The sequence below is a fragment of the Arvicanthis niloticus genome, chromosome 10 (assembly GCF_011762505.2).
Source record: "Arvicanthis niloticus isolate mArvNil1 chromosome 10, mArvNil1.pat.X, whole genome shotgun sequence".
Taxonomy (NCBI): domain Eukaryota; kingdom Metazoa; phylum Chordata; class Mammalia; order Rodentia; family Muridae; genus Arvicanthis; species Arvicanthis niloticus.
Window position 1 is genome coordinate 68,883,271 of NC_047667.1, and position 72,089 is coordinate 68,955,359.

Genomic DNA, 72,089 nt, shown 5'->3' on the forward strand with positions numbered 1-72,089 from the left:
CAGCATGCACTTCCTGGCACCCACATCAGCTTCTGCCTTTGGTGACTGCACATGGGATAGATACCCAGGTGGAACAGTCTGTGGACGGCCCCTCCTTCAGTTTCTGTTCCACACTTTGTCTCCATATTTGCTCCGATGAATATTTTGTTACTCCTTCTAAGAAGGGCCAAAGCACCCACGCTTTGGTTTTCCTTCTTCATGAGCTTCATGTGGTCTGTGAGTTGTATCTTGGGTATTGTAATAATACCCAATATTCACTTATCAGTGAGTGTGTGCTCTTTTGTGATTGGATTACCTCACTAAGGATGATATTTTCTAGTTCCATCCATTTGCCTAAGAATTTCATAAATTCATTGTTTTTAATAGCTGAGTAAATACTCCATTGTATAAATGTACCACATTTTCTGTGTCCATTCCTCTGCTGAAGGACATCTGGGTTCTTTCCAGCCTCTGGCTATTAAAAATAAGGCTGCTATAAACATACTGGAGCACGTGTCCTTGTTATATGTTGGAGAATATTCTGGGTATATGACCAGGGGTGGTATAGCTGGGTCCTTAGGTAACGCTATGCCCAATTTGCTGAGGAACTGCCAGACAGATTTCCAGAGTGGTTGTATAGCTTGCAATCCCACCAACAATGGGAGAGTGTTCCTCTTTCTCCACATTCTTGCCAGCATCTGCTATTACATGATATTTTTATCTTATCCATTCTGATTGGTGTGAGGTAGAATCTCAGAGTTGTTTTGATTTGCATTTACCTGATAACTATAAGGATGTTAATCATTTTTTAGGTGCTTCCCTATCACTTCAGTTTCCTCAGTTCAGAATTCTTTGTTTAGCTTTGTACCACATTTTTAATAGGGTTATTTTGTTCTCTGGAGTCTAATTTCTTGAGTTCTTTGTATATATTGGGTATTAGCCCTATAAAGGCTATAGGATTGGTAAAGAACTTTTCCCAATCTGTTGGTTGACATTTTGCCCTATTGGCAATGTTTATTGCTTTACAAAAGCTTTGTAATTTTATGAGGTCCCATTTGTCAATTTTTGACCTTAGAGCATAAGCCATTGGTGTTCTGTTCAGGAACTTTTCTTCTATGTCCAAGTATCTGAGGCTCTTCCCCACCTACTTTTCTATTAGTTTCAGTGTATCTGGTTTTATATGAAGGTCCTTTATCCACTTGGACTTGAGCTTTGTACAAGTAGATAAGAATAGATCTACTTGGATTCTTCTACATGCTGACCTCCATTTGAACCAGCACCATTTGTTGAAAATGCTGTTCTTTTTCCACTGGATGGTTTTAGCTCCATTGTCAAAGATCAAGTGACCATAGGTAAGTGGGTTCATTTCTGGGTCTTCAATTCTATTCCACTGATCTACCTGCCTGTCTCTGTACCAATACCATGCAGTTTTTATCACTATTGTACAGCTTTAGTTCAGGGATGGTGATTCCCCTAGAAGTTCTTTCGATGTTGAGAATAGTTTTTTTCTATCCTGAGTTTTTTGTTATTCCAAATGAATTTTCAAATTGCTCTTTCTATCTCTATGAAGAATTCAGTTGGAATTTTTATGGGGATTGTATTAAATCTGTAGATTGGGTTCTGCAAGATGGCCATTTTTACTATATTACTTCTGTTAATCCATGAGCATAGGCAATCTTTCCATCTTCTGACTTGTTCTTCAATTTTTTTTTCTTCAGAGACTTGAAGGTCTTGTCATACAGATCTTTAACTTGCTTGGTTATATTCACACCAAGGTATTTTATGTTATTTGTGACCATTGTGAAGGATGTCATTTTTTTTAATTTCTCAGCCTATTTATCCTTTGAGTAGAGAAAGGCTACTGATTTGTTTGAATTAATTTTATACCCAGCCACTTTGCTGAAGCTGTTTGTCAGATTTAGGAGTTCTCTGGTGGATGCTTTGGAGTCATTTAAGTATACTATCATATCATCTGCAAATAGTGATATTTTGACTTCTTCCTTTCCTATTTGTATCCCTTTGACTTCCTTTTGTTGTCTAATTGCTCTGGGTAGGACTTCTAGTACTATATTGAATAGGTAGGGAGAGAGTGGGTAGCCTTGTCTAGACCCTGATTTTAGTGGGATTGCTTCAAGTTTCTCTACATTTAGTTTGATGTTAGATACTGGCTTGCTATATATTGCTTTTACTATGCTTAGGTATAAGCCTTGAATTTTTGATCTTTCCAGGACTTTTACTATGAAAGGATGTTGAATTTTGTCAAATGTTTCTGGAATCTAGTGAGATGATTTTTTTTCCTTTGAGTTTGGTTATATAGTAGGTTATGTTGATGGATTTTCATATATTGAACCATCCCTGCATTCCTGGGAAAAAGCCTACTTGATCATGATGGATGATTGTTTTGATGTATTCTTGGATTTTGTTTGTGAGAATTTTATTGAGTATGTTTGCATCGATATTCATAAAGGAGATTGGTCTGAAGTTGTCTTTCTTTGTTAGGTATTTGTGTGGTTTAGGTATGAGCATAATTGTGGCTTCATAGAACGAATTGGGTAGTGTTCCTTCTGTTTCTATTTTGTGGAATAGTTTGAAGACAATTGGTATTAGGTCTTCCTTGAAAGTCTGATCTAATTCTGCTCTAAAACCATCTTGTCCTGGGCTTTATTTTAGTGAGGAGACCTTTAATGACTGCTGCTATTTCTTTAGGGGTTATGATACTGTTTAGATGGTTTATCTGCTCTTTTTTTTAGCTGTGGTACCTGGTAGCTCTCTAGAAAATTTTCCATTTCATCCAGATTTTCCAGGTTTTTTTTTTTTTTTTTTGAGTATAGGTTTTTGTAGTAGGATCTGATTTTTTTTTTTTAAAATTTCCTCAGTTTCTGTTGTTATGTCTCCCTTTTTAAGTTCTGATTTTATTAATTTGGATACTATTTCTATATCCTCTGGTAGTCTGGCTAAGGGTTTATCTATTTTGTTGATTTTCTCAAAGAACCAGCTCCTGGTTTTGCTGATACTTTGTATAGTTCTGTTTGTTTCTACTTGGTTGAATTTATTCCTGAGTTTGATTATTTCCTGCCCCTCTACTACTGCTGGGTGTATTTACTTCTTTTTTTCTAGAGCTTTCAGGTGTGCTGTCAAGTTGTTAGTGTATGCTCTCTCTAGTTTCTTTTTGGAAGCACTTACAGCTATGAGTTTTCCTCTTAGCACTGCTTTTATTGTGTCCCATACGTTTTGGTATGAAGAGCCTTAATTTTCATTAAGTTCTAAAAAGTCGTTAATTTCTTTATTTTTTCCTTGACCAAGTTATCATTGAATAGAGTGTTGTTCAGTTTCCACGTGTATGTGGACTTTCCATTGTTTTGTTATTATTGAAGTCCAGCTTTAGTCCATGTTGATCTGATAGGACGTAAGGGATTATTTCAATCATTTTATATCTGTTGAAGTGTGTTATGTGACCAATTATATGGTCTGTTTTAAAGAAGGTACCATGAGATACTGAGTAAAAGGTATATTCTTTTGATTTAGGATGAAATGTTGTATAGATGTGTTAAATCCGTTTGGTTCATAACTTCTGTTAATTTCACTGTGTCTCTTTTTAATTTTTGTTTCCATGATCTGTCCATTGATGAGAGTGGGGTGTTGAAATCCCCCACTATTATTGTGTGAGGTGCAATGTTTGCTTTGAGCTTTAGTGACTTTTTTTATGAATGTGGGTGCCCTTGCATTTGGAGCATAAGTATTCAGAATTGAGAGTTCATCTTGGTTGATTTTTTTCTTTGATGAGTATGAAATGTCCTTCCTTATCTTTTTTGATTACTTTTGGTTGAAAGTCGATTTTATTTGATATTAGAAGGGCTACTCTAACTTGTTTCTTGGGACTATTTGCTTGGAAAATTGTTTTCCATCCTTTTACTCTGAGGTAATGTCTTTTTCACTGAGGTGCATTTCCTGTATGCAGCAAAACTCTTGTCCTGTTTATGTATCCAGTCTTATAGTGTATGTCTTTTTATTGGGGAATTGAGAACATTGATATTGAGATATTAAGGAAAAATTATTGTTGCTTCCTGTTATTTTTGTTAATAAATGTGGAATTACAGCCAGGCGGTGGTGGCGCACGCCTTTAATCCCAGCACTTGGGAGGCAGAGGCAGGCAGATTTCTGAGTTCAAGGCCAGCCTGGTCTACAGAGTGAGTTCCAGGACAGTCAGGGCTATACAGAGAAACCCTGTCTCGAAAAACCAAAAAAAGTGGAACTACATTTGTGTAGCTATCTACTTTTGGGTTTCTTGAAAGATTACATTCTTGTTTTTTCTAGGTTGTAGTTTTCCTCCTTGTGTTGGAGTTTTCCATCTAGTATCCTTTGTAGGGCTGGATTCATGGGAAGATATTGTGTAAATTTGGTTTTGTCATGGAACATCTTCGTTTCTCCATCTATAGTGATTGAGAATTTTTCTGGGTATAGTAGTTTGGTCTGGCATTTGAGTTCTCTTAGGGTCTGTATGATATCAGTCCAAGATCTTCTGGCTTTTATAATTTCTGGTGAGAAGTCTGGTATAATTTTCTTTTACAGATTTGTCTGTTTTTCATGTTATCTTCTCCACATGAGATTCTCTCTTCCATATCTTGTATTCTGTTAGTGATGCTTACGTCTATGACTCCTGATCTCTTTCCTGGGTTTTTTATCTCCAGGGTAATCTCCCTTTGGGATTTCTTTATTGTTTCTACTTTCATTTTTAGATCCTGGATGGTTTTGTTTAATTCCTTTACCTGTTTGGTTGTATTTTCTTGCAATTCTTTAAGGGATTTTGTGTTTCCTCTTTAAAGGATTCTACCTTTTTACTTGTGTTCTCCTGTATTTCTTTAAGGGAGTTACTTATGTCCTTCTTAATGTCTTCTATCATCATCATGAGAAGTGATTTTAAATCTGAATCCTGCTTTTCTGGTGTGATGGGGTGTCCAGGACTTGCTATGGTGAGAGAACTGGGTTCTGATGACGACAGATAACTTTGGTTTCTGTTGCTTATGTTCTTGTGCCTGGATTTTGCCATCTGGTCATCTTTAGTGCTACCTGCACTCACTGTCTCTGACTGGAGCCTGTCTCTTGTGTTATCTTGCCTGTGTCAGAACTCCTCAGAGTCCAGCTGTCTTTGTGATCCTGTGATCTTGTGATCCTGTGATCCTGTGATCCTGTGATCCAAGAGATTCTGGGTGCAAGAGCTTTTGGGACTCAGGGTGCCACTTGGATTCTGAAATCCTATGATTCTGGGCATGTTAGAGCTCCCGAGAATCCAGCTTCCTCAACTGCTCTGAGTGCAGTGGATTCTCCTCTGCTCTGAGTGCAGTGGTTTTTCTGCTACTCTGCACATCAGTTCCTATGGGATAGGTCAGCGTATTATGTCTTCAGGGGAGAAGACCAGCTAGGAGTCTGACCTAGAAGAAAGGACCACGAGACAAGGGAGCATTTCTAATTACCCTAAATGTCACACCACTCTCTCTGTTATTTGATAGGTATTTGTTTATTGTCAGTCTTGCCAACAGTTATATTCTACACTTTATAGTAAATTGTGCTTGTGTGTGTGTGTGTGTGTGTGTGTGTGTGTGTGTCTGTTTGTGTGTGTGTGTGTTTGTTTGTGTGTTCCTTAGTTCAGGGAGGAAGAATAGAGGATTATATTGCATTCCCTGTATCTGAAGGGTTATGAGCTCATTCGTGTGGGTGTTGGGGACTGAATTCAGATTCTTTGTGAGAGCATGTGCTCTCTGAGTGCTTTCTCACTAAATCAGTTTTACATATCACCAAATTAAATCACCTTCAAGACAAATACCCAACAAAAGGTTATGCAGAAACAAATGTCACAACACATAAGAAAAAGGAGTTTCAGAATTTAGCTACTCACTGTAGACTTTTATATCATTCTCTCCTCTACTATAAAATTGTGTAGTGATATGTGCTCAACTGTCAACATGTTCATTCCCAAGTGGTGGGCTCTGGAAAAGATATCAAGGAAGGGAAGAAAGGAAAATTGATAGAGGAACAGAGATAAGCATAGGAAGAAAAGAAAGGTGAAAGGGAAAGAGAGACGGAGGGAAAGAGAAAATGGAGGGTTAAAAAAAGAGAGACAGAGGGGAAACAATGAAAAGAAGGGAAGAATGAAGGAACAGCTGGAAGAAGAGTTATAGGGAGAACAAAATGAAAAAGAACAACTTCAAATCAAAAGGAGGACAGGTCGTCAGTTTAGAAAATACTGTCTCTATTATTCTAAACTGGATACTTGACAGTTGGTTGAAAGTACACAAATAAAGAAAATGGATTTTCATAAGTATTTCCATATCATTTCATAAAACCTCATGCAGATTTAAGATTCTTTTATATAGAAAAGAATGCACAGATCAAAACTATACACTGTTCTTTATTTTTGTTAAAGTAAGATTCTGTTCTAGCATTCTAAATTAAACAGCTGTTGGTATATGTGCCTCTTGCCACACTCATAAAAAGTTTTAATGTACAATTACATAGACTGAAGCTCATGTCTTCTATGGTTGGATGCATCATTTATAATTAACTAACTTTATAGCGTCTTCATGTGTGGAAGGAATAATTGGAGTTATCCATTTTTAGTTCACAGGAAACAAGATTCTTAATTTTTAATAGCCCCATTTACCTATCATCTTTTATGCCAGTGATTTGGATCGTTTATCTGTTTGGTTTCAAAACACTCATATGTAAAAACTGTGAGAAGATTCCTGTTCTGAATTATCTAGAAACCTCCTTTTACTAAGTTTTCATCCCCACAACTTAGTTTCAGGTTTATATATTGATCAGAAATAAAAAGACCTCAATCCTTATCCCAAGGATTATGTCAACAGTCAAGTGAAAATGGTCATACTAATAACAATAAATTACTAAATACAATATTGGATAAAATTTGACAGCTGTTCTTCTGACACCAATTCTTCTTAATACTGGTAGCTCTCACATTACTAGGCACTATTCAAACACAAGATGAAATTACCTTCTCCACGTATTTTGTTTTAATATACAGTCTATGTATCTACCAACTATTTTATGAACACTGATTTCTTGACTCTTCTCTGTATAAAATGCAGCCTAATCTCAGTGAGGTCAGGATTCCCTACTCACCTTTAAGAGAAATGTTTTCTCCAACCTGGGGCCATGGAGAAAAACCCTTCAGATGTTGCAAGGAAAACCTTTGCCTTCAAATGACTTTTAAGTAAAGTCGATTAAGTTCACTAAAGCCAAACCGTCAAAAGATCAACTAGTTTCAAACCCAGCCTCAGCTCTTAAAAAGGTACTTACAATCTATAGGCAGATAGATTTCATGTTGAATAGAGGAGTGAACCATGTGAGAAAGTAATTCATAGAAAAACTTAATAGACCCATGCTGAAAAAAAATATCCATTTGTTGAAACACTTTGTTTTGGGAAACAGATGAGGAATTCAATGACTTGAACTGAGACTAAGATAAGAAAATTCCACTCAAGAGAAAGCTTCAGTCGCTACCTGGGAAAGGGATTGGAGGTAGGATGACTGGACAGACACTCGGAGGAAGGCATAGAATATACTCAATTATTGAAGGGCTAAAGGAAAACTTACTTTGGCTATTAGACAAATAGTTGCAACCCGGGCAAAATATAAGCGCCGTTTGTCTATAATTACATGCTCTCAAGTTAACTCTACTAGTAAATTTATCTTTTCTTCTTACCAATGTCATTCAAACAACTGCTTCCCTCCCACCCCCAAGAATGCAGTTGTGCATTTTAGCAAATAATAAGGGTTAGAAGAAAACTGAAGTTTAATCCCCATCTAGGGATCAAGTTTCAGTAAACCCTTATATTATTACCTCCAAGACTGTAGGTTGACCTATGTCCAAAGGTAACCTAAGCTCAGTGGAAAGTGCTCGAGGTGAGTACAACAGGAATAACATCTCAGCCTGTTCTGCAACTGAATTTCCAAGCTTCAAATCACACAGGCATAAGTGGTTCAGGTGTGAAAGTAACCACAGTAAACAGTTTTTTACTGATTGCTTGTACCATACTGGCTTCAATCCAGCAGAAACTTTAAATCGGTAGAGAGGTAGAGATGTCTAGTCCTTTTTGCTACTGAAGTTGTTCCTCGTATAATAATCAGGATATTTTGGGTTTGTTTGTCTATGATAGCAATCTCAGCAGGTGTGCCTCAGGGTTTCAAAGAAGTGCTTATACAGTCCTTTCCGAGCTCTTAAAGGTAACTGAATATTCTCCTGCCACAGTCATTACCCATCCCATCCCCCAAGAGCTTCTCTCATCATTTGTAATTACAACCCCTCCCTGCCTCGTTTAGATCTTTAACACGTGTTCGTCCAATAACCAAAAAGTTACAACACCAGCCTAGATCGATGCTCAGACAAAGGAGCTTCCAAACTTCTCTGAAATCCATTTGGGTTGTTTTAGTAGCACTTGTCAAGCTGACGCAGCTCACACAGTTTAACGGAACCCCTGCAGCACAGGGTTAAGGCCTAGCCCCGCCCACTGACAGTGCGCGCGCGGCTCAGGCCTTCCCCCTAGGCCTCAGCCTTTCTGCCGGGGCCCCGCCCAGGCCGGCCGGCCGCTCGGCAGGCGTTTTGCTACCCTAAGGCCCCGCCTCCACCCCGCCCAGGCCCCGCCTCCCCGAATCAGGCCCCGCCCCTTTCAATACGTGTCGCCTTTTTTTCCAGCCTCCGTGGGCGAGGCGGCACCCGCTAGCTCGGCCGAACGTAGGTCTCGGCGACATCGGGCCTTGGGTCACCGCGGCTCCGCTAAAGACAGCGCCTGGAGATCACCCGCCGCCCTCGGGTCGTCTCCCGCCAACGGGCCGCTCCCGCGAGCGCCAGGCGTTCCTCCAGGGCGGGTGTGTCTGGGTCTCCATTCTCGAGACCCGGCCCTGGGGAGACTGTGGCGCTGAGGAAACCACGCGCTCTGGAGAACCCCCTTCCCCCGCCCTCCCGAGGAGTCGGGGCGCTGAGGAGACGACGCCCGAGCTGAGGAGACCAAGCCCGGCCGCTGCCTGTGCGGTCCCGGGCGGCACACGGGCAGAGGCGTGCGGAGCTCTTGGCAGCCGTAGGCCCTCGGTTGCTTGAACTGCCAACCTTCGCTTGTGTTGGGGCCCAGCTCTGCTCGAAGATCCTGTTGCCGGCGGCTTGAGGTAAGCCAACTTGGCCACGTAGATGTCCCTAATCCCCACCTCGCAGCCACAGGTCAGGCCGTGGGGACTGGAGCGGAAGGACGATTCGTTCTGAAGAAAGGAATTAAAATATGCAACAGGCGGGTCAAGGCAGGAACTGCAAGAAGTGTTTGTTTCCTGCAGAAAGGAGACTTGCCTGAGATGGAAACTTAAGTGAGTTTCTTCCAAATCCAAGATGGTCAAAGGAGAGGCCTGCTCCTTAAACCTGGGTCTGCACGCCCTCTGGCGGCTCGTGGGGAGGATGGTGAAGACAGCCACAGGTGAGCAACTGAGTCAACAGTGCCTTTTCTCTGCCGTCTGCATTGTACTGTCATTTGTGATCTGTCCCAAGAAAAGTGACTTGTCTTGTGAAGCTACTTTTTTTTGTTCCTTTAAAAGCTAAACTTTGGGCCATAATTTAAAAGGGTAATTTTTGACTTTTACCTTTCATAATCAAGGTAGCAAGAATATTGTATTCGCCTTTATGGTGATTACTTGTGAATAGAAACAAGTTTAAATAGAATAAAACAAACAGTGAAATATGAAATATATCTTGTGGTGTTTCGTTTCTGCTAATATTACCTGGGCTCCAAATGTGTATGCAAATATCAAGAAAAAAACACTAGAAAAAAGTTAGACTGGAAATAATACTGTGATACTCACATTTCTGTCAAATGGCTAAACTATGTAAATACACTTCCAGTCTTAGAAATTTGCTTTGTTTTGTTTTTCTCCCAGAGAGGAGTAACCCGAAAAAAGAACAAAAAACAGACTTCAGTGTTCTGAAAGTGGAATGTTCTTACCCACTTGGTGGATATGTTCATGATTGGAAGAAGAGCATCTAGACATTGAAGAGATTAGATTCTTTTACAGGTACAGATAAACTTGATAAAAGAATATTTGGAAATGCTTTAAAAAGACGTTGAAATGAAGGCAGAAATTTCAGTGACTGTTGTCAACCATGTAGGACTTTGAACACTGTTCAGAATATTTTCCTTCCCAAAATGGAAGAAGAAACAATTGACAAACCATTATGCTTCAGACTCTGAGAAAAAGTAATGAAGTCTGCTCACTCTAAGCATGATAATACATTATCATCTTCTTTTGGAAAACAGACAGAAACATACCATGTCTGTGTGGTAAGTTAATTACTAAGGATGGTTTCTTGTGCTACGTGCTCAAAATGGCTTCATTTGAATTTTGGATTTTTTTTTTAATTTTCTCTATTTCACATAGTAATTAGATTTACATGCCGGGAATAAATGCTGGATTCCTTGTATTTTCTGACTACACCACTGTTTTCTGTGCATTATGGAGACATTGGAGACATTAATATTCCTTGAAATTTTATTTTATTAGAAGCAAACCTGTGTGAGGGACACAGACATGCTATATAATTTCCTCATTATAACAACTTTCCTTGCTTTGAATGAGCTGAATGTAACCTGGATTTCACACAGCGTATGAGTTATACTCTGTCTTTTTGCTACATCTTTATATAATTTACAATAACCATATGGGAAACACTGTGCTTAACACATATGCCTAAGGAAAAGATCTTCCCCATGGATCATGGCGTTTATGTTTACAGGACATTTAGTATTTTTAACATTGATGATGTATAGTTTTTCTACTTGTGAAGAATCTGTGAGCAATTATTCTGAATGGGCAGTTTTCACAGACGATATACAATGGTTTAAGTCACAGAAAATACAAGATTTCAAACCCAACCAAAAACTTCATCCAAATTTATATTTTGATGCTGGAGATATACAAACAATGAAACAAAAGTCTCGTACGAGCCATTTGCATATTTTTAGAGCTATCAAAAGTGCAGTGACAATTATGCTGTCCAATCCATCATACTACCTACCTCCACCCAAGCATGCTGAATTTGCTGCCAAGTGGAATGAAATATATGGTAATAATCTTCCTCCTTTAGCATTGTATTGTTTATTATGCCCAGAAGACAAGGTTGCCTTTGAATTTGTCATGGAATACATGGACAGGATGGTTAGCTACAAAGACTGGCTAGTTGAGAATGCACCAGGGGATGAGGTTCCAGTTGGCCATTCTTTAACAGGTTTTGCCACTGCCTTTGACTTTTTATATAATCTATTAGGTAATCAGCGAAAACAAAAGTACCTAGAAAAAATTTGGATTGTTACAGAGGAAATGTATGAATATTCCAAGACTCGCTCATGGGGCAAACAACTTCTTCATAACCACCAAGCTACAAACATGATAGCATTACTTATAGGGGCCTTGGTTACTGGAGTAGATAAAGGATATAAAGCAAACATATGGAAACAAGTTGTTGTTGATGTGATGGAAAAGACTATGTTTCTCTTGAATCATATTGTAGACGGCTCTTTGGATGAAGGTGTGGCCTATGGAAGCTATACCTCAAAATCAGTTACACAGTATGTTTTCTTGGCACAGCGCCATTTTAACATCAACAACTTTGATAATAACTGGCTAAAAATGCATTTTTGGTTTTTTTATGCTACGCTTTTGCCAGGCTATCAAAGAACTGTAGGCATAGCAGATTCCAATTATAATTGGTTTTATGGTCCAGAAAGCCAGCTAGTTTTCTTGGATAAGTTCATTTTACAGAATGGAGCTGGAAATTGGTTAGCTCAGCAAATTAGAAAGCATCGACCTAAGGATGGACCAATGGTTCCTTCCACTGCTCAGCGGTGGAGTACTCTTCATACTGAATACATCTGGTATGATCCAACATTCACCCCACAGCCTCCTGTTGACTTTGGTACTGCAAAAATGCACGTATTTCCTAACTGGGGTGTCGTGACTTATGGGGGTGGGCTGCCAAACACCCAGACCAATACCTTTGTGTCTTTTAAATCTGGGAAACTGGGAGGACGAGCTGTGTATGACATAGTTCACTTTCAGCCATATTCCTGGATTGATGGATGGAAAAGCTTTAACCCAGGACATGAACATCCAGATCAAAATTCATTTACTTTTGCCCCTAATGGGCAAGTGTTTGTTTCTGAGGCTCTTTATGGACCAAAGTTGAGCCACCTTAATAACGTATTGGTGTTTGCCCCATCACCATCAAGCCAATGTAATCAGCCCTGGGAAGGTCAACTGGGAGAATGTGCACAGTGGCTCAAGTGGATTGGCGAAGAGGTTGGTGATGCAGCTGGGGAAGTTATTACTGCTGCTCAACATGGAGATAGGATGTTTGTCAGTGGGGAAGCAGTGTCTGCTTATTCTTCTGCAATGAGACTGAAAAGTGTCTATCGTGCACTACTTCTTTTAAATTCACAAACTCTGCTTGTTGTTGATCATATTGAAAGGCAAGAAACTTCCCCAATAAATTCTGTCAGTGCCTTCTTTCATAATTTGGATATTGATTTTAAATACATCCCATACAGGTTTATGAATAGGTATAATGGTGCCATGATGGATGTGTGGGATGCACACTATAAAATGTTTTGGTTTGATCACCATGGCAACAGTCCTGTGGCTAATATACAGGAAGCAGAACAGGCTGCTGAATTTAAGAAACGGTGGACTCAGTTTGTTAATGTTACATTTCATATGGAATCCACAATCACAAGAATTGCTTATGTATTTTATGGTCCATATGTCAATATTTCCAGCTGCAGATTTATTGATAGTTCCAGTTCTGGACTTCAGATTTCTTTACATGTAAACAGTTCAGAACATAGTGTTTCTGTTGTAACTGACTATCAAAACCTGAAAAGCAGATTCAGTTACCTAGGATTTGGTGGTTTTGCCAGTGTGGCTAATGAAGGACAAATAACCCGATTTGGTTTGGGTACTCAAGCAATAGTAAACTCTGTAAGACATGATAGAGTTAATTTCCCCTTCGGGTTTAAATTTAATATAGCAGTTGGATTCATTTTGTGTATTAGTTTGGTTATTTTAACTTTTCAATGGCGGTTTTACCTTTCCTTTAGAAAGCTAATGCGCTGTGTATTAATACTTGTTATGGCCTTGTGGTTTATTGAGCTTCTGGATCTATGGAGCACTTGCACTCAGCCCATCTGTGCAAAGTGGACAAGGACTGAAGCTAAGACAAATGAGAAGGTCATGATTTCTGAAGGGCATCATGTGGATCTTCCTAATGTTGTTATTACCTCACTCCCTGGTTCAGGAGCTGAAATTCTCAAACAGGTTTTTTTCAACAGTAGTGATTTTCTCTACATCAGAATTCCTACAGCCTACCTGGATATCCCTGAAACTGAATTTGAGATTGACTCATTTGTAGATGCCTGTGAATGGAAAGTATCAGATATCCACAGTGGACACTTTCATCTTCTTCGAGGGTGGCTGCAGTCTTTGGTCCAGGATACAAAACTTCACTTGCAAAACATCCATCTACATGAAACCAGTAGGAATAAACTGGCCCAATATTTTATAACTAATAAGGACAAAAAACGAAAATTGAAAAGAAGAGAGTCTTTGCCAGATCAAAGAAGTAGAATAAGAGGAACATTTGATAGAGATGCTGAATATATTAGGGCTTTAAGAAGACACCTTGTTTATTACCCAAGTGCACGTCCTGTGCTCAGCTTAAGTAGTGGTAGCTGGACATTGAAGCTTCAGTTTTTTCAGGAAGTTTTAGGAACTTCACTGCGGGCATTGTATATAGTGAGAGACCCTCGAGCTTGGATCTATTCAATGCTATATGGTAGTAAACCAAGTCTTTATTCTTTGAAGAATGTACCAGAGCACTTAGCAAAATTGTTTAAAATAGAGGAAGGTAAAAGCAAATGTAACTCGAATTCTGGCTATGCTTTTGAGTATGAATCACTCAAGAAAGAATTAGAAATATCCCAATCAAATGCTGTCTCCTTGTTATCTCATTTGTGGGTAGCAAACACTGCAGCAGCCTTGAGAATAAATACAGATTTGCTGCCTACCAGCTACCATCTGGTCAAGTTTGAAGATATTGTTCATTTTCCTCAGAAGACTACTGAAAGGATTTTTGCTTTCCTTGGCATTCCTTTGTCTCCTGCTAGTTTAAACCAAATGCTATTTGCCACTTCCACAAACCTTTTTTATCTTCCATATGAGGGGGAAATATCACCGTCTAGTACTAATATTTGGAAAACAAACTTGCCTGGAGATGAAATTAAACTAATTGAAAACATTTGCTGGACACTGATGGATCGTCTAGGATATCCAAAGTTTATGGACTAAATGCTGCAGGTCAGCAAAATTTGCACTAATGTGTCCCAACCTACTTTGTGTATATGAACTAGAAAACTTTGTTTACTCTTGTATGTATGTGTGTAGAGAGAGTGTGTGTGTCCAGTCTGTTATTTGCACAGAGATATTTTCAAAATAGGCACCATATTTGGCCTAGCAGGATTTATTTTTATGTTACCACTTTACTTGCCTTTGTTTCTGAATTTTTTTCTGCTAAAATGTTTCTGCTACAGAGGTATATTATATATTCTGGGGGTCTGAAAATATGGGAAGATTTTAATGGACTTTAACTCACCTTCTTCAGAAACTAGTTATCTATCTTGGGACCTCAAACACTACAAAAGGCCTTGTAATTGCTGCTGTATCCAGTCATTTCTTGCTCTTAAGATGGACTACAAAACTTTATGTTTTGAAAAGGTCTAACATTTACCTTGCACACAAAAAAAAGAAATAAAAAAAGAAAAAAAATTACTTTGTATAGTGTTTATTGAAATCACTTGGCCGGGGGCAGGGGGAATGATACATGTTCCTATAAGAAACTAGAAAATATAGATGAAAACATAGAATTCAGGTTTTTTATTTTCTTTCTTTCTTTCTTTCTTTCTTTCTTTCTTTCTTTCTTTCTTCTTTTCTTACTTAAGAAATAAGACTGTGAACAGTGGATACTGAAATTTAGTGGATTAATTTGGGAGTGAGTCTCTCATTTGCCTCTCTGAAGCTACAGCTGTTCCCCATCACACCACCCTCACCCTGTCTAGCCTCTCTGTCATTGTCAACAGAAAGTCAGTAGTTATTACCTACAAAACTATCCAACACCCTTTTCCCAGATAATTTACTTTGTGTTAAAGACTGACACAGATTTATAATCACATTTAGTTGTGTGGCACTACCACAATATGACTCAAAGCAAAAGCAGACTTCTGCCTGTGGTAATGTTTTTTGGGGGGATGAGGTAGGGTGGGTGGTGGTAGTGACTGGAAACAAAATTTAAAAAGCTTTCCTGTTTTATCCTGTAATCCAATGAGTGAATTTACAGGCTGCTAGTGTCTGCAAAAGTTAAAAGCAATTGAGAGATGATGTCAGAAGCATCTGTTCTCTTTACCATCTGCATCTCATTATAAATTAGTCAACAAAATGTGGTTCATTTTACTTGGCAGTTTCTGAAATCAGAAATGCTCTGCTATTATAAGGCAATGGAGTAATTACAATGTGTTCGTGGGACATTATCAGGAAACATCAAGATTTCATGGTAATCCATGCAGATTGCAGTCTTCCTGATGTTTCAAACTGTAGTTTCCTCAACCTCTCTAACATTTGGAGTCTGTCACACTGACCTAGATAAAAGAGGTTTTGTCTCTGTAGTTTGTAATTTTGTCTAAATGTGCATCCTGAGTGATAAAGCTGAGGAGTTGTTACATTCCAGCAGAATCTAACTTAGCAGTCATGTCTTTTCTTCTATAATGGCATAAGTGAAGACGGCTGCATTTCTCCTATATTTGTGTTTGTCACACAGGACTCAGAATTTTGCCTTCATGTTAAAAGAAATAGAAATTAATATAGACTGAAAACACAAATCTACATTTCTATTTTCAAGGAAGATTATAACAGGTTTGAAAACAAAGATGTGCAATTGCTACTTGGGTGATAATGTTATTTTCATCATTAGTCAGAGTCTCACTGTTTGTTTTCAATTCCCAGAATGTGATTTTAAGTCAGATAGAAAAGTGCCGGTGTAAGAGAGCAGTACCTCATACTAAGGTAATAATTAGAAATGGGTACAGGTACAGGGAGGACAGTGAATGATTCTTCTGTTTTTCTTTGAAAACTGTACAGAAATGTATCTGTAGGTTATAGGTGGTTAATGGGTTATGTGAAGGGAAAAGGAAAGAAGAGATTTAGACAATAAAGTGTGAGTAATTTTGAAATGGGATATGGAAATGTTTTACTGATAAATCACAGTGCATCCTAGCTTTCAGCTTAACAGAGAAATACAGAACTAAACTTTCTTACTCTAGAGTAAAAGTGAGATATGAGCCCTTTTTTTAGTTTTTTTTTTTTTTTTTTTTAATAATGAACATCTGAAGAAGACTTTGGATATCCCCCTCAGAGAAGTATTTTATATGGGAAAGGGGTCAATTGAATTTGCCTACATATGCTCATGCCTGAGCCCTGCTGCCTTACACTTTGACCACTTAAGGTGAGTGACACTTTTAGCACATCTTAATTTTGAATATTCTCCAAACTTATTACCAAATTACAAATAAAATAATCATTTTATTGCTTATGAAGAATTTAAAAAATCTTATTTGTAAAAGCCATTTCATTATCAATATCTTCACACTTAAGCCTAATTGGTGCAACTATTTGTTTAAAATAGCATAGAAATTCAGAAAAATTGCGCTATTAAGTGGCAAAGTACAGGAACATTGGTAATGAAGTGTTTAAAAATTTCTAACCAGTATAGATTTATTCAAGATGATTAGAAAATAATTCATTCTAAAGCTAAAATTCACTTAGAGTTTTATTTTTTTTGAAAATCCTGGATATTAAATTTATGATTATACTTTAATTTATGATTTTTATCAGAAGATACAATGATATGTACATATTGAGCTTAGATTCCACAAAATAATACATTTGGTTTCTTTAGAAAAGCAGAATAATTAACTGTCTCCTATGAACGAAACTATCTTTTTCAAGTCAGGACCTATCAAGTTACCATTGCAAATATCTTCAAAAATCATCTGCCTTTTCACATACAGCATGACTTGCGTATTCCACATCATGTCATGTTACAATTTCACTGTCTGGACTTTTACTTGGTATCATTGATCAGAAGATTTTGTTTATTATGGCAAATCTTAGCCATTCCTTTTGTAAGAAGCCTATCACTTAATTTTGAACAATGAAATACCACAGTTTTTAGTCCGTGATCATAACTGAGTGCTTTCAATGATTAAGGAATATGTAAAAGAAAACAACACCCAGATCTAAGGGTGCTACATTCTAAAATATATTAAGACATTGAATATTGAGCCATTTCTTGCTGATAAGGTTGGCTAAATTGTCTAACATTCCTATGTGTTTTACTTTACTTTAGCAAAGAAAAACATTGAAATAATTGGCAAGATCTAAATGACTTAAAGTTTGAACAGAGATGACAGGTAATTTTATAGATTTGTAACATTATAAACCTTGATATTTGTGCTGTAAAATTATGTGGGTTAATGTTTTTACCTAAGTAATATATGTGTTTAATTTATTTCATTATCAAAGTGTACTCATTGAAGTCTAAACCTGCCCCCTCATTTTTTGTGTGTGTAAAAGGCTTTATACCATTTTTTTCAGTTGCTTGGAAAAGAAAACAGAATGATCATAAACAGAGGACCCCTTGCTTAATAAAAGGCAGTTTGGCTCTGGTTGGAACAATTTTGTCATGCACCTCTTTGGGTCTTTGGGTTGTAGCATTGACAATTGTACTAAATGAACCCAAGTTGGAGAATGCAGTTACATTTGATATTAGTGCTCATTTCGACAAGTTCATCTATGAGAAGATCCTCCAACTTCAGCGACGGGCAATCCTCCTTCTGCTAACTTTGTTCTAAGATCTGGCTCTGTGACCTTAAATGATAAGGATATATCTATAATGCTCATGTGTGCTCAATATCCCACCACCACGGTCAGTTTTCATTCAGGAATAATAACTAAGAGGAAACCTCTTGCAAATTACATTAGTTTAATTAATCCATCAAAGAACAGCCATGCTGCAAACATCTTAAGTATTATGTCTTGTCATATAAATATAAAAATGGGTTCCATGTATTACATATATGCAACTCTATTATATGTGGTAGTTATATATTATGTATAACCTTGATATCCATATCAAATAGTTTGCTTAAATTAAACCTGCTTATAAGTGTTTTGTTTAAATACTGACACAGGTAGGTTATTCAGTGCTATAGTTTAGATTTCATTCCCTCAAATGAGTGAAACCATTAGTACTTATTTAACACGCCTGCCTAACTAATATATGTAACAATGAAATTGGTTCAAATATTTCATATCAATGGATTTCTCAGGAAAAATGGTTAGAGAGGAAGTAGTTGAGGGAGAACAAACTTTCTACTAATAACAGTGGAAAGGATATCTTAATTCATTTTTCTATCCTTTCCATAATACACTCACAACCACAAGTGCTTCCAAATAACCACAATGCCCATTGTAATTCTCAATCTAGAGAATGTAAAATGAAAACTCTGCCATATACCTTGCATCTATGGGACTGACCATCTGATCAAAAATTTCAAAGTTTCCACCTTAAATGAACCTATACTAATTTGAAGTATATTGTCCTTTTAATATTGTGAATAACAGTAAACTGAATACATACAAATAATTTTTAATACAGAAAAAGTCTTACATTTGTATTCTTCGTGCACAATTCTAGAAGGGAAAACAGAAGAAATGAGAGAATGATGGGAGGAAGGAATTTGTGAAGTGACAGGGAAGGAAGAAGGCAGGGAGGAATGTGTTAGCATTTATTCTTCCCACGTTCAATTATTGTCTAAACTATTTTAAAAGATCCTGAAATATTAGAGTAGATAAATTTTGATTTAAAAAAGCTATAATGCTATAATTTAAGTACTTGCTGTTACATTGTAGTTTCTTTCTTATTTAATGTCTAAACTATTACTGTATTTCTGACTATTCTGATGTGTGTCTTAATTCGAGAGTGTTAGTCATGATGTTAAATTTCAACTAGTGTCACAGGATTTTATATTCTTTAGATATGCAATATTCCTCTAAATGTTGTATTTTTCCCCTTTTAAAATTTATGCTTTATAACTTTTATTTCATTGTTTAAAGAAAAAAAAATACTCATGCACACTTGATATGCCTTAATAGTCTTTCCATTTTGGAAAGCCAGTTCACCTTACAACACTGTGACTTTTTACTCTATCAAAAGAACCATACAAGTTCTACTACCCGATTTAAAGTTTGTAATCCTTACATAAGAAATGCTTCACTAAGCATGACATAGTAGAAAGAATTCTTTCATCCTTATTTCACTATAGTCAAAGATTACTGTCATATTTTATTTATGTTTTTTCTTAATTATATGTTCCATCATTACTCCATTTTGATTGAAGAGATAGATTTTGTTGTAAAACAGTTGACGTGGAACTTTAAAGTATTGCTGTTACTGACTTAGTTGAACTATTTTGATTTGATACTTTGATGTACTATATTACAAAACTTGCATGGATAATTTGTTAATATATAAGAAAAAATGAATTCAACCCAAAACTATGAAATTGCATTTATGATTTTATTACAATATATAAATGTATAGATAATAAGGTTTCACATAAGAAAGGTATTTTTGCTGTTAAATTTTAGTCATAAACTTGAGTATCCTGCCAAATTTATTGGTATCTAGAATGCAACAGATATTTGCAACAAATAATTGGCTTAAGTGCATTACCAAAACAAACTGAAATGTGTGCACATTTACAGTTATTTATTTCTCTTTTCAAAACAAATGTATGACAATTTAAAATGTCTCACTGTTGAACACCATAGAAACAAATATGTTTGTGTACACATTACAAACTTCACCAAACTTCATTAACTTAGAAGTTTAAGATTTTTCTACATTACTGGAAGAGTAAGTTTTCACAAGTGTCGTTTTGTTATTTGTTTTGCTGTCTTTAATTTGAAGAGGGAAATTTTCATTAAACATCATTCACACAATTTACTTAAACAAGTAATCTGGTCAAAGTTTTCTAGCTCTAAGTTCCTTAAAATCAATAGGAATATAATTGAAAGTGTGAAAGTTAATAGAAAAATATATCCTGTTTGTAATCAACAATTCTCTAAAGAAAGGAAAGTGCCATTTATAACTGATGCATATGTTCAAAAAGCCAAACCCATATATATAATAAGTTTTTATTGATAAAATACTTAAACATTTTCAGATTATATTTAATGTATTAATAGAGTCCACAAACATACAAAATCAGAATTGCATGGTTAATATGTTTACTTTGAAATATTGCCTTTTACATATGTTTTTATATACTCATATGTCAAGTTACAGCTTGTTCAAATTTTCCCTTCAATATTTTTCATTTGACTTCTAAGATTTCCCATGGCATTTTGAATTTATTTTTGTGATATATCAACTACATAATGTCTGAATTCAAGTACAGTGTATACTTACACAATTATTGCTTTTTTGTTTATATTATGTCAGGGATCTTATGAAATATTCTTAGTAATTAGATAATCCTAGGTGCCATTGAAATAGATATTATTTGCAAACTATACTTAATGAGAATTTTTTTTTTTTTTGAGTTTTACAACATTTTAATACTCTTCGGTTTTTTAAATTATTTTTTTTTTACTTATTCACTTTATATCATCCTCACTGTTCCCCTACTAGTTACCTACTCCCACAATCCTCACCCCCCCCCCATACCTCCATTCCCTTCTCTTCTGAGCAGGTGGAGGTGGGGATGGGTATCTGCCCAACCCTGCCACTTAGTCTCTGCAAGGAGCTTCCTCTCCCACTGATGCCAGACAAGGCAGCCCAGCTAGTCGAACATATCCCAGGAACAGGCAACAGCTTTTGGAATAACCCCTGTTCCAGTTTTTGAGGACGCACATGAAGACCCAGTTACATATCAGCTACATATGCGTGGGGCAGTCATTGATTTTCTGGGTGCCTCCCATATCTCAGATGTGTCTCTTTCTAGAGATGCTCCCCATGTCATCCCCTCCCCCGCATCCATTGCATATTCCTTCATCTTCATGGCAGTCTGTCAGGGTCTCCTGTACTTCCCCACGCCTGATTCTGCATCCACCATTCCCTTCTACATTCCCCTCTCATCTGCCTCCCAGCTCCCTCTCTCCATTTGCCTCTTATGACTATTTTATTCCTGCTTCTAAGTGAGATTCAAACTTCCTCACCTGGCCCTTTCTTCTTGTTTAGCTTCTTTGTGTCTGTGGATTATAGCATGGGTATTCTGTACATTATGGCTAATGTCCACTTATTAGTGAGTGCATACCATACATGTCCTTTTGGGACTGGGTTACCTCACTCAGGATGATATTTTCAAGTACTATCCATTTGCTTGCAAAATTTATGATGCCTTGTTTTTTAATAGCTGAATCTCATTGTACAGATGTACCACATTTTCTGAATCTATTCTTCAGTTGATGGGCATCTATGCTGTTTCCAGTTTCTGATTATTACTAATAAAGCTGCTATGAACATAGTTGAGAAAGTGTGTTGGTGAGATTTTGGAGCATATTTTGGGTATATGCCCAGAAGTGATCTAGCTGGGTCTTGAATACTCTTTTCTTTATTTTATGACTTCTTGTATAATATGAAATGGATTTTGTGACAGTTGATGCTAATGGAAGGCTTCTTGCATTTTGCAGTTGATTATAATGCATTTTCAGAGTACTTCACAGGTGTTCTTTATTATGATGTGATGTTTCTATTTGAGATTTGACTTTTTTCCATTAGAGAAAAATCATCTTTATTGAATATTTTGCCTTTCCTCTGAGATAGTCTTCATTTTTTGTTTATCTGTTAATTTTCTTACATTACTTGAAAAAATATATATAAATAAATTTACCCAACTTACTTCCTATGATAAAATGAACCTGATGATGATGTATTATATTTTTGTTAAATTGTATTAATTAGCTATTAATATATTTGCATAAATATTTATAATAGTAATTGGAGTATATACTTTTCAGAACAACAATATGTGTCATATAAGTTGAACATTATCTACATGTATGCTTTCTCGAAGCATATAAATTGAAATAATCTAACATTATTATTAAGACTCATGTATGAAATTATATGGCCATCATGTGTTTATACATGGAAATAGAATGCCATAATTTTTATATGTATTTGTGGGTTTATTTATCTCATATATTTCTTATTTATCTTATTTATCATTTTGGGAAATTTTGGAAATAATTATTTTAAGAATCTATTCTCTTAATTTTTCAAATTTATGTGTCTAAATTTGCTCGAAGTACTTTTTTTGCCTCTCACTTCATCTCAAAACTTACTTCTTAAAAACCTCTCTTTAATATTGAATATCTAGACCTTATTTTTTAATTAGAATTTGTGTTACATGTCTATCAAATAATTAAATTTATCCTTGCCTTCTGTTTATGTATTTGATATTTTATATATTTTTTACTTTATATTTTACATATTTTGTTCAAATATTTTATTTGTATAAGTTGCTATTGTGTTTCATATATTTCATAATTAATGTATGGCTCAACCTTTTTTATCAATATACTCCTCCATCAAAAATAGAGGAATCATTGTTTTTACAGAGCTAGAAATTTAGAAAGTATCATTCCTTTCTAAATTAGCTCAATAAGAAAGTGAGGAATAGATAGTTAGATTACCTGAATAAACTAGAAGAAGGTAAAAGTAGAATATGAATTTATGATTAGTATAAAAGGTAGCAATAACTATAATCAGCATTCTGATGGCAGGGACAGTTAGATCTCTGTGACTTGCAGACCATCCTGGTGTACATATTGAATTCCAGACTACACAGGGCAACATCATGAGACCTGATCTAAAAATAAAGTACAATTAAATCTAATGGACTTAGGGATCACTGGATCCCTTTAAAACAACATTTTAAACTGTGGATTATTTCTCCTTCAGTATGTTCACACTTAGAAATCAACAGGGAAAATTAGGAATAGCACGAGACATGGTGGGCAAACTAATATTATATGACTTAATCAAAAGCTCTCACCTTTTAGGGCTACTTCCAAATGTAAAAATTGGTTCTATAGGGTGATGAGAATGATTCTGGAAGAATGAAAAGCCTGAATATAATCAAAATACATTGTAAAAAAATTCTCAAAGAATTAAGAGCATTATTTTTTTTAAAGTATACCATTGTCCAGATAAATATAAGTGCTATAAATCTATTACATAAAATTAAAATTAAGGTGACCTATGGTAATGGAAAACACCTTTTATAAATTTATCAAAAGCAAATCATTTTTTTTCTTTTTCAGGAAGGTAAGTGTGTTTCATTGATGACTGTATTTTACACTTCCTCTCTACTAACATCAAAGTCTGCTTTGGGCACAGAATTTCTATTTAAAGGATCATATCCCATATGGAAAAATGTTGAGAGTCATTTAAAAAGATATCATAACATCATTTATCCATCAAGGCTTACAAAACTTCTAGAGTTAAAAACAATATAGTTTTTCTGAATTTATTATACATAATTTCATTTTATTTATAAAAACTGAGTACCTGTTATTTTCAATTATATTAAATGAATGTGATTACATCTATGTGATAAAATATTAACAAATTTAAAGATATTCAACCTAATGTTCATATTCATATGTACATATGTTATATACATACTCCAATGTTTTATACATAGGCAAACACTTTCACACACATTCATATTTCTGAGGCACAAGTCATATATCAACAGCAGTGATTTCTAAAAATTGAAATTTCACATATTTTGCAGTTTCTTTTATTAGGATAACCGTCTATAAGAGATGTGGTAAAAGTTTGGAATTCAAAGCATCTGTGTGGTACATTCTTAAAAGATTAAATATAAAATTTAGAAACAGAATGGCTACTAGGCAATAATGACTTAATGTAAAAATTCTTTAAAACAAAGATTCGTGAGATCCTAAACAAAAGTAGAAATTCTTTATTCAAAAAAATGGTACTTCAGAAATAGTTCTGGGTGAGGAGCCAGTTGATATCAAAAGTTTCAAAAAAAATGGAGTGCCTTTTACATCCAGTAAAATCCACCTACACTCTTTTTAACTTTAAGATACATGTCAGATGGAATGGGGTGAAAATTAAAAAGAGCTCTTATTTATAAACTAGTTGTATAAATTATAGAATTTTATTTAAATTAATGGAAATTATTTTTATTCTACTTAATTTTAGAATTAAGCATTGCTTCTTTTTCTTTGCCTCCTTTCTTTGAATTATGAAATGGTAATTCTGTGTGAAATAAAATATTAGTAAGGATATGGATTTAGCATGGCCAAAGGAGAGCATTCCATGGTCCTTTGCCAAACCAAAAGCTAAAAGTAAACAGCCCCCAAACTTGGAAACACTGGTCTTTAAGGACTGTGAATGGACAGTGGTAGTACAAGTATGCAGTTGACTCTCTTGACATTGCCACTTAATTCCCTAATATTCTGTTTTTAGGTAGGGGATGCTTGATACACAATCCTGTGGCCACTGGGTGCTGATTTCTGAATGGGTGTAGCTAAGGCATTTACTGGTCAGCTATGAGAAATGCACTGCATCTTTTCTCACTCTAGAATAGTCTTCAGATGCCATCTATTTCTTATATTTTGATCTGTAAAGTTTTCAGTATTTGATTTGATTGAATTACATTTATTATTTTGTACTTTAAAGTTACAATCCTAGTTTTTAAATATAACACTATTTATTATTTTGATAAACTTGCAATAAAATAATTTTTATTATTTCCATACCTAGAGTATTTTTGGAATTCAACTTTATGGTCTGTATATACTCAGTGGTTAGAAAGTATCCCTTCTTTATGGAAAAACATATAATATGTGAGTATATTGTACCCTACCTATGTTTTAGTTCACATTGGGTTCTTATTACAGAGGTCATGGTAGTCCTCACTCCTAGGACACTTTTTTAAATTAATTTATTTATTGTAAACTCCAAATTTTAATCCCTTCCCAGTCCACCTTCCGACTGTTCAACATCCTATACCTCCTCCCCACCCCTGTCTCCATGAGGATGTCCCCACCCCCAACCCCATCAGGCTTCTAAACTCCCTGGAACCTCCAGTCTCTTAAGGGTTAGGTGCATCTTCTCTGACTAAATCCAGACCCAGCAGTCCTCTGCTGTATATGTGTTGGGGGCCTCATACCAGCTGGTGTATGCTGCCTGGTTGGTGGTCCAATGTTTGAGATATCTCAGGGGTCCAAGTAAATTGAGTCTGCTGGTCCTCCTACAGAGTCACCCTACTCAGCTTCTAGCTTTTCCCTAATTCAAACAAAGGCTCAGTGACAAGCCCAGAGTGGGATCCAACTCAAAAGGAGGCCCCAAGGCCTCACACTATTACTGAGGCTATAGAGTGCTCACAAAAAGGGACCTATCATGACTGCCCTCCAAAAGACTCAACAAGCAGCTGAAAGAGTCAGATGTAGATATTTGCACCCAACCAATGGACAGAGCTGCTGACTTCTAGAACACTTTTTAAGTTGTATATATTGTTAAAAACACAAACATCTGCCCACATATATTTGTTTTCTAATTATGTTTAAAAAACTCTCCAATGATCTATACCTATGTTTCTTTGTATTTTCATAAATTTTTGCTTTGTATATTTTTGGGTTCTGTTAATAAATTTACTTTTCATTCCTATAGGCTAAAACCAGACACGGAATGGCAGGGTTGAATTTATTTGATTACTATGGTTTTAACATCTAGTTCAATTAGTTTTGACCTATAACTACATATCCTCAGAGGAAGTTCTTATTAAATGTTACCATAAATAATAATTCTTTTGCTTTGGCAATTAAAATATTATGATGAATGTCTCTCTCTTTTCCTATGGAAGAACCTGGAAAATTCATAAACAATAAATAACATTTTTCAATGCTTCTAAATTTGCAGAAGGCTTCTCCATTCATCTCTCTTACTCAGCATCTTCAACATGGTACAAAACACTGGATTAAGAGAAGTAAGCAGAATCACACCAACATTCCTTTTCTATCTTCACTTTGAACATTTCCTTTTAAGTTTGGAAGGTCAGCAGTATTTTATTGTTATGTTGCTAGGTCTAGTTTTCCATACTGTCTCAAGAATTTTCTTCTTCAGAACACTTCCTTCTAAATCCTATGGTTTTAGTCACAAACTAATGTTCCAGTACAGAATAGTACAATTCACCCCTTGAGATAATGAAACATGAATGAGACATAAAGTGTTACCATGATGGAACCACATTGAAAGTTCTACCCTTATAGATAGAGCCACATCTTCTAGTACTTCCCACTCTACACATTTTAGATATTCCCTGAGATCCTTGAGCCACATGTAATTAGGGCAGAATTGCATACAACTATTTTTATGGAGTAGATAGAACCTAGGTCACAGATACCCAGGTCATATTCCTGTAACTCTCCTTACTTCCTATCAGTGACAACAATCTAAGCCCAATTGTGATCTTTGGGAAGAAAATTAGCTGGTCTTATGAAAGGGGGTTGTTCTGCTCAGATGATGGTGCTGTTCAAAACACACATTTCCATAAACACACACACGTGTGTGTGTGTGTGTGTGTGTGTGTGTGTGTGTGTGTGTAGGTAAGCAGGTATGTGCATGTGTAGATATGTGTACATATGTAAGCATACACATGGACATAAGAGTTCAGCCTTAGGTGTCATTATTACTCAGAAACTTCCTTTCATATTTTTTAAGACCCACTATTTCACTTAACAATTGTAACTAACCTTTCTGGCTAAAATGGCTGGCAAGTGTGCCTTAAGGAATTCTCATAAGTTAACCCCCACACATACCTCACCCTGGCTAGGGGTTTTGTTTTTTGATTGACATGTGGTTAATGACATATATGAGATACAGAGTGTTTGGAAATTGCTCCAATGATTACCATTAAACAAGGCCCATTATAACCAAGTGGTTTTTCATACATTTTATTTTATAATATTTTATTACAAATCTTAGTATAAAATTTACATGTTTTATGTGCATCAGATCTTTTGTAAAGTGTTGGCTATATATTATGAATTGTATGGTTGGAAATCTACCACATGCACTTTTATACTCGGAAAGCAAAAGAAAAGAGTTTAAAAATATATATTTCCCATTACTTATCAAACTTCTTTTGAAATGTCATGGTTATCTTGCAAGCAGTACCCTCCTGATATTTATTATTCATCAGCTTAACTTTTGACTGCACTCTTGTGATACTTTGGGAACCTTGAAATAAAACTCAGATCTCAGGATACAGCTATTCCCAGTCTTTTCCAAAAGAGGAAACTTACAAATAAATGATAAAAAGAAATCTCTCAAAGACACTTTGGAACATTTGTGTTATGCTAATGAACTGTTCATACCCTTTATAGAATATTGGACACTGAATCTCATATTTCTTCAAAGAGACTCCAGTAAAACAAGCTGCCTTAAAGTATATAGGCTTTCAAAAAAGAACTGGTTTAATATTAAAGAAACAAATTATCCCAGGTGTCTTAAGTATATGACTTACATTTTACTCTTCTATCATTCATAGAAATATATATAAATAGCACCCTACACTGAAGGACCTGAAGGGGTTTGCAACCCCATAAGAAGAACAACAGTATCAACCAATCACCCCCAGAGCTCCCAGGTACTAAACCACCAACCAAAGAATACACATGGAGGGACCCATGGCTCCAGCTGCATATGTAGCAGAGAATGGCCTTATCTGGCATCAATAGGAAGGGAGGCCTTTGGCTTGATGCCCTAGCATAGGGGAATGCTAGGGTAGTGAGGCAGGAGTATGTACGTGGGTGGGTGGAGAGCACCCTCATAGAAGCAGAGGGGTTGAGATAGGTTTTTGGAGGGGAAACCAGGAAGAGGGATAACATTTGAAATGTAAATACATAAACCAATAAAAAATAACACCCTACAAGTTAAATAATTAACCTACTTAAAGGTATATTTTTATTACAAAACATTAATATTCAGCATGAAATTTCAATGAGGAAATGTATTTATTCATATTCTTTTGATTATTGCTTGTAGTCACTGCAGTGTTATGGTTATAATACATTGTGAACCTATAATGTATTTTGGAAATAATTATATGAGAGAAATCAAAGTAAAATTTTTCATCTAGTGGCAAAACATTGGTATCATTCTCTTTTAAGATAAAAATATTTGTCTGTGTGTCTGTGTGTATGTGTGTGTGTGTGTGGATATGTTCATGTAGATGCAAGTGTCCCCAGAAGACATATCAGACAGACCCTTGGAACTGAAGTTACAGATGATTGTGTGCTGCCATGTAGATATTGAAAATTTAACCAGTAAATCCTCTGCAAGAGCAGTTCAAGCTATTAACTGCTGATTCATGTCTTCTGCCCTGAAATTATTCTTGATGAGATAAAATTGGGGAGTCAGAGGAGTGGATTAAAGGCTAGTCAAAGTGTAAATCTCTTTTGGTTGGAAATTTCTAGTTATTATGGAAACATCTGTTAAACCTAGACACAATGAAATCCTTTAATCATGATTCAAAGTTTACATCATTGATTTTCACTTCTGATTTAGGACAACTAAGTACAGAATAAATGTCTTATAGGTAGCAGCTAGTTTAAACTCTCAAAAAATTACTAGATCAAATAAATGCCAGAAGACACTATAGAGTAAAAAATATAAGTAAAACTATAGACTTTCAATCTTATGAAGGAAGAACATAGCTGACTTCAAGGTTGTCACACACGGTAGAACACAGCCTACTTGTTCTGTTCATCATAATTAGGGAAAGGCATGACAGCTTTGGGTTGGTGGTCATGCAGCTGAAAGCCAGCCTTGTACCACTGAGGGCCACAAATACGCCTTTTAGAATGCTTGCTAGATAAGGAAGGAGAGAACAGGGAAGTGCAGAAGACTGCAACAGATGTTATATGCATGACCCCCCTACCCCCTGCAGCTGTCTAGATGACCTTATTTCACAAATGCTAAAACAAGGACTTTTACATGTTTATCTAAAGATAAATATACAAACAGAATTTTGACCTGCTATCCAGATGAAATACTGTATTTAGGACTGCAATCTGAAGTTATTTTTAAAGAAAAATGATACATTTGATCACATAAAATACTAATAATTTTTATTACATAGTAAAATATACCAAAATAAAGTAACAAAAGTGGAGGAACATGTACTACTTGTGTCCTAATATGAGAAATTCATGACATGAGAAAAAAGAAAATACATGGAGCTCAAACACTAGATAATTCTAGAAAGACTACCAGTATGCTATGTATAGTTACAGTGAACCTTAAGAATGTAATGGGACTATCTCCCGCACAATAAATGTTGACATAAAAAGCAGTATGATGAAACACTAAAATTAAATTCTTAAAACTTAGGAAGCATAGTAAAATGTTTTTTCAACAGGAGTATATAGAGAAATGACTTTTAGAGTGAACCTGCATATTTATTTAGTAGGAATGCAACTCAATATATACTGAAATGTAGAAAAATCTAACGAATCTTAGATATGTGCTAACTTTTAATGCACAGTCCAAATACCAAGCATTTATTTGGAACAAATGTCTTATTCAGTACAAGAATACACATATGCATATATATGTGTATATATTTATACGTATACATATGTATACATATAGTCAAATATGTAGTAAAAATATGATAGAAACTGTTGTTTTAGGAGTACAGGACAATAAAATAGGGCCTTGTTCATAACAGTTAAATACTCTGTCACCAGTCCTACATTATTTTATTTAAATATAAAAGCAAGCAAGCAAAGCTCTGATTATAAATTTTAGTATAGGCCTAAATGGAAACAAAGAAAAACAACAACAAAACATCTTAGTAGTATTTGCTATGTATGTATGTATGTATGTATGTACGTACGTACGTACGTACGTACGTATGTATGTATGTATGTATTTGAGGAGGTACAGAGAAGGCTTTTCAAGAAAGAATTTAACCACTAGGCTGCAACTCCTGGCCAAGTAAATACTTCTAAAAAGAAATTTATATATGTGATACTCTGTTCTTCTAATAGGATGAGGGGTTCTGGTTTTTCTTATGTGACTGTTTTTTTGTTTGTTTTAGTTCTGTGATAGTATAGTAATAATTAAGAGAGTTGATTGTTCTGTTTTGTTTAAGACTTTATTTTAAAATCTTTAAAATTTTTTCTAGTTTTTCTACAGCTATTCTGTACACACTGTGGATTTTGATCTGTGGTCAGAAGCATGTTTCTGCTCTTTAGTTGTTTTCTGTGTGTGTGTGTGTGTGTGTGTGTGTGTGTGTATTGAGGGTGGGGGTGATGTTGGGACTTCCCCACTCCCAGCCTCACATCCTACGAGGGGTTGGTTGACTATTCCATAGAAATTGAAAGATAAAACTGGGCAGTGTTCTTCTGCAAGCACTGTATCTTTCAGAGAGTAACTTTAGTGTAGATAGATAGATAGATAGATAGATAGATAGATAGATAGATAGATTTAAGATCTATATTTATATATTTATATATATTTTATAATTATATAAATATAATTATAAAATTTATAATATATTTTAATTATATATAATTATATATAATTAATATATAATATATAATTATAAATATATATTTATATATTTTTATAAATATATATTTATAAGATATATTTTAGATATATTTATAATATATATATTAAGATATATTTATAAGATATATATATATATATATATATATATATATATATATATATATATATATTGACCCAGGGATCTTGTGACCTGTGATCTTGGTAATAGGAATGAATTATAGTCTCCGAGAACAGAGCCTTGGCTTGGGCCTAAAGAAGGATATGTAGTAAGCATAAGAGTAGATTTTGTTGGTTGAGAATGGAAAGTACATGAGGCTTCTTTCATATGGATGTGATCTCTTCACTGCAGGATTATGGCCTAAACAATGGTCAGGATATTGGGAGAATTCAGGTGGAATTTGGCTCCTAGTCGAAAAGAAAAAAAAATTCACTAAATTGTTTTGACTCTGGCATTCCAGGTGATTTGGCCTATGCTTCATTCATTTGAATAAAATAGGCCCATGTATTGACAAACCTGGTTTTAACAATACTTATTGTAAGCTGTGCTTCCTACAAGCGGATATATATACGCATTCATGCACATGCATATGGAGACCAGAAGTTCATGTTAGATATCTCTTTATTCATTCTCCATGGCATTTTTAAGACAATGTCCCTCCCTGGGAGCTAAGAAATTTCCAGTATCCATTTTTTAAATAAATGAAAAAAGCATTAGTTTTGGAAATTTTTTCCATTAGTTTTATACAAAGAAAATTAAAGGCCTCACAAAATTGTTAATTATTAAAAGCAAATAAATACTTTTTGGAAAAACATAGTGTATTCAAATCATAAGTACCTATTAACATTATTTTTAATTATTTTAATGGTATGTTTGTATATTTTGATAGTGGAGTAGGTATGTCACTGAGAGTAATGTTTGTGGTTTCAGAAATCCCAAATCTGATCCACTTTCTCTCTCCCTTACTCCAGTTGATGAGGCTGTTAAATTTTCAAAGAAAATCAGTTCCCCTCTGCTCCTGCAGAGGAGCTAGTATCTACTGTCCTACAAACCTCCAGTCTACAGACTCATTGACACTTCAGACTAAACTTTTGACTCAACTCTGACCCTTACTTTTTGATTCCCTGGCTGTTGTTGACACTGAAGATTCAGGACACACCTAAGTTCCTTGACATCAGATTTAGAATTTGGATATTTGAGACATGTTTGGAAAGGAAATATTTGACATAAATAGAAAACTGATATAAAAATTGTACTTAGATTCAATAAAAAAATAGAGTGTAATATCCACATAAACAGTCTCTGTGTCTGTGTTAAAATTTTTAGGAACTTCATCTTGTAATTAAATTATATTTGTACATCCAATTTTAAACTTCAGATTTTTTTTTAAATTTTATAGAAACTACTCCCAAGAGTTATCCACTTTTCTGAAATTATACCACCAAAATATGAAAAGTGCCAGACATTTGTTTGAGTTCTTTAACAATCTGTCTGGGATTCTACACAGCATGCCAGATGGCCAGAACCATTTTTTAATCTCCTGATTTTATTTTTGTTTCATTAGTTATCATTAGCTTGCTGCTGTCTACAAATTTTAAAACTATGCCCTTTATCTGTCTTCTTCCTGTTCATTAATTAAATTTTTAACATGACAGAGCTAAGAGCCAACACAGTATAATATTTTGCTATAGGCTATTAAACTTTTTAATTTAATATAGATTGACAATATTTTAGAATTCAAATTCATTTTCCAATTTGAATTTTTTATATGTGACTTGATGTGCCAGGGTGTAGTGAAACCCAGGGGGAGCCTCCCCCTTCTCAGAAGAGAAGGGAAGGGGGTAATGGGAGAAGAGCTGTGTGAGGGGCTATTGGGAGAAAGGGGGTCATGACCTTGGGATTTAAAGTGAATAAGTAAAAAAGCTTATCTTCTTAGGCCTTGTTTGCTCCATAGTCAACATGGGATAAATTTTATAATAGCTGCTTAACATACTATTTCTCTTGAAGAAAAGTTTTGCTTTTCAATTTCTTTTGGGTGTTTTTGTGGTTTGAGTATGTATGTTGGCTATGGCTTATGTGTGGACGTCAGAGGACAGCAGTAAAGAGTAAGTTCACCTCTTCCACCTCACATCAGTTCCCGGGATCAAACTCAGGTTGCCTGACTTCAGTGGTAAGCACTTTTACATTCTGAGCTATCTTCCTACTCCTTCTTTTCAATTTCTAATGTCATCTATAGTATGCTACCTTAAAAAATAACAAATATAAAATAAAATTGAAGAAAAGGAAAGAAATACAGCAGAAACCTTTTTATTATTAACATTAGCAAACAAATATATTCCCATATTTAGATCAAACATGCTAGAGAAGGGTGGATTGAAAATTGCTTTCATTGCTCAGTGGTTAAGAGCACTGGCTGCTCTTCCAAAAGAACCCACTTTAATTCCCAAAATCCATATGGCAGTTCACAACTGTCTGTAACTCCAGTTGACGGGGATTGCCTCACACCAATACACATAAAATTAAATAATTTATAAAAGAAAACTGCTTGTGAATTAGACTAATGCCGTATGCAATCTCTATAAAAATATAATTGTTACAACATTTGTTGTTCTGCAAGTATTAACAATTAAAAGTATGAATGCAAAATGATTCATGTTATACTCATATGCATGTTTTGAATTAATCCTGTGAATTGCAGTGAAAAATTTAGTATGGTAAATTTTATTACAGTCATTAATTGATATATGTTGGCTAAGTACAAGATCGTTATTAGCAGATTGTAGCAATCTTATTTGCTAGTAGTTTGAAGAACTCTCATGGAAAAGTCAGTCTTAGAAAGATACACTGCTGTATGACAAGAACTTCAAGTCTCTGAAGAAAGAAATTGAAGAAGATCTCAGAAGATGGAAATAGCTCCCATTCTCATGGATTGGCAGGATTAATATAGTAAAAATGGCCATCTTGCCAAAAGCAATCTATAGATTCAATGCAATCCCCATCAAAATTCCAAATCAATTCTTCATAGAGATAGAAAGAGCAATTCACAAATTCATTTGGAATAACAAAAAACTCAGGTTAGTAAAAACTATTCTCAAAAATAAAAGACTTCTGGGGGAATCACCATCCATGAACTCAAGCTGTACTACAGAGCAATAGTGATAAAAACTGCATGGTATTGGTACACAGACAGGCAGGAAAATCAATGGAATAGAATTGAAAACCGAGAAATAAGCCCTCTCACCTATGGTTGCTTGATAATTGACAAAGGAGCTAAAACTGTCCAGTGAAAAAAGGACAACATTTTCAACAAATGGTGCTGGTTCCCCTGGAGGTGAGCATGCAAAATAATGAAAATCAATCCATTCTTTTTCTTTTTTGTTAGATATTTTATTTACATTTTAGATGCCATCTCCTTTCCCCATTTTCCCTCCCTAGAAAACTTCTATCCCACTTCTCCTTCTCCATTTTTCTTTTACACATTTTTAAATGTTGATCAAAGGCTTTATAAGTTTGGTAATGCTCAATAACAAGGTGCCCATACAATCAGAAGTGTAACCCAATACCCAACCTAGATATATGAACTATATTTGACTGGTTGAGACACATGAACATCCTTCTCCATGTTGTTTCTCTCTCTCTCTCTCTCTCTCTCTCTCTCTCTCTCTCTCTCTCGTCTCTCATCACCTAGCTCCTCCTTCTTACTCTTCTTCTTCCTCTCCTTACTCCTCCCACCTTAGATCCTCCTACATATCACCCTTTCTGTTAAAACTTTTCTCTTAAAATACAATTAGAGCATAACTATAGCAATTTGTGTCAGTAAGGTACAAGATAGACCTAATACCCAGTCAATCATTTTGTTGACTAAACAGAACCTCTGACATCTCTCCTAACTAAAAACTTAGTTCTGAACCTAGCTTTTTTCTTGGTTTTAAAATGAATGTCAGCTTAAAACCATCGTCTCAAATCTTTTTCTCTCAAAGTAAATAGCCAGAATTGGCTATGAGACTTTAAGTCTTCAACCCCATCAGAAATCCAGAATGACTGAGTTAACTGAAATTATGGGAAGCACAAAGCATAGCTTCTAAAACTTAGCCAATATATAAAAGACCGCTGAACACCTGGAGAGTGCCTATACTACAAAATGTTGGAGCATCTGATCTTCAGTCTTCTGGCCCAGAATCATCTGACAGACCTAGTAATGCAGCATTATTAAGGGCTGATTACTCTGTCTTGGCAGATATAATCAGTTGATTATTCTGCAAGTATGTCCTTTTCTGGACAGTGATTTGTCTGTAGATGAAAAGAGGCAATTCTTGCCTAGTGGCTGTCTCCCAACAGCTGGAGTAACTCCAAAGTTGCTCAATTTCTTCTTAGAATCCAAGACAGGAAGCTGTCAGGAGCAGACAGGTCTCTAATCAAAATGAACATAAATACAGAAATGTTTGTAATGTTAATTCTGTGGATTTCTGACATTTTGAAAACCAACTATCTATGTAAGGCAATGGGGACAGTTGTCTGTTAACTCCTCTCAGCTATTTCTAAATAAAATATAGAAAACACCCTAACAATAATCTCAGAGCCATGAATTTCCTATAGGCCCTTAATTCACAGTCTAACCATCTCTGAATTTCCTATAGGCCCTTAATTCACAGTCTAACCATCTCAAATCAGTTAGAAAAATTAAATAAGGACTGGGTCTAAGCCTTGTATTCCTAAATGTGTTATGTAGGCACAATGCCTATGAGAGTAAAAATATTAATCTCACTTTTATATCAATAAAATCATACCAATGAAAATCTTAAATTTGAAATCAAAGTAAATTTTGTACCGTTTAAGAAATTATAACTTCATCTTAATAACAATTATACATATTTCTACCAATAAGTTATGGCTATGCAATAAATCCTAGCTAATCCTCCCTGTTCCACCAAAACCACTACTTTTCCCTAGAAAGACAGCCCAATATTAACCACCTCAGTCCCCAAGCCCAGGGAATAGAGGTGCCGACTGTTCATTAACTTCTTCAAGCTGATGATGGATGTTTAGATATTAGAAGAGGGGCAAGGAGAAGAGTAAATTGATAAGTCTCTGACACTGTGTCTTCACTGCAATCAGCTGGAATTCCAGGACATAGGTTTGAGCAGGTCTGCTCAGCTTGCTTGATGAATAGATACAACAAGGATATGTATTCTGAAATATACAATTCTCAAAATAAATTTTAGTAACAAGATAACCTTTTTGTTTGAATTCTGGAATCTAGTCTTCTGGTGGCCTCCCTTTGTCTTGTCTAATCCATATAATTCTGGGAGTTTCTATGAGGGTGTGCTCCAACCATCCTCCCATTCTCACCTCACTGCTCTCGAATTTCCCAACACAAGGGAATTCAAACTCTCAGGTGTAGGGGGCCGACTTTTAGCAGAAAGCGGCTATCAGCTTTGCAGCCATCTTGAGCCATATACCCTGACATGAGATTTAAATTACAATAGCCTACAACAGCTGAGAACACTCTGATAATCTTGGTTTAGATACCTTGAGATTAAAGGTGTGTGAGATTAAAGGTGTGTGACTTAAGAAGTATAGAGATCAGGGTTAGAGACAAGACCTAAAGGCATGATTAAAGGTGTAACTTAGAGGTGTGGCTTAGAAGTGAGACATATAAAAGGCAGAGACAGAACAGATCAGAATTCAGACATTAGGGAGACACAGCAGAGAGAAGACATTAGGGAGACGAGAGAGAGAGAGATTCATACACATCAGACATTAGGTAGAATCTGCCGTCACCCTCGCTCTTGCTGAAACCCGACCTGGAGACCTGAGCAGCAGCTTGGGCCAGGATACAGTGGCCGCCCAAACGTGGGTCGGCCCAGGCCTCAACATTTTGCTCAGGCCGAGACATTTTTTAGCCGCCCCAACGTGGGACTAGTGCGGTCCCCAACACTCAGGCACCAAGGCCATCCACTTCCGCTGATGCCTAACCCCTTACCCCTTACCCCATCCCCCCTCCTCCAATTACTATGAGGGTGTGCTCCCACCATCTTCCCATTCCCACCTCCCTGCTCTCGAAATTCCACAACACTAAGGAATCCAAACTCTCAGGCACCAAGTCCATCCACTTCCACTGATGCCTGGCAAGGCCACCATCAACTACCTATATAGGTGGAACCATGAGTTCCCCCCCCCCCCCGCCTTGTGTTCTCGGGCTAGAGATTTTAGAATGGCTACTCCAGCTTGTTTCTTAGGACCATTTTCTTGAAAAATTGTTTTCTAGCCTTTTCCTCTAAGGTAGAGTCTGCCTTTGTCACTGAGGTGGGTTTCCTGTGTGCAGCAAAATGCTGGGTCCTGTTTATGTATCTAGTCCATTAGCCTATGTCTTTTAATTGGGGAAATGAGTCCACTGATGTTAGGAGATATTAAGGAACAGTGATTGTTGTTTCCTATTATTTCTGTTATTAGAGGTGGAATTATCTTTTTGTGGCTATCTTCTTTTGGATTTGTTGGAAGAGGATTACTTTCTTGCTCTTTCTAGGGTATAATTTCCCTCCTTGTATTGTAGCTTTCATGCTATTATCCTTTGTAATGCTGGGTTTGTGGAAAGATATTGCGCAAATTTAGTTTTGTCATGGAATATCTTGATTTCTCCATCTATGGTAATTGAGAGTTTTGCTGGGTATAGTAGCCTGGGCTGGCATTTGTGTTCTCTTAGGGTCTGTATGACATCTGTCCAGCATCTTCTAGTTTTTATAGTATCTGGTGAGAAGTCTGGTGTTATTCTGATAGGTCTGCCTCTATATGTTACTTAGCCTTTTTCCCTTACTGCATTTAATATTCTGTTTTTGTTTTGTGCACTTAGTGTTTTGATTATTATTATTTGATTATTATTATGCTATATTATTATGTGACAGGAAATATTTCTTTTCTAGTCTAGTGTATTTGGTGTTCTATAGGCTTCTTGCATGTTTATGGGAAGTTTCTTCTATAACTTTTTTGAAGATATTTATTGGCCCTTTAAGTTGGGTATCTTCACTCTCATCTATATCCATTATCCTTAGGTTTGGTCTCCTCATTGTGTCCTGGATTTTATAGATGTTTTGTGTCAAGAACGTTTTGCATTTTGCATTGTCTTTGACAGTTGTGTCAATATTTTCTATGGTATCTTCTGCATCTGAGATTTTTCTATCTCTTGTATTCTGTTGGTGATGCTTGCATCTATGACTCCTGATTTCTTTTCTAGGTTTTCTATCTCCAGGGTAGTCTCCCTTTGTGATTTCTTGATTGTTTCTACTTCCATTTTTATGTCCTTGATGGTGTGGTTCAATTCCTTCACCTGTTTGGTTGTGTTCTCTTTTAATACTTTAAGGGATTTTTGTGTTTCCTCTTTAAGGGCTTCTACCTGTTTACCTGTGTTCTCCTCAAATTCTTTGAGAGTGTTATGTCCTTCTTAAAGTCCTCTATCATCATCATTAAAAGTGATTTTAAATCTGAATCTTGCTTTCTGAGTGATATGGGGAATTCAGGACTTTTTTTGTGTGTCAGAGTACTAGGTTCTAATGATGCCAAGTGCCCTGGGTTGCTGATGCTTATGTTCTTGAGCTTGTCTTTGGCCATCTGGATCTCCTTAGTGCTACCTGTGCTGTCTCTGACTGGAGCCTGTTTTTCCTATTATCTTGGTTGTATCAGAACTGTGTGAGGTAGATGTTACTACTGGAGTTAGAGCTGGGGCCCAGGATCTGCTCAGTGCTTGGGGCCAGACCAGAAGGAACCAGTGCTCTAGGCCAGGAGTGACTTCCTGGGTCCTATTGGGTCCCAGTTACTCCCTGTTTGGGGTGGGTATTGTTGTCTCCTTACCAAAGATACTGCCCAGGTTAGAGCTTAAGGGAGGCTTGCTTCTTCTGTGTTTTGTGAGATTGGGGGCAGAGCTGCTGCCTGGGATCTGCTCAGTGCTCAGGCCTAGACTGGAAGGAACCAAATCAATCCTTTCTTATCTTCTTGCACAAAGCTCAAGTCCAAGTGGATAAAAGACCTTCCCATAAATGCAGATACACAGAAACTAATGGAAGAGTAGGTGGTGAAGACCCTCGAATACCTAGGCACAGGGGAAAAGTTTCTGAACAGAACACCAATGGATTATGCTCTAAAATCAAGAATTGACAAATGGGACCTCACAAAATTACAAAGAAATTTTGTTTGTAAGGCAAAGGATACTGGCAATAGGACAAAAAGGCAACCAGCAGATTGGGAAAACGTCTTTACCAATCCTACATCTGATAGAGGGCTAATATCCAATATACAAAGAATTCAGAAAACATACTCCAGACAACCAAATAACCCTATTAAAAATGGGGTACAGAGGTAAACAAAGAATTCTCAACTGAGGAAACTCGAATGGCCAAAAGTACCTAAAGAAATATTCAGCATCCTTAGTCATCAGGGAAATGCAAATCAAAACAACCCTGAGATTTCACCACATACCAGTCAGAATGGCCAAAATCAAAAACTCAGGTGATAGCAGATGCTGGCAAGGATGTGGAGAAAGAGGGACACTCCTCTGTTGTTGGTGGAATTGCAACCTGGTACAACCACTCTGTAAATCAGTCTGGTGGTTTCTCAGAAAATTAGACATAGCATATTGTATGAGGACCCAGTTATACCACTCCTGGGCATATACCCAAAAGAGGCTCCAACATATAACAAGGACACATGTTCCACTATGTTAATAGCAGCCCTATTTATCATAGCCAGAAGCTGAAGAGAACCCAGATGTCCCTCAACAGAGGAATGGATACAGAAAATGTAGTACTTTTACACAATAGAATATTATTCAGCTTTAAAAACAATGAATTTGAAAAATTCTTAGGTAAATGGATGGAACTAGAAAATATCATCCTGAGTGAGGTAACCCAATCACAAAAGAACACACATGGTATGCACTCGCTGGTAATTATATATAAGCCCATAAAGCTCACAATATCCAGGATACAACTCACAGACCACATGAAGCTCATCAAGAAGGAAGACCAAAGTGTGGGAGCTTTGGTCCTTAGAAGGGGTAACAAAATACTCATGAGAGCAAATATAGAGACAAAGTGTTGGACAGAAACTGAAGGAAGGGGCGTCCAGAGACTGCTCAACCCGGGTGTCCATCCCTTGTGCAGTCACCAAAGGTAGACGCTGATGTGGATGCCAGGAAGTACATGCTGATAGAAGCCTGATATAGCTGTCTCCTTAGACGTCTGCCAGACCACAGAGGTGGATGCTCACAGCTAACCATTGAGCTGATCAAGGGGTTCCCAATGGAAAAGAGAGAAGACTGAGGAGCTGAAAGGGTTTATGGCCCCATGGGGAGAACAACAATACCAACAAACCAGAGCTCCCAGGGTCTAAACCACCAGTCTGGGATCACACAGGGAGGGATCCATGGTCCCAGCTGTATATGTAGGGGAGGATGACATTGTCAGGTATAGGGGGTGAGGAAGTCCTTGGTCCAGTGAAGGCTGGATGCCTCAGTGTGGGGGAAATCATGGGTGAGAAGATGGGGGTGGGAGGGTGGTCTTTTAGTCTACAATGAAAGGATTTAAAGAAATAACATGCAATAATTGTAAAATCAAAAACATAGATTTCTGAAAGTATACCATGGTAGAGATTGCAAATATGTACCCATCAACTTGTATGATCAAAATAAGATAATTTTGTCAGACAAACTCAATACTATATCAGTACAAATTCAAAATTCCACTATCTTAGGCCTACCCCTTCCAAGAATACAGAAGACCAATTCTGAGCCCTTTTGTACATAAACATCATCTTAAACAAATACATTATTATTATATTAAATTATATGCACAATTACTATTCCATAGAAATCTGCTAACAAAGGTGTACTTTTTAAAAGGTTAGAGCACTTCAGGTGTATGACTTAACAAATGAGTTTCATGTCTGGCAAAACCAGTGTCATTGTTACATTCTGCTTAGTATGTGAACTCTAGGTGAAATTTATGCTCTTCTTTATTCTTTTTATTCAATTCTTGTGCTAGAAAATAAAGCAAAACAATAACAACAAAAAGTGTTCAATGATCTGATTACCAGCAAGAGTCAATGTAAAATTTTTCATTCCTTAGTGTATTTATTATGTTACTGAGTTTGGAAATATGACTCTGTTCTAAGGGATATTACTCCCCTTTATACATTTATACATTAAGTTGAATCTCACAAAAAAATGTATCATTAATTTCTTCAGTCTGTCTCTTGACTTTAACAAGGCCATCCCCAGAGTACCAGCTCTCCTAGTGCTGAGACACTAATGTAATTTGACATTACTTTAGGAGAAACTGCTTCATATCTGGCATTAAAAAACAGTGTTCATGTTTTTCACAGCTTTTGACAGTCCTTGGCAAAGTTTGTTAAATCATGTTTAAACATTTTTGTGATATACGACTTTGGTTTTGTCCATGTCATTTAATTAAAAAAAATTGTCATCAAGATGACTAAAGGACTGATGAGGGATTCAGCTATATAGAAAGTTTTTGACACACCAATTTAAATCTTCTAATATATGGTACAAGGTAAAGGTTATTATTGTGAAATTCTGAACATCATAGAGAAATTCCATTTTCTTGAATGCCATTTAATGGTGGGCAGTATTTATTCAACATCAAAGCAGTGCACTCATCATACTTTTTCTGAGTTTTTGTTTTGTTTTGTTTTTATTGGATATTTTATTTACATTTCAGATGCTATCCCTTTCCCCACTCCCCCCCACCCAGAGACCCCCATCCCATCCTCCCTCTTCTTGCTTCTATGAGGATGTACCCCCACCCACCCACACACTCCCACCTCCCTGCCCTCGAATTCCCCCATACTGCGGCATCCAGCCTTCAAGGGACCAAGGACCTCCTCTCCCACCTATGCCCAACAAGGCCATTCTCCCCTACACATACAGCTGGAGATGTGGGTGCCTCCTTATGTGATCCCAGGCTGGTGGTTTGGACCCTGGGAGCTCTGGTTGGTTGGTATTGTTGCTCTCTTCATGGGGCTACAAAACCTTTCAACACCTTAAGTAGAGTTTTTGCCACACATGCATTTGTAATTTAGCATGGCTGCTTTAATAAATCACCCTCACCTTAATTACTTTTACAAACAGACAAAACGCTTTGTATTTTATGGATAATCTTTATGGGATTATCAGGAGTTGGCAATGAAGCTTCTTGTTTACCATAAAGATGTCTGTAAGTCTAAATCCTTTATGTAATTGCTAGGATTCACATTTTCACCTCTTTTATTCTTCCCGTTCTACCTTAGTCTCCCATTTTTAAGGATCTTTGTTAGTATATTATGCTTATTCAGATAATCTAGATTAATCTCCTATTTTTAACATCAATTTTTTAACCACTGTTGCAATTGCTTTTCTCTTACTGTGATTAAAACATCGACTAAATGAAAATTAGGAGAGAAAACACTTTCTTTTTCTTATACTCCCAGGTCACAATCCACTATTCAGGGGAATCAGTTTGAACTCAAGCAGAAGTTGTAGCAGAAAGCTTGGTGAAACATTGCTTGTGGCTTGTTCTTGACTAGTTTTCTTATATAACCTAGACCCTCCTTTCTAGCAGTGGTACTAATCACAATGGGTTGGGTCTTCCTATATCAGTCACCAGTAATGTCAGTTTCTCATAGTCATGACTATAGGCCAATCTACATGAAGCAATTTTTCATTTGGGGTTTTCCTAGGTGAGTCTAAATTGTTTTGGGTTGTATGAACCAGTATACCAACCTTAATTATTCCAAAATGCTAATTCTCCTTTGCCATGTAATTATTGTACATAGACTTAGAGACTATACATGAATATTTTGCAGGTGAATCTTGTGTGTAATTCCATTACAAGATTATTACTACTTATAATAATTTTTCACTGTTAATGGTAGAGATTATATCCATAATTTTTTCTCATGCATAGCACGATTTGAAGTTATACAAATTTGAGGCTATTTTCTTTTATCTAAAATTGTAATATTATAGTTTATACACACACACACACATACACAAATATTATATATATCGACATTAACATATCTATACACATATCAACCCTTCCTCGCCTCCTAGTACCCTCTCATGCAAGTTCTTCTCTCATCCCACCTTCCCCTTCTACTTTAAGAAGGAGTAGCCCCTCCTGGGTGTCACCAACCCCCTATACACCCACACCCACCCACACCCCCCCCCCCACACACACACAACAAGTTGCTGAAGTACTAGGTCCATCCTCCCCCACTGAGGCTAGACAAGGCTGTTTACTTAGGGATGCATGCATGATCCACAGGTAGGCAGGCAACAGGCTCAGAGATAGCCCTTGCTCCAGTTGTTGGGGGACCCACATGAAGAAAAAGGGGCTCATTTGCTACATGTGTGCAGGAGTCTAGATAAATCTTTGGTTGGTGATTGAGTATGGATTAAAAGTAATACTCAAGGATTAATATTTGAAAAAAATTCTCTTTTGTGATTGAAAGATCAGATTGTCTATGAAAATTTATCACCACTCACAATAAAACATACATTTAATAAAAACCTCAAGAGTCGAGATGTAATATTGTGCCTGCTGTCATATAAATATATGGGGAATTAACTTTAATGTGATGCTATATGAATTCTATAACTCTAAGTATTTGACCTTTTTTTCTTGTTTTCTTTAAACTTTCTGCCAAAGCTGTATGCCTCAATTGACAAAATACTATGATGTAATTTTCTAGTAGTTACTCAGACTATAGAATTGGAAGGAATATGAAACATGCACTCTTTGAGAAGCCACTAGTAACAACTTTTATCTGTTGACACAGTGGTCTGAAATATGATGTAGGCTGCAAAATAGGAAAATAAAAAACTGCCCATGTATATCCAGGAAGGAAACTGCCAACTGATGTATTAGTTTCATAATTTCATGAAAAAAAAATGATTTGGTCTTTAAAGAACTGGATGTCACTTACTGTAATTTTTTACTCTTAGTCTATTGCTATAAAAAGTAAAAAAATTTGATTATTATGCCTACAATTTCAGCCAAGTCCAAATATAATAAAATTGATAGCCAGATTTCTATGCAATTTTTCTGAATAGAATCCTTGACAATCTTGAGAATCTATTTAACTCCTATGTATAAAATATGTGATGATGTCTCCATTTAATTATTTTGTTTTATTGTATTCATATAAATTTGGCTATTCAAGGTTCTTTTGTATTTCTAGAAACTTGAGTCCACACTATAACACAGCATGGTTTTTTACTCACTATATTTTTCTAGGTAGCCATAAAGTCACAACAATCCTCTATCTTCACCCTGTACTGCTGGAATTGTAGGCATAAACCACCATATCCAGCTGTATCATGAACTTTTATGCAAATAAAATTACATTTGTAACTTCCTTTAAAATTCCATTACCCTTAATTACTTTTCCATAAGTTCTACCTACATGTGCTTGATACTGATTTCCTATAGAAAAATATTATAATGTTCCTTCCCCTTTAATACTCTGAGTCAGACTTACCTCTTGAAGGTAGCATGACCTTATTTTTCAATTTATTTTGTATTTTTTGCTTTTTTACCATTAGGGAGTATTAGTCTACTTATGATTGTTATGATCTCAATATCTAGATAAGTTCTGCCACTGGTAATTAATTAATTTATTTCCTGTTTTCTCTTAACACATATGCTTTGTTTCTTATCCTGACCCCCTTGTTCAAACAGTGCTTATTTTCTAAAGGCTATTTGTGGTTTAGTTTTATTTGTTAATGATATTCCTTTTTATTCATTATTGGTGATATTTTAATAAGTTTCTGTTTTTTTGGAATAATCTGTATAGTGGTTTCTTACCTTTTAAAACATTTTTAAAATTATATTTTAAAATTTGTATTTTTAATAATAATTCATATTTGTCATCCTGACCACTTCTTGAATTATTTAAGCAATTATATGTTTCAGAATGATTTTGATATTTTACTATTTTAGACATCATGCTTTTCCAAAGTAGTAAATACATGTTGTTATATAACAGCTTCTTCTGAAATTGAAACATTGAATCCTGCAGGAAATCTTTTTAAGCAGGAAGGTACTTGTTGGATAAAATCTCATAATTAATTATATGTAACTTGATAGGATTGTATTCTAAAGAATATATATTATACATACTTTAGCTTAAATATGTTTTATTCCCTCTCTCTCTCTCTCTCTCTCTCTCTCTCTCTCTCTCTCTCTCTCTCTCTCTCTCTCTCTCTCAAGATATATTAGTGTGTGAGTGCCTGTATGTCTGTATAAGGATATGCACATGAGTGTGGGGAACTCTTGAAGTGACAAGAGTAACTTTGATCCTTTAAAGCAAGAGTCATAGGCTAATACAAACCTTCTGATTTGGGTTTGAGGAACTTGAGATAGTCTGAAAGAAGAAGTACTCTTAACCACTGAACCATCTCTTCAGCCTCAGCTCTTTTTTCTTAATACCTCCAATGAGTATAGGATATTTTGGCATGACTCTTTTAATTTCATTTACACTTGGGCCTGTTGGCTTTTATGTTGAAATTAAAATGTTGGGAATTTTTTTTGCAGAAAATAAACATATATATCTATAACACATGTGCGCATGCACACACACATACACACACACGTTTTCAGGTAAAGAATGAAGAAGGCATTGAAACTGTATTATCAAAGCATTCCTGAGCTTTATAAACTCCAACCCTGAATGAAATAATTTATTAATAAAGTTGTGGCCCAATAATTGATGTTTCTCAATATCAAAATAAATTTATTTCTACACTTAAATGAAGAAAAAGCTAAACTAGTATAAAAAATAAGTAACAATGTAAGTTCTTATATGAATACATACCTTAATGTTAGAGAATATAGGTGGGGAGATATTGTATCCTTGGTAAAGGTCCTAGAACTCTGCTTACATAAGATAGTGTCTTCTTTGCTACCACATGGAAGTGCTTGAGGTTACTGGTATCTTGGTGCTTGATCTATAGAAACTTTATGCACAAAAATGGATAGAAAACTAGTATTAATAAAACAGAGTTTTTGCCAGTTCCGAACTTCTATAATGTTTCAGAGAGAATCATGATTTACGTATAAGTTCTTTTTTAATTCTTGTGATTTTATAAATTTACAAATTCTATTTGAATATTAAAAATTAAAACTGAGCCTAAAATAGCCAATTATGTTTGAATAATTAGAATTTGTTTTAAAAGTATCATAAAATTTTGCCACACATGGTGGTACTCACCTTTAATCTCAGTTCTTGGGAGACAGATGTAGGTGCATCTCTGAGAGTTCAAGGCCAGACTGATTTACAAAGCAAGAACATGACAAGCCAGAGCTATTACACAGAGAAACCCTGTCTCAAAAAACAAAACAAAACAAAACAAAACAAAACAAAACAAAGAAACAAATCATAGTATCATAAAATTGTAGGCCTGTTTAAATAAATAGACTAGACAATAACCAATGTGAATTTGTATTGTTGACACTTAGTAGAAATGCTTTAATAAGTAATATGCATAAAAAACCATTTTGGATTTATATACAATTTCCATAATGTATTTTGGAAGAAGTATTGAATGTTTTAATTGAGTATTATACCTCATATCATGATCAATCATCTATAAATCTTTCAGTAAAAGACATGAGTCAAGCACATTACATAAAAATGTATATGAATTATACATTTTTTATAATGTAAATAAATTGTAGAAAAGGTAAAATAATAAATCTTAAGAATTGAGAATTTAAATAATAAAAGTTGATGATTGGTTTATACTTCAAAGGATATGCACAGTGAAATTTAGAAGGCAGCTTAAATTTATTTTAATTATGTATTTTGAGAAAATGTCCACCTAGGGATTCCATTCCATCTGTAGACACCAAACTCAGACACTATTGCTGATGCAAAAAAGCACTTGCTGACAGCAGTATGGTATAGCTATCTCCTGAGAGGCTCTACCAGAGCCTGACTAAGACAAATGCAGATGCATTCAGCCAAATATTGGACTGACCACAGAGACCCCAATGGAGAAGTTAGGGCAAGGACTGAAAAAGCTGAAGAAGTTTGAAACATCATAGGAAGACCAATGATATCAACCAACCAGACCCCCCCCCCCCAAAGCTCCCAGGGACTAAACCACCAACCAAAGAGTATACATGAAAGGGAGACCCATGGTTCCATCTGGATGTGTAGCAGAGTGTTGTCTTATTGTGCATCACTGGGAGGGGAACCCCTTGGTCTGTGGATGTTAGATGACCCAGGGTAGGAGAGTGCTAGGGTACTGAGGCATGAATGGGTGTGCAGGTGGTGGAGTACCCTCATAAAGGCAGGGGATAGGAAGAAGGCATAGGAGATTTGTGGAGGGGACCCTGGGGAGGGGGATAACATTTGAAATGTCAATAAATAAAATAACAAATAAAAAATAAAAAATATTATGCCTTGAAAAATACAGTAAAGCATGGGTTAAAGTATAAAATTTCTGTCTCTAACATTTTAGCACTCTCATCAGTAAACATCTGGATTTTGACCCTTGTCATAACAACTCATCAATTAAAGATACATGAATTCTAATTGCCTTCATTCTTAGAGAAGAAAATGCAGGAGGAAACTCTTCCCATCACAAATGATATACTGGTTTTGACAACTGGAAGCCAAATGGTGAGATAACTGATTGCTGGAAGCTGTTTTGTGAGCATGTGCATACACACACACACACACACACACACACACACACACACACACACACAACCACCACCACCACCAACAACAACAACAATAATAACAATATGTATAAGTGAAATAAAACAGATGAGAACAGGGGTACATTTTTTACAAGCAAAATGTCTTTGAGAAAAAGCTGAGCTTACTATATTATTAGGAAACATGTAAATAACAAACCTGAATCTACCGTGTCATATTTTGAGGAAAGTTTCTACTACAGTAATTTGTATTTTATTTAATTCTTACACAATACCATCAGTAAAAGATAGATGGCAGCAAAATAGCAGCTTCTCTTCTAAACACACGTGTTTCACATTTATGGAATATCATTATTAAAAGAATTAAATTCTTTAAGATTATTAGAAAACCTAAGAATATAGAAAGGTAGCAATAAACATAGAGGGAAAATTATTATTTTTTGTTTTAAAGTAAAACAACTTATTGTACCGGAAAATAGAAAAAATAATTAAGAATAATCTTAGGTCTTGTGAGTTGTAAAGAATTAAAAGAAATTTTGCTTCTATTTTATTTTTTACAGAATTACTTGAGTAAGAGAGATTTATATTGGGCCATGTGATTAGTTCTTACAATAGGACTCCCAGATAAACTTTCAGAACTGCCTTAAATTTATGTGCATATTACCAGACTAAGATTGTTTTAGAAATTAAAAAATTGTCACAGTGCCAACTCCCAGTTGGAATGGAATAATGAATTATACATAGAATAACTGAAGGAAAATCTGTAACAATCCAAATATCAATGTACATTTTTATTTTTACTCGTGTAGAATTAACTTGGGACACACATCAAATGCCCTCTTGGTCCCCTCACCAGTTTAGTCGGCTTATCCAGAAGAAATTATGTTTTTCAATTAATGCAGTCAAAATATCTGGACATTAAGTATCTGAAGTTCAGGAAGGAAAACAGTTTTGAATTTTTTTGTTATTATTCTAAGGGAATGCATATGGTTAGGAAAATCACAACTTCTTAGTTATGTTTTTTTCTTCTTGTTGGTTTTTCCATATATTGCCAGCCACTTGTATATGTCTCTTAATTTGTCAAATCTAAACTCTCATTGTTATATATTTCATATTTACAGAATTATCTGGGTTTAGAGAAGGCTTTTGTTTTTCACATACTAAGATGAGTCTTTTCAATTTTCTTCACAGAAATTATCTTATTTACAGAAAAGGGTCTGTATTAGGTTGTCTCATCACACTTAGCATTCTGTGGAATCCTCTTTTTTCCCAGAAATAAAACAAGTCATCATATGGTCAAATGTTGACTTTGTTATATGCAAAATTGACAACTAAAGAGTGATAAGTATATAAACACAGAAATTAGAGATATTTGAAGTCATAAATATTATAATGATCTTTCATTAACATGAATATCAATGATTCCAAAGATACAGAACCTAAAAAAACAAACAAAAAAACCAAAACCAAAAACCAAAAAAAAAAAAAAAAAAAAAAAAAAACAAAAAAAAAAAAAAAAAACGGTTCATCAAAAATTTTGTTACATAGGCACACATCTATCAGGAAGATAAACAATTCTATAGTATATGTGTATAAATGACAAGTTTATAAATATTCACATTGGAAACGACTGGATTGTGTAATTCATGAAGACTATATTTTCAATGCTGATCTTGGCTGTCATCTGACTGCTTCTGGAATCAACTAAACCCCAAGCATCTAGGTACATCTGTAAAGGATTTTCTTGATTGGTTATTTGACTTGGGCTATACCGTCTACTGGCAGCCCACCCAAAAGGACATAAATGGAGCAGTAATCTTTTGCTTTGTGCCTATTTGACCTCAATTTTGGGACAAGTGCATTTATCCTGTTGTTGAAGCATTCTTTCACTGGTATTAAAATCTACTTTTGAATTTCTAGGTAGACTTAAGACCAGTAGTTTTCTAAAATTTCTTCTAGATGCCAGAAACATATTGGGGTGGCTGAGATGTGCAGTCTATTATTTGATTATTGGCCTTGTTAGACTTCTTGGACTACATTCTGTAAGTCTCTTTATATGTCTATCATCATTCAACCAATTCTATTTTCTTAAAGAATTCTGAATAATAACCATATGAATATATGAACTACAACAACGATTGGCTGAACATAAAAAAAAAAAAGAATTCCTCTACTTTGGGTTATGTACATTACATTTCTACAGCTCCTAATAGACAGCAACCAGCTAATAAAGAGAGCAGTGAGGATTACAGATCATATGCTAACTTATCCTTGAGCTGTTTAGAGTCTTCCTTGAGATGTTCCAGGTTATTTTAGTCAGAGTTGGTCATCTCAGCAATCAAACATTTTGTCTCAAAAAGTATGCTTTTCACTATGCTCTGTGGACAAATGAGGGGATACCTTGCTCCATGCACTGAGATTAGGGGTGAGTGAATCCATGGAGAATGGCTTTGCTCCCTGTAACTAGAAATGATCAGGTTTTTCCACCTACACAAAGCTGCTTATGCTAAACAGTCTGGATGTGTGTGATAATGCAGTCCTGGGAGGTAACAGTTCATTCTAGTTCCTTTGTTCAGAGTGGTGTCAGAACTCCTTCCCTGGATATCAAAGCTTAGATGACTCAATAATTGGAAAAAAGGCAGTGTGATATGGTGGATATTTGGTTTCTTATTTCTTTATAGGAAACATATGGCAATGTTTATATAGGAGTAGAAAACAATAGCATACAGATATAAAGTTAGCAATAGCTAATGGAACCATACATGAATGGAAATTAAGCATCTCTCTACTATTCCAGAATTGTGGTTTGATGATATCTGTATGCATCCCGTTTTATTTGTTTTGAAGTGATGTTTTATTTTAGGCTTAATTCCTAATTGGAAGAAAATTGTGTAGCAAGATGTTTTTATTTCTGTTCTCCTCTCTGTGCTTAATTAAATAACTTTATTAACACAGATAATACATTCTAGTATACAAAAATTTATATTATGATCATATAAAAATTAAACTTTATTATTTTGTTTACCTGCAAAACAGAAAAGAAACAAACCAAAACCCTAAAACCTAAATAAATAACCAATAACAGTAGCAACAAAACCAAAACAAAAGAAAAAAATTAAACCATATCAAATGTACATGCCGGGACTGCTTTTTGGAAAGAGCCAATTAAAAATGTTTGTATGTGATATGATAGCGAGTAAACACTACAAAAGAAATTTCTTGGGCCCGAGCTTTCTGTCATTAACATAATTCAAGAGACTATAAAGTTGAGAGTGAAATAAAACCTTGCCTTAGCCTGCATTTGTATCTACTCCAACAGATTTTACATAATTTCATTCTTTTGTAATGTCAAAGACTCTTTTATAGTACTTTATTTTTTGAACTATATTTGTACAGAAAGCAGCAACTTTTCCAATGTTTACAACACAGATTTGTATTTCCCATTGGGTCATTATAGCTAATCTTCCAAGTATCAGGTCATGTACTTTACTGAGACCATTGGTCATGAATTATGTCAACAATAGACATTTTAATTAGTTAATTTATCTAATGTAAATGTGTGTTTTGGCTGTGTATATATCTTTGAACAATGTGTGTGTATAGTGCTCAGAGATGTGATTGCATTCTCTGGGACTGGATTTTGGGATGGTTGTTAGCTACTGTTTTGGCACAGGAACTCAATCCAAAATTCTCTGGAAGGAAAACTCATGATTGTATCTGCTAATCTATTTCTCTAGCCCCTGGTGTCATTTATATTTCAGAGTAGTAATTAGATGCTGAGTTGATGGACACATTAGAAGAATAATAAGTTACCACCTGCAGGTTAATGCTACCTGTACTAAAGAACATCAAATATTCTCTACAACAACTGCAATAAATAAATAAATAAATAAATAAATAAATAAATAAACCATGCTGAGCCAATATCCTGGAAGTGGTATTAGAAATATATATCATATATCATGATGTGGGAAAAATATCTTTACCAATCGCTATCATTTTCAACAAAGAAGTAAGAGACTGATTAATGGAAGATTGTATGGCCTGGTCCATGGCCCCTGGTACATATATAGCCTTGTCTAACCTCAGTGGAAGGGGATGCATATAATCCTGTAGAGACTTGATGCCCTAGGAAAGGGAAATGCTGGGAGGATCAGGTGCAGGTGAGTGGGTGATGGGGATGGGTGGCTAGGTGGACTGGGGAATACTCTCTCAGATACAAGGGGATGGGGCATGGAGAGAAGAACTTTGGGAGGGGAGACCCAAAGGGGACAGCATTTGAAATGTAAATAAATAAAATAATTTAATAGAAAAATAAAGATAAAAGGGGTTAAAAAAGGAAGAGTGTAGATCTCAGACTTGTGAAGCTTAAGTGGGGATAGTAATAAGAGATTGAAGAAAAGAAAAAAAAGAGTCAGTAGTCAAATCTGAAAATTTTGAAAAAGCCTTGTAAAACCCACTAGTTTTTCAGCTAATTAAAATGTTTTTTAATATTTATTTTTATTATTTATAATTATGTTTATGGGAGATTATGTGCACATAAATGCAAGTGTCAACAGAGGTTTCAGGTGCCAGACCCACCTGAGGCTAGATTTAAAGTCAGTTGTAAGGTGCCTGACATGAAGGTGGGAATTGAACTTAAGATATCAGAAAGAGAAGCCACATACTTTTAACCACTGACCCATATCTCTAGCTCTAAAAATATGGCTTATAATGCATTTTATACAGAAATAGTCACATTAAAACACAATGTTATTACCAGAAAACATGGGTAATTAAATGAAAGTCTTAGTGCCAGGTATATGGGATACCTCCCTATGAGATACTGGTGAGAGAGCCCTAAAAAGAGCCAACAACAATGCAGGTTATTATCTTTGACCTTGGTACCCACAATAACTATGAGAAATAGCATTTTTACTTAAGGCACCACATGACTTGATTGTAGAACATAGAAACCAATCTTGAAATAGCTAATGAATTCCTCTGCTGCTAGTTTTCCTAGTATTGGAATATTCTATGTAGGTTGGAACCAATGCCTGGTACTGGAAACATTATAAACAAAGAAACAAACAAACAAGAAATAAAGCATGGCTTCAATAATAATAACTGTGCTGAAAATAATTGGCAACTGAGTGCTTGGCTATAGATAAGAAGAGGGGTTAGAAAGATTTTAAAAGCCAGAGGATAGAGTGCTGCGAAATGTTGTCCTCTGTACATACTATGGCTGCTCCATTTATCAATTGATAGCAGATATGTCTACCTGAACAAGACATACATAAGATCAAGCCAGTCCAAAATTCCACCATGGAGAAAGGAAAGGATACCAAGACCTGATTTATAAAAGACCTGATTTATAATTGAAGAGTTGTTGGTGACTGAAGTTTTTTTTTTTTTTTGAGAAATAGGCTGTCCATGCCCCAGTGAAGTGATATCTGCCTATATATGGACTTATTGGACTCAGTGGGGAAAAATTATTCTATTCTCACACTACCTCTCTACCCAAATTTATCAGACCTGGGGATCCTGAACCATGCAGGTTAGCTTTTTTTTCCCCAGCCCAACTTCCCTGCTATCTGAGTCCTCTAGGGGCACTTCCAGCATTCTTGAGCTGTCTCCTGTGCCCAGTAGACCACCTTTCTCCTGAAATCTCTCTGCCTACCTTCATCAGACCTGATCCATACAGACCTGCCTATCTGGAACCACATGATCCAAAGGTATCCATCATAGGTATGCCTCACCTGGACAATTGAGGTTCTGGAATTCCCTCCCAGTAGGATCTACACCAGAAAAATCCAGGATCAATTTCAACCAGATGGTTAAAGGCCATCAAAAAATAATAAAAAATATAATCAATATCTAGGGCAATATGATACTTTCAGAGCATATCTATCCTAGTACAGCAAGCCCTGGACATCTTATCACAACCTAAGCACAAGAAAACAATCTTAAGTCAAACCATATAAAGATTATAGAACCCTTTAAGGGTTTTGTTCAAGGAAATGAATAAATCCTGTAAAGAATTATAGGAACATACAATCAAACAAGAAGGGTCTTTAAAGAGGAAAGAAATAATTTCTTTAAAGACACACAGTGAAATACAATTAAACAAGTGAAGGAAATAAATAAAACTGAACAAAACCTGATAATAGAAATAGAAGCTATAAAGAAAACACAAACTAAGAAAATACTTGAGATGGAAAATGTGTGGAGAAGAATAGGCACAACAGATGTGAGTATCACCAATAGAATATAGGAGATAGGAGAGAGTTGAAAGTAGAGAAGATACAAGAGTAGAAATTGATGTATCACTTAAATCTAAAAACAATTGACTGGAGTATAAATAAATAAATAAATAAATAAATAAATAAATAAAGATTAAAATGTGATAGGGAGTATAATCAACTCTACCACATTTAAAAATTAAAATATAATAAGATGTAAAAAAAAAATTGACACAAAAAATTAGAGAAATCTGGGATACCATGAAGTACCTAACCTGAAATAATACAAATAGAATAATAATACAAATAGAAGAAGCTAAAAAGTCAGCACTCCAAGGCCCAGAAAACATTTTCAACAAAATCATAGAAAAAAACTCTCCCAACCTAATGAAAGAACTACCTACAAGAAGCTTATACAATACCAATCAGATTGGATCTGGGGAAAAAATTTCTCCTCTCACATAATAAGCAAACCACAAAATTTACAGAACAAAGAAATAATATTTAACTTGCAAGGGAAAAGGAGCAGATAACAAATACAAATGCAGAACTATCAGAATTGTACTTGACTTATTAATAGCAATTCTAAATCTAGAAGGGATTAAACAGATATCTTATAACTTAAAAAGAAAAACACAGATGCAAACCTTGACTACTATATTCAGCACAACTGTCAATTAGGATAGAGAAAACAAGATATTTCAAGACAAATCCAAATTTGAAAGACATCTATTCAAAAATTTTGAAAGGATCTCCAACAACCCTATATCTGACAGAGTGCTAATATCAAATATTTATAAAGAATTCAAGAAGTTAGACATCAACAATCTAAATAACACAATTAAAAATGAGTTATAGGACTAAACAGAGAATTATCAAAAACAAATCATGAATGTCTGAGAAGCAATTAAAAAATGTTCAAAGTTCTTAGCCATCAAGGATATGCAAATCAAGACAATCCTGAGATTAAAAACAAAAAACAACAAAACACAAACAAACAAAATAAAACCCTCAACTGATAGGACATGCCAGTAAGGATGTGAAACAAGGGGTTATTGGTTGTGGAAGTGTAAACATGTACAACTACTTTAGAAATTTAATTTGGCAGTTTCTGTGAAAACTGGGAAGAGTTCTAACTCAAGAACCAGATATACTACTCCTGGGCATATAACCAAAAGATGTTCTACCACCCCACAAAGACACTTGCTCAATTATGTTCATAGCAGCTTTATTTATATTAGCCAGATACTGGAAACAACCCAGATATTCCTCAACTGAAGAATGGATATAAAAAAATGTAATACATCTACACAGTGGAATACTACTTAGCTATTAAAACCAAAGACATCATGAATTTTGTAGGTAAATGGATGAAACTTGAGAAATATCATCTTGAGTGTTATAACAAGAATGCAAAAAGAGGATATTAACAACAAAAGACAGGATACCCAAAAAAATTTCAAAGAAGAAAGGCCCAAGTAATGGTGCTTGAATCTCAGAAGGGCAAATAAAATAGTTGAGGGAGGCAGATGGAAGGAGGGAATTGGTTGGGAGTATAATGGGGGAGGGGAGGTCAGGGTTAGGTGTGGGGATGGACAGGAGAGATGACTAGATGGCCATGAGAATGAATGGAAATGTACAACTGACAGGAGTGCTGAAGTAGAGAGCATCTCCAGGATAAGAAAGAGAACTGGGATAAGGAAGACACCCATGGATCAATAGGGGTGACCTTAGAGTGACACATAGCATTAGGGATATGGAACCTGAAGAGGCCAACTTCTATACCCAGTTAGGAACCCCAGTAGAGCCATAGGGTCACCAATACCCCCATAAAACCTTTGATCCAAAATTTATCCTGTCTACAAGAAATGCAGAGACAAGTGATAAAGCAGAGACTGAAGGAATGGCTAACCAAAAACTGGCCCAACTGGAGACCTATCCCATGGATTAGTATCAATTCCTGACACTACTAATGATAGTCCTTTATGCTTGCAGATAGGAGTCTAGAATGGCTCTCTCCTGAGAGATTCCACCCAGCAACTAAGACAGATATAGAGACCTACAACCAAAGAGTTTATGGAGCTTGTGGACTCTTAATGGAAGAGTTGAGGGAAAGACTGAGGGTCATGAAATGGATAGAAACTTTACTGGAAGACCAACAGAGTCAACTAACCTGGACCCTTGGGGCTCTTAGAGGCTGAACCACAAACCAAAGAGCAGAGGTGGAAAGTAGTGTCCTCATGCCTAAGTATATGTAGCACCTGTGCAGTTTAATCTTCATGTGGGTCCTAAACAACTGAAGTGAGGATAATCCTGAAAGGTTTTACCTGTCTTTGAGATATGTTCTTTTATCTGGGCTGCCTTGTGTGGCCTCAGTGGGAGAGGATGGACCTGGCCCTGTAGAGATTTTATGTGACAAAGTTGGGGGATACCCAGGGAGGGCCTTTAACTTCTCAGAAGAAGGGGAAGAGTATATTGGGTTATAGTGGAAGGATTGTGGGAGATGGGGCAGTGAGTGTGATGTAAAATTTTTAAAAAAGAATGGAATGTTGACAGGGACAGGAAAGATAATAAGAGGGTGAAGGGAACAGAGTAAGCTTAATGTATTCTATATAGGTATAAAATTGTCGAAGGTAATGAAAAGGTAAACTTTGAAAAAATATATGAAGTAATATAAATATATTTATATTGGCAGACAATGAGAACATTCTACAGACTTATATATATATATATATATACATATATATATACATATATACATATATATATTACTCCTGATACTACTAATGATACTCCTTTATCAAATATGTATATATGTATATATATACATATTTGCAATCATCATTAAATAAAAAATAAATGATAAAGTCTACCAAATATTTTAAAGGCATAGGTGAAGAATAGATATAATTTCTGTCATACACTTGTTATAACTGGGATACAAAATATCTCCTATGAAGGTTCATGTGTTGAAGGCTTAGTATTATTGAGAAATAATTGGAACATGAGGTCTAATAGCATCTGTGATTTCAGAGATGGCTGAATAACTGAATGCATGATTCGAAGGTAAAAGGTAGTTGGAGGTGTAAGTTTCTAACAAACACTGTCCTCTGGAGACCACATCTCATCTTTATGTGCATTTTCCTTCAGGTTTCAGGATATGAACATTCTCTTCTGTCACATGTATTTTTAAACATCATCATCACACATCATCACAAAAGCATTGTCATGAAATCAGCTGACCATGCTTTGATGTCTCTGAATCACAATACAAAATGAATCCTTCCCCCTTAAGACATTTCCTAAGGTACTCTATAGCTTTGACGAAAGTGACTAACAAAATCTTTAACCTCTTATTGGTGATTATGATATCATCAATGACTCTTCTGCCACCATTTTGTGTGTGTGAGAGAGAGGTGGGGAGTAGAGAGGAAGGAATGAGGAAGAAACAGAGGCCAAAAGAGATGCATAAAGCTCTATGGCCAATGTTACAACTCAAATTTTTGCATCCATAAATGGGCATAAATTTATAATAGCTGTCACTAAAATAACACTCCTCCTGTTCTTCTAAAGCCCGCTTCTGTTATAAAATATAAAAAAGGCTATTATTATAGTTTATTAGCAGTAAATTTCCTTTTTAAATTTTTAATAGTTTTCAAAAGAAACCTTTTCATTAAATTAGTATGAGTGAAACTCTTCCAGAAGGGTAACTAAACCTTCTTTTCTTTATAATTCCCTTTGCTCACATATGATATAATGAGCTGCAAACTGTGCCAGGAGAAAATTTTAGCATGCTTTATATGGCATCTGCTAGTTGGGTATTTAAGCCAATAATTTTTTCTGATAATAATTTAATTGTGTTCTGGGAACAATGAAATTATGACTGCACAGAGTTTAGTTAAACTTCTATTATAACATTTTTTCACAAAATTTTAAATTATTTTAAATAAATAATGGATAGACCATATTTTGTAAGTTAGAAATCCACATAAATAACTATCTCTGAAAAACAAACAAACAAACAAACAAACAAACAAATGAGAAGTCAATATAAGAAAACTATAATGACTGTGTCACTGAAGCCAGGCACAAAACACTCAGATTTTTGTTTCGGATGAGTAGAAACACAGGGTGGATAATTAAATATCAAAAAATCTCCACTATTATGTTGATAAATGTTTCAGGACTTCTGCCACCTCAGCCCCCTATTCAGATCAAATTCCTAGAGAAATCTTCTAAGAATGCTAAATGCTGATGATATAAAAATAATCACGTTCCTCTCTGTCAACCACAAGATGCTTTTACAAAACAAAATGCAACTTAAATTTTCTTTCTTTATTTTTTTTATTTTTAAAGACTTATAGCTGGGTGCTGTGATACACATCATTATTTCAAGCACATGGGAGGAAGAAGTAGTGAGGTCTCTGTGAGTTTGAGGCCGGTCTGGTCTATATGTTCTCTAAAGTAGAGAAAGAATGTGTAAAACAAAACAAAACAAAACAAAACAAAACAAAACAAAAAAGGAGGAAGGAAAGAAGGTAAAAAAGAAGAAAGGAAGGAGGAAAGGATGGAAGGGGGAAGAAAGGAAGGATGGAAAGAAGGAAAGATATTATTTTCTTGTACTGTATTTTGCCTGGTTGTATATCTTACTTCACATATGTATAGTGTCCATGGGGGCTGAGGAAAATATTGGATCCTTTGCAACTGGAGTTCAGACGATTTGTTGTTAGATACCATATGGCTTCTGTAAACCAAATTCAGGTCCTCTACAAAGGCAGTAAGTACACTGAATCAGTTATTTCTCCAGCGCTGGAATTTTAGTTTTCTTATGCACACATGCATCTTTTATCTTTTACCCGCAAACAGCATTAGGAAGTAGAGGTACTTGGTAATCTATTTGTATGGAATGATAAATCTCTCATTTAAAAAACTATAATGTGTTTTCAAAATTAATATTATAGGATTGTTTTGTGATTTGTGTAAAAATTATTTTTGTTTATGTAGAATTTATTTTTGTTTTTGTTTACAATGCAGTACATGGAATTAAATCTAAGTTAAACATTGTACCACTGAACTAGAATACTGAACACTAACAAACGTAATTTTAAATTTCACCTGGAATCATGATTAATTGTCAACAGGATCTAGAATCTAGTATATATCCCCTTGATATGTCTTGGAAGAGTTTCTAGATTGAGAAACTGAACTAGAAAGACTTGTGCTCAATGTAAGTAATTTAATTTTGTGAGCTATAGCCACTGACTGAATAAGAAGGAGACCTAGTGGGACACCGGAATTAGCCTCTGTGCTTCCTGAATGTGGATGCAATCTTACCATGTCTTTGCTCTGCTGTCTCCATGACTTCCCCAACAAAAGAAATCCCTTTCCTTCCTGAAAGTTTTTTTTATCAGATATTGTATGACTAGAGTGTGAATAACATATTGTGCCCCTTAATAATACACACTAAGATAACTAGGAAATTTTAAATAGCATTAATTGCATTTCCTTATAGTGAGATAGAAAGTCATTTACATTTTGGTTGCTGTTCATGAAAGCATTTCTACCTTTATGAATTGCTATCAAAGCAGAAGAACTGAATAAAATAGAAAGATACCTATCACTTAATTAAGAAATTGAAAGCAATATTCCAAAGATATTGGGACTTTTTTTTCACAATGAAATATACTAAGATCAATAGCCCTGCGCTATAATTCCAAGTCCTGACAAACATGATTTTAAATTCTCGAGGAATGATAATTAATATTGATTGTCAACATAACACAATCTAGAATTACCTATGATAGAACTCTACTAACATGTCTAGAAGTAATTTCTAGATTGAGAGTTTCAAGATTGAAAATTTATCAACTGAGCTGAGAAGACATCATAAATGTATTATTTACTTCTGATATAGTTTATACACTAGAAATATTTGAAGCTGTATTGAATTGGATCAGTTTAGTTATTTTTTAAGACAGTTACTTATTGTTATTACTTCATAACACCTACCACACTAGTTTCTACCAATGTATTTTTCTCATAAATCTGAACATTGAAGAGGGCTCAGCTGAGATGGCACACCTATGTACAATATAGCATTAGCAGAGTTAATTCAGTAATATAGACATGGAAGGTAATTGGCCCATATAATGGGAAACTATATGGGCTTGGGCTGGAGAATAGGGCTATGGCCTATGACCCAGTTGAGTGTGTTCAAAGCAAAGCAGTTGTATTCCAAAAACAGAACTCATAAGGAAGTAAAAGAGAAGTAGATGTTGACTTCTGATTTAGATGTAGAAGCCACATAACACAAATCATGCCATATTCTATTTATTAAGTCCATCACAAAAGACTATTAAGGATTAAGATATCAAGACTTTCAAATAGGATTTAAAGTTCAGAATACATGAAGGACATGTGAGAAAGAAGTTACAGTAGCACCATATCTTCAAATATCATGCTGATCGACCATTGATTTTTTTCTTTATTTTTCCCTTTATCTTCTTCCTTGCTAACTTTATCCCTCTTTCATTTTACTTTTTGTATATCTTTCTTACCTGTTACATATTCATTCTTTGATGTTCATTCCTGCTGTCTGTATTCCACTTTCATCATTTATTGTTACCTTATGTATATCTTGTTTACCTGTTATCTATCCAAAGAAACATGATTGAAGAATCACTTTGTCTGGAAGTGTTACAGTTTATAATATGTCATTATTTCTACAAAATGACTGATAGTTTATAAATACTTGCTTTCTTTTATCTACACATAGCCATAAAATGACAAACATAAAATAATACACATAAAATAATCACGCAAACAATATACATAAAATACATACACAGAAAATAAGTATGTATAGAAATTTTCCATGCATTAAGTGGATTGTCTTATGAGAGTCATTTGTTTACTACATATAACTTCCTAGAGAGAAGATATCTGAATAATCAATGTATTAATCATTTAATTATATTAATATATTAATTGTCCTTGTTGTTTACTGTGCTGAAATGTCAGAATTGTTTTTTTGTTTGTGAACAGGTTTGCATTTGGCAGAAACAAATCCTTATAGATTGGCCAGGTAATTCTTAAAATGTAGTTGTTGGACCTATGTATAATCTTTTCCTAGATGCTACATATGTTACCTCATCTATGCACTGACTTGACCCTTCTCTTTCAGGTTTCATAAGGAATTTCACACATAGTCATAGGTTTCTAGCCAGGTAGGATCAGTTTTCCTTCACTGGTAGTTCAAGCAAGGGTCTAAGCTAAGCAGTTGTGAACTGTATTTATGCCTATAGGTCCTGCATTTATGTTGTTTTTTCAATGTTTAACAGTGAAGTTGTTGCTGGGTCTCTGGAAACTTGTGACTAAGTAGTTTTGATACTATATGATTAACAGTTTGACTAAATTGTCATTAGTACCTTGTGATTTTTTTTTTAAATCTCTGATTCTTTCAGTATCTACTAGTATTACAGGTGTTATTTTTCAAAATGTAAATACTCTCCTGAAGAAGCTATGACTTATATAGGGTAATGCCAACTACAAAAAAATGTAATAGCTATATTTAACAGTGACTATCTTGCTCAGTCTTGGCATAAACTCCATATAATATTATTTCTTTATGTCATTCATAGCTTCATGACAGAGTTGGCCATATAGCTCATACAGCTGTAAAAATGTGTTACATCTGGGTCTGCACTGCACTCAGAACTAAAAGCCTTATGTTTTCTGGTATGCAGATTGGTACATAAATCTACCTGTCTAACCAAACTAAAGAACTCTTGTCTTCATCATAGCATGCTAAAGATACAATTTTAACTTTAAAACCAGTGGTCAAAAGATCTTGTTATCTGTTCATTTCAATTCCTATATTTTTATTATGAGAAATGCTGGATTCATAATTTTATAATTACCTACTAAATAATATTATAAGGCAATACTTTTTAAAGGTTATTTTAAAAAATAACTTGCCTTGCACAGCAGTGATGCATCATGTATCTACAGACATCTGCTTTAGGTAACACAGCAGGCTCCAAAGTACACCCTAGGACCTCAGGAACACATAGCGAAGCCACATTGTGAAGCAGGGACTGCCTTCATTTAGACACAGTAGCTCCATGCAGCCATGGCTGACACTTTCCTGGAACATATGTGCTGCCTGAACATTGACTCCATGCCCATCCTGGCCCACATTACTGGCAACATTTGTACCACTGGCCCTGCTTCCTGATTTATGGAGATAGTGAAAGAGATGATTAAGTCTGGACTGAATGTGTCTCAGCTGAATTTCTCTCATGGAACCTATAAGTACCATGCAGAGAGCATCAAGAATGTCCATGCAGCCACAAAATTTTTCCATTCTTTATCATCCTGTTGCAGTGGCTCTGGACACAAAGGGGCCTGAGATCTTGATTGAACTCATCAAGGGCAGCAGTACTTCAGAGGTGGAGCTGAAGAAGAGCTGCTCTGAAGATCACCCTACATAATGCCTCCATGAAAAAGTGTTATTAGAACATCCTGTGGCAGAACTATTAAAAACATCTGCAAGTTGGTGGAAGTGGGCAGCAAGATGTATGTAGATGATGAACTCATCTCACTTCAGAAGAAGGAGAAAGGTGCTGACTACCTGGTGACAGTGGTGGAAAGTGGTGGCTCCTTGGTCATCAAGAAGAGTGTGAATCTTCCTGGAGCTGCTGTGGACCTCCCTGCCATGTCAGAAAAGGACATCCAGGATCTGAAGTTTGGGGTGGAACAGGATGTCGACTTGGCGTTTGTATCTTTCTTCTGCAAAGCAGCTGACGTACATAAAGTTAAGAAGGTCCTGGAAGAGAAGGGAAATATCAACATCATCAGTAAAATTGAGAATCATGAAGGTGTCCACAGATTTGATGAGATTTTGGAAGCCAGTGATGGGATCACGGTGGCTCATGGTGACCTGGGCGTTGAGATTCCTACAGAGGTCTTCCTGGCTCAGAAGATGATGATCAGTTGATGCAACCAAGCTGGGAAGCCTGTTATCTGTGCCATACAGATGCTGTAGAAGATGATCAAGAAGCCATGCCTCACCCGTGCTGAAGGGAGTGATGTGGACAATGCAGGTCTAGATGGAACAGACCGAATCATGCTGTCTAGAGAAACAGCCAAAGGGGACTACTCTCTGAAGGCTGGTTGTATGTAGCACATGACTGCCCGAGAGACAGAGGATGCCATCTACCATTTGCAGTTATTCAAGGAACTCTGCCTCCTGGCACCCATTACCAGTGACCCCACAGCCATGGGCACCTTAAAGGCCTCCTTAAAGTGTTACAGTGGGCCTATTAAGGAAATCACCAAGTCTGGCAGGAGTCCTCACCAAGTAACCTGGTACCACCCTCAGCTCCTATCATTGCTGTGATATGCAATCCCCAAATGGCTTACCAGGCCCATCTGTACCATGGCATGTTCCCTGTGCCGTGTAAGGATGCGGTACAAGATGCCTGGGCTGAGGATGTGGACCTTCGTGTAAACTCGGCCATGAATGTTGGCAAGGCCCGAGCCTTCTTCAAGAAGGGAGATGTGGTCATTGTGCTGACTGGGTGTTACCCTGGCTCTAGCTTCACCAACAAGATGCTTGTAGTGCCTGTAGCTTGATGGTCCTCGGGAGTCCTTCTTCTAGCTCCTGTCTCTTCTCCTCTCCTATCCTATCCATTAGGCTAACAATGTTTGTAGTGCTCACTCTGGGCCATAGTGTGGTGCTGGTGGGCTGGGACACTAGAGAAAATTGCACGGGAAACATGCAGTAAAGTTTAGCTATAATTTTTCATGGCCCTACCTAAGCCAGGGGAAAAGAGGAATGCAGAATAAGAAACCCTCTGAGTTTATCACAAAAGGCAGCACCATCTTTGTGTACTTTGCTCTTATAGAAAGTTGCCCAGAGAATTCCCAGCCCTAGCCTGGAGTCAGGAGACAGCAAGAGCAGGGGTTGAGGGCATGGGGCCCAGGGTTCAGTGATGACTTTTGGCCCTGGCCCTAAATTGCTTTCCTAACAGCTTTGTCTTCCCCCTCCTCCTTGTGCACTCCACTGCTGTCACTGCAGACACTCCACTCTACCTTGTAGTCTGCAGTCTCCAAGCCTGTTGCTATAGTGCCCATCTGAATGTCAATAAACAGCAGCTGAAACCCCCAAAGGAAAAAAAAATTAAACTTGCCTTACCTTCCACCACAGCAGACCAGCAGCTTGTCTGCCCCTCTGAAGCCCTCACAGTCTGAAGAACTCCCAGAAGATCTGCTGCACACAGCAAAACAGGTAAAGGATTCTCCCAAATAATCCCAGTATCTGGAAATGCCAAGTAGTCCAGTAGAATCAGGACCCATTCCCCTCCACTTGAACTTCACTCCCTTTTCAGCCTGTGCCTTCCACCTGGGCAGATCAGCAGCTTGTCTGCTCCTCTGAAGACCCCAAAGGATGAAGGCCTCCCAAGAGATCTACTGTACCCAGGGCAATAGACTCCACATATGAAGCCTTCCAGGACATGAGCTGTAGCCAGGGACACATATCATCATCATGCATGCTCCTCTAAAGACCCAAAAATCTGAAGGCCTCCCAGAAGAACTGCTGCATCCAGGGCCACAGGTCTCCCAGAGACTTGCAACAACCCAGGTACACTGGGGGCAGGCTACAGACAGAGACACCCAGACCAGTTAACACCAGAGATAACCACATGGTGAGAGGTAAGCACAATACCATAAGCAACAGAAGCCAATATACTTTGTCAGTATCAGAACCCAGTTCTCCCATCACAACAAGCACTGGATACCTCAACACACCTGAAAACCATGATACTGACCTAAAATGCTATCTAATAAAGACAATAATGTCCTTTAAGGAAGATGTAAATACAGGAAAATACAATCAAACAGGTGAAGTAATTCAATAAAGTGGACCAAGACCTATAAATGGAAGTAGAAACAATAAGGAAAACACAAATGGAGGTAACTCAAGAAATGGAAAACCTAGAAAATGGATAAGGAGCTACAAATGCAAGAATCAACAACAGAACACAAGAAATAGAAAAGAGAATCTCAGGCATAAAGATACGGACACAACAGTCAAAGAAAATGTAAAACATAAAGAGTTCTCCTAATCCAAAACAGCTAGGGAATCCAGGGTGCACAGAAAAAAACAAAACATAAGAAATAATAGGCATGGAAGAGAACAAAAATTCCCTACTCAAAGGACCAGAAAACATCTTCAACAAAATCATAGAAGAAAAATTCTTCAACCTAAAGAAAGAGACGGCCACAAATGTACAAGATGCCCATAGAACAACCAATAGATTGGACCAGAAAAGAAACTAAAGGACTCTCTACTGAAGGATAACTTTGTCAGAGAAGAAATAAGAAACTAAAGACTTCCTGGAATTCAATGATGATGCAGCATAGGCCAACTTATGGGACACAATGAAAGCAGTGTTAAGGGAAAATTCATAGTACTAAGTGCCCGCTGAAAGAAGTTGGAGAGATTCTACACTAGCAACCTAACAGCACACCTGAAAGCCCTAAAACTCAAAGAAGCAAACACAACCAAGAGCAGTAGAGAGCAGGAAATAGTCAAACTCTGGGCCCAAATCAACCAAATGCTGGTTCTTTGAGAAAATCAACAAGATAGATAAACCCCTGGAAGAACTAACTAGCAGCACAGAGATGGTGTCCAAATTTACAAAATCAGAAATGAAAAAGGAGACATAGCAACAGAAACTGAGAAAATTCAAAAATCATCAGATCCTAATACAAAAGCCTATACTCAACAATCGTAGAAAACTTATATAGAATTGATGATTTTCTGGACAGATACCACATACCAAAGTTAAGTCAAGAGCAGGTAAACTATCTAATCAGGCCCATATCCTTTAAAATGTCACTAAAAACCTCCCAACCAAAAAAGGCCCAGGGTCAGAGGTCTTTAATACTGAATTCTATCAGATTTTTCAAAGAAGACCTAATACCCAAACCCTTCAAATTATTCCATAAAGTAGAAATAGAAGAAACACAATATAATTCATTTTATGAAGCCATAATTACTCTGATACTCAAACCACATGAAAACCCAACAAAGAAAGAAAACTTGAAACCAATTTCTCTTATGAATATTGATGCAAAAATAATAAATTTTAGCAAAGAGAATCCAAGAACACATTAAAACCATCATTTACCATGATCAAGTATGCTTCATCCCAGGGATCCAAGGTTGGTTCAATATAATAAAATTCATTAATGTAATCCATTACGTAAACAAACTCAAAGGGAAAAAACTTACATGATCATCTCAATAGATACTAAAAAAGCCTTTGACAAAATAGAACACCCCTTCATGTTAAAAGTCTTAAGCTTCTCAAGAAAGAAAACAAAAAAGACCTCCAAAAGGGAGAGGTGTCATATGCTCATGGATTGGTAGGATTAACATAGTAAAAATGGGCATCCTACCTAAAGCAATCTACAGATTCCATGCAATCACCATTAAAATTTCAACACAATTATTCAGAGACATGGAAAGAGCATTTCTCAAATTAATATGAAAAGCAAGAACTTGGATGGTGCAAACATTTCTTAATACTAAAAGAACTTCTGGGGGAGTCACCATCCCTGACCATAAGCTGTTCTATACAACAATGATGATAGAAATTGCTTGGAAATGGTACAGAAACAGACAGGTTGATCAATGGAATAGAATTGAAAACTCAGAAGAAAAAACCACATGTTTATGGACACTTGGTCTTTGATAAAGAAACCAAAAGTATATAATGAAAAAAAAAAAAAAAAAAAACACCTTCAAGAAATGGTGCTGGTCTACCTGGAAGTCAGGATGTAGAAGAATGAAAATAGATCCATACTTTTCACCTTTCACAAAGCTCAAGTCCAAGTGAATCAAGGACCTCTACATAAAACAAGATACACTGAATCTAATAGAAGAGAAAGTGGAAAGAGCCTTGAACTCATTGACAGGGGTGTGAGGCCTTACACAGAACTACAGTGGGTCAACCTCTTAGATCAACAATTGATAAATGGGACCTCATGCAAAATACACTGTGAATAGGACAAATTGGCAACATACATATTGGGTAAAAACATTCACTACTATATCTTATACAGGGCTAATATCCGAAATATGTAAAGAACTCAAGAAGCTAACCTCCAAAAACCAAACACCCGGTCAAAAAATGAGGCATAGAGCTAAACAGAGAATTTACAACAAAGGAATCTCAACTGGCCTAGAAGCACTTAAAGAAATGTTCAAAGTTCTTAGTCATCAGGAAAATGCAAATCAAAATGACACTGAGATTCACCTTATAGCAATCAAAATAGCTAAGATCAAAATCTCAGGTGACAGTACATGTTGATGAAGATGTGGAGGAAAAGGAACACTCCTCCTTTGCCTGTGGGATTGCAAACTTTTACAACCACTCTGAAAATCAATCTGGATGTTCCTCTGAAAATTGAAAGTAGATCTACCTGAAGACTCAGCTATATCACCACTTTTGGGCACACACACACACACACACACACACACACACACACACACACACATCCATAGCAGCCTTATTTGTGATAGCCAGAAGCTGTGAGCAATCCAGATGTCCCACTGTAGGAAGCCGTGGTCAGTGGTTATACGTTCGCCATTCCAAGATGGCGCTGGCATCATGTCTTCCCACTAGTAAACAATTAACTGCGCAGCTGCAAAGGCAGAAAGCCCGCCAAAGTCACTGGCCAATCCCGAGGCGTAATATTGGGTGATGAGTGAACAGTCAATCAGAAGTGAACACGTCACTCTAGGGTGTATTTAAGTGGTGCCTCTTCCTGCCTTTCCGTCTTTTCCACTTTTGCTGTTACAAGAAGTAAAGCCTCGTCTGTAGTGATACCAGATTACTGCCTCTGTGTCCTTCTTCGCTGGCGAAGGGGACACAAAAGAGGTGCGCGCAACATCCCATGATGGAAGAATGGATACAGAAAATGTGGTTCATTTACATAATGGAATACCATTCAGCTATTAAGGGCGAGGACATCATGAGTTTTGCAGGCAAATGGATGGAACTAGAAAGTATCTTCCTGAGTGAGGTAACTCAGACCCAAAAGGACATGCATGGTATGTACTCACTAAAAAGTGGATATTAGCCAAAAATGTACCTAATACTTAGCATAAAATCTATAGAACTGAAGAAGGTTAACAAGAAGGAGGGCCCAAGTGAGGATGCTTAACTTGCACTTGGGAGGAAGAAGAAATTAAACATGGGAGGCAGGAGGAGGGAGGGACCATGGTGGGAGAGGAGAGGGGAATAGGAGAGAATTATCAAGTATGGAGGTGGGGGTGGGGGGGAGAGAAGAGAAGTCCTGAGGGTCAGCACAATGAATGGAAATATGCAACAGTAGGGTGGATGTGTTGGAGGTGAAGGGATCCTCTAGAATGTACCAGAGTCTGTAAGGTGAGAGCCTTTCATAACCTTAGATGAAATGCCCAACAATAAAGAAAGGAAACTCATAGAGTTCACCTCAAATAGAAAGACAGGGCATCAAGTGGAAGGATCAGGTTGCCATTGCACAGTCAAATACTCTGACCCAGAATTGTTCCTGTCTAAAAGATCTACAGGGACAAAAATGAAGGAAAGGCAGTCCAGTAACACACCCAACTTGGATACATCTTAAGAAGTGGCTGTGAAGCCTGACATCATTACTAATGGTATGGTGTTCTTACAGACAAGAGCCTAGGATGGTTCTCCTCTGAGAGGCTCAACAAGCAGATGACTGAGATGGATGGAGTTACTTACACCCAACCATTGAAATGAAATAGGAGACCCCTGTGGTTGAATTGGGGAAAGGCTCAAAGATACGAAGGCTGAGGGCTACCATATAGGAAGACAATCTATACTAACCTGGATCCCTGAGATTTCTCAGTCATTGAGTCACCAACCAGAAAACTTAACGAAGCTGCTCCAAGTCCCCCAACACATATACAACAGAGGACTGCCTGGTCTGTCCTTAAAGGGAAAAGGCTCACCTAACCCTTAAGAGACTTTAGGTTCCAGCTAGTGGAGAGGTCTAGGGGATGGGGGTCATCCTCTTGAAGATGGGGGATCTTGAAGAAATGGGATGAGGAACTGTGGGAAAGTGGTCTGGAAAAGGGTTAACAACTGGACTACAAAAGATAAAGTTAATAAAAAAATTAAACTTAATACCAGTTTATTGATCAAATTATTAGACCTACAACTGTTTTAAGAGTCTTAAAGTTGGTATATAATCAGTAGGAGTAAATAGATTACCTTAATTTGTAATGTTCTTATTGAGATAATAAAAACTAGAATTCTTTAAATGATCAAAAGTATTTAAGTGATAATTAACATTAGATCTAAAAATGAGGAAAATGTAAAGATTTCTTTGTAAATAAGAATAAAATGAAAAATAAAATTATAAATAATAGGATGTTATATCAAGCCATTGATATTAAATACTCTATGCAAATTATTATTGATTTTAATTGAAACTTTTGCACGTTAGATAAATGTTTGTCTTAATGTGGGTTCCCCAAATCATTTTTAAGATAAGCCACTCTAATGCCACATTAGTCAAAACTAACAGGAGAGTGACCCACCTATCCACTCAAATACCTCATTCCCTAAACTTGGTTATCAAACACCCTTTCAACACCTTTACCACTATCTTATCACCTCATCAGCTGGCTCATGGCCTGGCCCTTGCACCCAATACTGGTAGACTCCGAAGGCCACTCTAGTCAAAATGCACCCAATACTGGTAGACTCCAAAGGCCACTCTAGTCAAAATATCAGGTGAGTGACCTACCTATCTGCTCAAATATCTCACTCACTAGACTTGGTTACCAAAGACCCATTCAACACCTGTATCACCATCTTACCACCTCACCACCTGGCCCATGATCAGACCCTTGCATCCAATTCTGGTAGACTCCTTCTGCTCAGAAGTTGTCCACACTAGTCAGAAGAATAGAGATTCCCTGTTCTACCAAAGCTAAGCTAGCTGCCAAAAGTTCAGTGACCAATCTGCTCAGAGACTCCCTAATGGAGCAAAGGTTAAGCCAGCCACTAGACATCCAAGCCACAAAGAACAGAGGGGCAAAGAGAATACAGAAACCAAGGAACAAAACACAATTTTGTAACCCTGGACTTTTCTACCAGTGCCCACATTCCCATTTTAATGACTATGATATTTTTTATATATGAATAAATGCCTATGCCAAATGATTTGGCTTGTTTCATTTATTTAATAACCCATTTATTCTATTCTCAACCCTGCCATGTGGTTAGTTACCTCTCTTTAGGTTCATGTGACTGCATTCCTCAGAGTTTGGGGTGAATTTCTTACCATGCCTGACCTTGTCCCAGAAATTCTGTCTGCTGGCTGACCCACCATCAATATCCTGCTACAGCACATTGGCTATTCATCTCTTTATTGACAGGTGAATGTTTAAGAGATTCTCTATTTCCCCCTTTTAATCTAAGAAAAGTCTCTTTATCTTAAAAGAATAAACTATATACAATATTAACAGTTATTAAAAATATCAGGTAAAGAACAGGAACCTTCCAGTTTCCATCTGTTCCCTGAACTGACCCAGTGCCACAGCACTCTACACACAAATACCACTGGGAGAAAGCTGGTCTCCCAGGAGTGCTGACAAATCTATGAGCACAGATAAGACCTCTGCGTCTGCTCAAATTCCTGGTCCATAAAAGACCCATCCACAGACAACAGGTCACAAGAACCGAGGAACAGCCAGGGACAGGATCATTCCAGTTTCCATTTTCATTCTGGAGTTGACCCTGTGTCACAGCTCTCCATACCCAAATCCCTCCCATAGAGAAATTTGGCATGCTGACACAAAGGCTTGCAGGAGGAACTACAGTCAGAGACAGCAAGACAAGCTTCACTAGAGATAACCAGACTTCTTAGCAGAGACTATAAAAGCCAGAAGATCCTGAGCAGATGTGATATAGACCGTAAGAGAACACAAATTCCAGGTCAGGCTACTATATCTAGCAAAACTCTCAGTAACCATAGATGGAGAAACCAGGATACTCCATGACAAAACCAAATTTACACAGTATCTTTCCACAAATCAAGCCCTACAAAGTAAAACAGGTGGAAAACTCCAACACAAGAAGGCAAACTACATTCCAGAAAAAGCAAGAAAATAATATTCTTTCAATAAATCCAAAAGAACACAGCCACACAAACATATTTCCATATCTAATAACAAAAATAACAAAAAGCAATAATAACTTTTCCTTATTATCTCTTAACATCAATGGTCTCAGTTCCCCAGTAAAAGACATAGATAAATAGACTAACTGATGGGATACATAGACAGCATTTTGATGCATACAGGAAACACACCTCAGAGAAAAAGACAGACACTACCTAAGACTTAAGGGTTGAAAAACAATTTTCCAAGCAAATGGTCCCAAGAAATAAGCTAGAGTGCTCATCCGAATATCGAATAAAATTGAAGTTCAACCAAAAGTTCAATAAAAGATAAGGAAGAACACTTCATACTCATCAAAGGAAAAAAAAAAACTACTAAGAAGAACTCTCAATTCTGAATATTTATGCTCAAAATGCACCCATTTTCATAAAAGAAACTTTACTATAGCTTAAAGCACACATTGCATCACAAACAATAATAGTGGGAGACTTTAAGACCCACTCTCATCAATGGACAGATCATATAAGCACAAACTAAACAGAGACACAGTGAAACTAACAGAAGTTGTGCACAAAATGGATTTAACACTTATCTATAGAACATTTCTTCCTAAAACAAAAGAAAATATTTTCTTCTCAACACCACATGGTACCTTCTCCAAAACTGATCATATAATCAGTTATAAAACAGTCCTCAACAGAAACAAGAAGATTGAAATAATCTCATGCATCCTATCAGATAACAACTTACTAAGGCTAGTCTTCAATAACAACAAAAACAACAGAAAGCCCACATACATATGGAAGCTAAGCAATACCCTACTCAATGATAACTTGGTCGAGGAAGAAATAAAGAAATCAAAGACTTTTTAGAATTTAATGAAAATAAACACACAACATACCCAAACTTATGAGACACAATGAAAGCAGTGCTAAGAGGAAAATTCATAGCTTTGAGTGCCTCCAAAAAGAAACTGGAGAGAGCATACAATAGCAGCTAAACAGGACACTTGAAAGCCATAGAACAAAAGGAAGCAAATACACCAAGTGGAATAGATGGCAGGAAATAATCAAACTTAGGGCTGAAATCAACCAAGTAGAAACAAAAAGAACTATACAAAGAATCAATAAGACCAGGACCTGGTTCTTTGAGAAAATCAACAAGATAAATAAAACCATAGCCA

At 36.1% G+C, this 72,089-nt stretch overlaps 1 protein-coding gene and 1 pseudogene across 7 annotated transcripts; both read left to right on the forward strand.

Annotated features, from left to right (window-relative positions):
- The first annotated feature begins 8,512 nt into the window (after positions 1-8,512).
- Dsel (dermatan sulfate epimerase like) lies at positions 8,513-28,328 on the forward strand. Of its 7 annotated transcripts, none has more exons than XR_013113027.1 (6): positions 8,513-9,156; positions 9,319-9,455; positions 9,913-10,047; positions 16,464-16,576; positions 17,480-17,543; positions 17,728-21,662. XR_013113027.1 is itself a non-coding variant. In XM_034513113.2 (3 exons), the coding sequence occupies exon 3, from the start codon at positions 10,747-10,749 to the stop codon at positions 14,368-14,370; it is 3,624 nt and encodes a 1,207-aa protein (XP_034369004.1). In that variant the 5' UTR covers positions 8,513-9,156; positions 9,319-9,455; positions 9,913-10,746; the 3' UTR covers positions 14,371-14,850. The 7 variants fall into 7 exon arrangements, 2 of the variants coding, with proteins under 2 accessions (XP_034369004.1, XP_034369005.1); XR_013113024.1 differs by adding an exon at positions 28,041-28,328 and having other exon boundaries at positions 8,589-9,455; positions 9,913-10,313; positions 17,728-27,964; XR_013113025.1 differs by having other exon boundaries at positions 8,658-9,455.
- Positions 28,329-59,820: 31,492 nt separating this feature from the next.
- On the forward strand, positions 59,821-67,947 carry LOC117716042 (pyruvate kinase PKM-like; annotated as a pseudogene).
- The last annotated feature ends 4,142 nt before the right edge of the window (positions 67,948-72,089 follow it).

Excerpts from the sequence above, each read along its gene's own strand:
- Dsel (XM_034513113.2), top strand. The coding sequence starts at position 10,747 with ATGGCGTTTATGTTTACAGGACATTTAGTATTTTTAACATTGATGATG.